The following is a 59,874-nucleotide window of genomic DNA, read 5'->3' as shown; positions in this document are numbered from 1 at the left end:
AGAGGCAGTGAGCTATGTACACTAGTTGCTGGGGAACATGGGTGGGAGGGTGCTGTTGCACTCATGCCCTGCTTGTGGGTTCCCGGCTGACACTGTGTGAACAGAATGCTGAACTAGATGGACCTTTGGTCTGATCCAGCATGGCTCTTCTTATGTTCTTATGCTCCAAAACTGAATTTGTCCCTTGAACTGAAAGAGGTTCCCCCCACCCCTGCACTCTAGGAAGTATATTTCTTACACATGATCTTGGATATGAACATGATTAGTATGGCCAGCCAAGGCGGACCTTTCGGTAATAATGTCCTTCCTATATTGATAACAAGACAACGTAAGGACATATTGGGAAATTTGCTTCTTCGTGACCAAAAACGGTTAAGGAGAAAAAAAAAATACTGTAAAGGATCCTTTATTACAAAATCTTGTAGTAACACGTAATAGCACACAAATTATAAAACCCCCAAGAAGCCTAGTTCTCTAAAATATTTTACAAGAGAAGCCACACCTAATTTATTTTAAAATGAACACCTAAGCAGGAGTAAGCAGAACTATTTTAGAATGCAAGCTGCCTTGGGGCAGGGATCAATCCTCATATCATGCACAACCGTGCATCATCATCATCATCTCAATAATATATTCAGACAAGAATTAAAAATTAGGATGCATAAACTGAAATTGTCCACAAGATGGAAGTATTGAGCTAAAAAAAGGAAGTATGGTGAACTGGTGAAATGTAATTAGGGATGTCTGAGAATTCTTTTTGCCAGTGAAAACTTAACGGATTTTTCTGGTTTGGCCCTGGTGGATTTCATTCCATTTTCCCTTGCTGGCATTGACTTGATTTGTAGAGAATTGATCCAATACACTGATTATTTTTTAAAATGGCGTCAATTTGTGCAAATTGGATTTTTTGGGTGGGGAATCCTGAAATTTGTGCCAATAGAGTTGCATTTAAAAAAAAAAAAAAAAAACCACCCATCTTTTGCAAGCACACAAGACTGGAGATTCAGCTGTTGCACAGATTTCAGGAGAAATTTGCGCAATAGCAGTAAATACCCCAAGAAGGAGCCATGAAAAGTGGGGGAGCCAATTACTCCCCTTTCTGAACTTGCTGGAAACTCAGAGAAGTGTTGAAAATGAGGAAGCCATTGACAAATGTCAGTTCAACACTTAATAGCGAGAGGATTATATTGCCAAGTGGGAGATACTGTCGCACCCCTGTTTGGTGCACTTACTTCATTCAAATTTGGTTTTCTTTTTTGGCGCTTCTGAATTGCACAAATGCATCTCTTCTTTGTATTACTATTATTGCCTTCCCGCCCTGCCCCAGTCCTTTGTAACTGTGCACCAATTAGTCTATATGCAGTCTTGCCTTTTCAGTTTCCTTGTATGTTAGCTACTCCTTCTGTACCTGTTGACAGCTGAAACATACAAGGAAACTGACAAGACAAGACTACATATATTGGACAGATGAATCTGTATTCTTACGAAAGACAGGGTGGGGAGATAAAAAATACGAACCCATTTGCACACATTTCAAGACCCCCCCAATCCAATTTATGCAAATTACCATTTGCACAACTGGCAGGACCCGAAAAAATGCATGAAACATTTCTGAAATCAGGAGAAAAAAAAATCTGCTGCAGTCTACTGCTATTTATCAAAATGGAAACACTGTGGAATCCCATCAGGCTCAATTGGAATGGAATTCCCAGCATTGCACATCCCTAAGGGTGCTATCCTATGGGATAGGCAGCTGCCTCCAAACTCGGAGGTGATCAACTATCCAGTGCAGGGCAGGAGAAGTATGGAGGGGATCGTCCCCTCCACGCTTCAGCTGCCTTGCATTTGCGGTTAGACAGCCAACTTCGGCTGTCTAGCCATGGGAAGGCAGAGTGGGGGAGGTAGCTGCTGGATGACACATAGGACGTGTTGGACCAGCATTTCCGCTTTCCCTGCCCTGGAATGCCCTCTGGAATGCCCCTTTTTCACCACTCCGCATTCCTCTTCTGAGCACGGAGTGCGGGGCCATTCTGAGCTGTCAGCCAGGCAGCACAGGAGGGGGGGAAGGTCGGTTCTCAGGGAACCGACCTTGGAACACAGGCTCTGAGATCGGTTCCCAGAAACTGACGTATCCTATGGCTGTCTCGCCACTGACTAGTGGCCATAGGATTGCTCCCTAAATGTAATAGGCTGAACCATGGATGGCATCATTTTCCTTGCCCTAATTTCCTTGGGTTATCTTAACCTTATCAAAATAAAGATGTATAGGTGGAGAGAAGAATGACTAGAAAAAAAGCATGCATGTATTGGTATGACTTTTTAATATAACATTGTGGGAAGGGGAATTGGGTTGCCTCCTGACTCCCTGCTGGCTGATCTCATGTGCCTCTTGCAGCTGCATAATAAGCAGAAATGCAGCAAGGGAAGCTTTCCCATTCACTGCACTGGCATGCCAAAAAGGCTTCATCTGCTAGACTTCTGTTTGTCATGCTGGTTCTCTATACATAGGAGCAAGACGAGAAAAAAACAGGTTGGGGAATCTAGAAAGAAACTGATACACAAACTGTTGCTGTGACTAAATGTACAGTTATCCATGGAATCTCTGAGACAGCACAAACCTTAATATATTCAGGCAGAGCAGAACAGGGCGGGAGAAGAAGAATCCGTGGTGGATGAACGGCCACTTCCTGTGACCTGCCAGGGTCATGCTGGCAGGGTGGAAAGTGTGGGGAGGGGCTGTGTATTCCCTCCTCTTTGCCTTTATGCCTGCTTTACCCCTCTTTTTAAACTTTTCCTTCCAATTGCTTTCAGTGGGAAGGAAGTAAACTATGCTAGCTCCAGGGCTGGCACAGTTCCCGCCCCCCCGTTCCGGGGGTGTATCAGGGGAACAGGAGGGCCTTGCAGTTCCAATGACATTGGGGCAACAGCAGCAATCCTTCCCACCACTACATGGAGGGGGCCTCTGAGTGTGGATGGCCACCCCCTCCTGTTCTGTGGGCAGAGAGGGAGTTCCACTATAGCCTATGGCCCCTGGGGCACCCTTCCAAGGTGATGCAATTTTCAGGTGATGTGATTTCAGGTGTGGTTGAAATAGTGTTAGAAGCTTTAATCAATAGTTATAATTAATGGATTATACTGTAATCATTCCCAGCCTTGATCTGAGATTAAAATTTGTTCCTCATTGGTGGGAATCTTCTTTTTCATGTGTTCAGTGTGCGCCATGAAACTCAGGACCTTTATTAATTAGGGTTGTATGGAAATTGTTGAATCCGTTCCATCTGTGTTTCACAGATTGCCAGGCATCTTTTGTTCTGTTGCCTGCTCATTGACAGAATTTGATTTTTTAACCAGAATTTCATTTTACTTTCGCTAATTCACATTAGTGCTAATTCACATTAGCACATTAGTGCAAATGTGAAGTTGTGGTAAAGCATGTGTGTGCAAATGCAAATTAGTGCTAATGCATATTCACTAATGCACTTGTGCTAATGTGCAAATGGGCATGTTAGTGCTAAGGCACACTAGTGCTTAAGTTAATTAGCTCAAATGCCCCTCCCCCCCAAAGTGAAAAACCAGTCTGCAAGTCTGTGGGCTTGGACAAAGCCAGTCTGGTACGGAATCCTCAGGTCAGATTCTTGGAAATCCAAATTCATTTGAATCCATTTCTCCGACCTCCCTATTATTAATTTCATCCATATTTACATGGGAAACTTTCCACTCCCCTATTTCAGCTCTGTAGTGCATCATCATGAATCTGTAAACAGTTCTCCTGGAAGAGGGATGCTTTCCTCAATAGGGATATCACTTGTCCCCCTGTTAGGGTTCCTGTAACAGCTTTAACAGCTACGTGATGGGCAGAAAGTCATTACACTGAGAGTCAAACTAGACAATACATTAAATAAATAGCATGCAGCTGATCCTCTCTTTTTTACTTACTAGTAAGTACATGGGCCTGATCTGGATGAGGGCCACTGTGCATGGGTAGGGGAGGTTTAAACCTCCTCTAAGCCACTTTTTTTCCAAAATTCAACACACACACCCCCCCCAGCATATGTGTGCATGCTAAAACAGAGAGGAAAGTCTCCATTTGCACAGAGGGAAATTTTGGTAAACAAGACACGGGCGGTGGAATTTAAGCCTCCCCCATCTGTATGAAGTAGCTCAGTCTGGATCAGGCCCTGCATGCTTAGTTGTGAATAAAAGAGAGAGGGTCAGCTGCACTCCAGGTATTTAAGGTATCCCGTAGTTTGACTCTGACATTGTTACCAAAACTCTATCTCCCTGCTGAAAAAAGCACATCCCTATTTTTCATCTAAGATAGCTGCAGAATGCTCAAAATGGGAACGCAGCCTCTGTGTCTTTCAGGCATTTAGGATGCATTCCTATTTCCTATGCACTTCTGTGGGAGTAAACCCCATGAAATTCACCAGGACTTACTTGCAAATAAACATGCTTAAGGTTAAACTGGGATAGAACTGGGTCTGACTGAAGCACCATGCCTATGTAAACTGACAGCACTGGATGCACATAGGATCAGTTTATCCCCTCAGTTGCGACAGTGGTTGGGTTCCCAAGAACTGTGAACAGAAAGAGAAATGCGTTAGCGCTACTCTGTGGAGTCTTGCTCAGGAGCTAGCAGAAGACTTCTCGCAGTGTGGTTCCATAGCATATCAGGGATTATGTTACGGTTGTTATAAGAAACAGTTAAAAAAGAAAATGCAGGCTGTAGTGTATACTCTGGTGGGCCATCAAAAGGCTTTGAAAATGTATTTGTGCAAAATCTTATATATGCTGATGTCCGAACAGAGGAACACCTCTAGATCTGGGGTCATTTTTCTTTTTGCACTGCTCTTTACTTCTGTTGGAAAGAAAGATGTGATAATGGACAACTAAGCATGGTTCCCAGCTCTAGCAGTTGTGCAATATCTGCTGAGTGGTCACCACTCCATCCCAGGCCTTGAATTACTTTGGACTTCCCCTTCTTGTGCTGGCCAGGAGCTCTTTACCAATGCAAGGCTTGCTTAACCGTGTCTAGCAAGTCTCCCGAGCGCTGTGCATTGCTGCTGGCAGCAGTCATGTGGCTGCGAAGGCGTGTGCCTGTCTCTCCTGTCCCACCATCACTACCCCTCCTACACAGGCATGGTGAAGTGGGGGCTCCACCAAGTTGAGCACAGCTCTTCCATGAGCAAAACAGCCCTTCCGCTAGTACAGAGGTGGGGAACTTCAGGCTTGTGGGCCCAAGCTGGCCCTCCTGGGGTCCTCATCTGGCTCTCTGGAGTTCCTCATATGGCCTTGCCCCTTTCCCTCGACCACCAATTGTTCGGTGATTTCCTGGCTTTTGTGCAGTTTGCCATCCAGTCTAAAAGGTTGAAATGCCTCTCCTAAGGCTTAGCTACTGGCAGGAAGAGCTTTCAGCTAAAAATAAGCTGGTGTTTTTGGCCATGCTGCCTTTGACTGGCTCTACCTACCACTGGAATGCTTCTCCAGAGAGCTTCTCCAAAATGGGATTCAGCCCTCGGGCTGGCAGAGGTCCCAATGGGAATTATTTGGTACTGATGCCTCACGTTAGAAAGGCAGTTGGCAGAGAAAAAACAAAAGGCGGAACAGAATGAGCGTTTACCAGTCCCACCTGACACAAGGCTAAAAATGGAGACCGCACCCTTCTTTAGTGAAGAAAAGGTAAAATAGCTTTACGCACAATAGCATCTTGCATATGGTATGCAGGTACAGCACCCTGTTTGAAAGAGGTGTTTGTTCAGTCCACTTGCGTTCTACAGCACTGGCAGGAGCAAGACAGCCAACACACGTGCTCCCAGCAATGGAGGAGATCAGAGAGAGAAGGGTGGGGGGAGGAAAGGAAGGAGCACAGGGAACCACACTGTAGGCTGTAGGGGTCCTAAGCCTAGTTGTGGTCTAAATTCCCATGAACTAACTAACGGCAACACTGCCCCTGCCAGTAGCTTGCGGATGAGGTTGCAATACCCCCAAGAGGTTCAACGCCTGCTCCAGTGGATGCACGCTCTGTGTCCTTGCCCTTTGGATCTACTCTGCTTGCCCTTGACTCCACCAAAAGAAGTGAGTTCCGGGAACCTGTTTTGAGGACAGCTCACTAGGAAGTGCCTTTCATAATCCCCACTGCAATAAATGGGACCTTCACAAGCGCATGCTACCATCTCTCATGTGTTTCAATGGGGTTTCCACTGAAGAACATCCAGGTCGACTGGTCAGCAATTTACTTTTGCTCTTTCATCATGATAATCCATTCGCAGTATAGTATGAGAAACTTGTAGCTTGAAATCAAATTTCGGGACTTCACAAAAAGGGCGGCGGCCGGGGGAGTGGCATTAAGGCAATTGTCTTGTGATAACTGACACCGTCAGGGCAAGTCAAAGCAGTATATGTGTAAGATGATGTAAACTGGAAGTTAGAATAACACTCGGGTGTTCTAGCAAACTTTCCCGGCATTGTAGTGATACATTTTGTGCCTTCGTTGCTGGTAAACCTCTAGGGAAGTCCACTACTAGAAATGAACAGGGATGCCAAGGCACCTTGGTTAGTCTCCCATCACTAATAAGGAAAGTGGACTATGCAAATATTTCTCCCCAGTGTCACTTGCAAGGAAAAGAAGCAAAAAGTCTCCAATGGCATTTCATACACATTTTATGTCATTGCTATGTCATTTGGCTTCTGGAAAGGCAAGGTGCAGACTTGCCTCTTGAGGGAAACTTTCACTAAACCCATTCATTTTTCACCTTTCCTGTCCACAGTCGATGAGCTCATACTGTCCAAGCATCTGTGATTTGAATCTGTGAAATCCTTACTTCTAGATCAGGCTTTCTTAACCTGGTGGCATCCAGAAGGCCATACTGGCTCGGGGTGATGAGCTGTAGCCCAACAGATCTGGAGGGACTTAGTTGGGAACGGCTGTTCTAGATAATGTTCTAGATAACTCCAAGCTGTTCTAGATGAGTCTTTATAAAGCCTGACCACCCATGAGGGGTTGTATAGCTCCAAGCCTTGGACCAGTGAATTGATAACAGAATGGCATTTCAGAATACAGAGATGTAACCATCCCTGATTTGGTGGATGAAGAGGTAAAGGATAGCATCGAGAGCTACCATATTGTTCTGATAGGGCAGGGCTGCAGAACCCAAGGGCCAAATTCCATTTCAGAGAAGCTCTCAGGGGCCACATTCCAGTGGTAGGCAGGGGTGAAGGCAAAAGGTTGCAGAGCCCCAAATTCCAGAAATACCCAAGATACCAGCATATTTTACATTAAAGCTCTTACTGCCAGGAATTAAGCCTTAGGAGAGGCGTTTCAACTATTTAGAACGTAGAAAAATTGCACAAAAAGCTGGGAAACCACTACACGATTAGAGGCTGGGGAAAACAGGGTGGGGTCTTATGGGTACTCCTTGGAGGGTTGGATTGAGATCCCAGGGGGCTGGATTTGACCCCTAGGCCTGAGGTTCTGCACCCTTGCATTAGGGCTACGCATCATGTCAAATGTGTAATTTCGTATTGCACTGTATGTTTTTGCTTTAAAATAACAGCAAGGGTGTTTGTGATGGAAATAAAGATGGCGTTACAGCCCTTGGGAAGGGGGTTAACTTTTTTGCCCAAACTGTGATCCTGATGAAAATCACCCCAATTTGCTTTGAGAAAGTGGCACCAATGGCAGCTTCCTTCCTGAGACACACTCCTATATATGCAACATGCATACATTTAATATATTGCGTATTTTGGCCTTAGTTTCACATCCTGAAGGCTCATCAACATCTATCACGGTTAGTGTGTATAAAGGCATTTTCATATGGGAACTTCCCCAACTATCGACTTAATGTTTGTATACATTAAACACAACAGATGCAAGGTTAGCAAAAGAGGTGTTTTTAAGGGGCCTCCTGCCCATTGCTGTCGAATTGCTCCTCTGGGTATGTGATCTACTGCAAGGTGTATTATGGACAAGAAGAGAATCAACACAAGTTGGAGTCAGCTATATGTGGGAGATTGTGCAGGACAATGAATGAATACATATCTGTGGTCACTGTAACTACTTCTTTATCTAGGTACTTCTATTTTATATTTTATTGTAATGTATTACATTACAAACAGACCATGAACCAGACCAGAAATTGGTACCAGGTAAGGAGGCAAAAATTCATTGGATGAGATCAAGATTCAGACCCATGGAACTGAGCTGGCTGAAGTGGGCTTCTCCTCCCCCCTCCCCACAGCAGTCCCTCTAGCCCCCTGTAAATGCTACACAGAGGGTCAGGGGACCTTGCTGAATGGGGTCAGATCTGTGGGTGGGGCAGGGGAAGGGAGGGGGAAGCCCTGAAAATCAGATGGAGCCACCTATCATGGGCAGAGCCCTTCTGTTCACGGAAGGCAGATCCTAGTTCCAACCCAATCTGTTTTCCTGGAAGGTGTATATGTGTGCATAACTGGTTCTGAGTGATAGTTTAGACACTTATGATGTCATCAAGATGGCCAAAGCAACCTGGCCATCCCTAATATTCCAGAGAAAAGGAGATATGGGATGGTTATGGGGTGGGGGTGAGGACCTCCATAACCCCCTAAGGGTTTGAAGGAGGAAAAGCATTGGGTCACAACTGAAGCACCATGATAAAAATAATAAAATATAGTTCATAAACATATCTACTTATCTCTTTAAACAAACAAGGTTCATTGTGTATACATATGTTCTTTTAAGCACATTGTTCCAGAGTTAAGATGAATGCCCACAGCCTTAGTGTCATACCTTAGGTGCAAGAAAAAAGCAGAGCGGTCAACATTTTTACAATCCTATTGAGTCTCTTTTCAGAGATTGTCTCAGGAATGTCACTGGAATGTGGTCTTGGATCTCGTAATGCACCAAACCCACCTCTGGATATTCCCACACATTCTTCCATTCCCCCAGGGTAGATCTATCTATGGAATGCAGGAGGTAGTTCCCCTGATTAAATTGGGCTTTTCCCTTTGTCTAAACCAGATCAGGCACATGGATTTCCAGAGGGGACGTGAAAAAGCTCTAAATATTTGTTAGATTATTTAAAGTTCCTTTATTCCGAACATCAAGCATTTGCAAAACTACAGTATTCTCCTAAGGAAGTGAAGAAGTAGACTGATAAGGCCATATGGAGACCCAGGACCATCAGTGGGGTGGTGGATCCGCTCCGGGTTTCAGTCAGAAGCAGTCAGAACTCTAAAGGAGCTCTCCAAGGAGCTATCCCCACTGACATCAGAGTCACCAGCCTCCACCGCCCAGGAGTACTGCAGGACACATCCACCAGAGGAAGTAATATGCCGTCGCTGGTCTTCTGCCTTTGCTGCAGCTGTTGCCTTGCCAGGGTTAAAGCTGGTGAGCATGCAGGCGGCAGGAACAGCGCCTCCTCCTTGCTGCTGTTGCTACTCACTTCCACTCTGAGCCAGAGAGCAGGTGAACCAACCGGTGGCAACAGGGAACAAGAGGAGCGCAGATCCAACTCTACCACTAGGGAGAGCGAGGAAGCCACTCAGGCAGCAGATGCTGGGGGCGGCGGTGGGGCAGTGATAGCAGTCTTCCTCCTGGGCATTCTTGTTAGAGGACAGAATTATGCATGCCACATGGCCTGCCCTGCACCCCCTAAGCTAGCTTTCAGCCCTCACAGAATCATAGAATAGCAGGGCTGGAGGGGGCCTACAAGGCTGTCGAGTCCAGCCCCCTGCTTAATGCAGGAATCCAAGTCAGAGCATCCCTGACAGATGGCTCGTCTTGGACGCCTCCAGTGTGGGAGAGCCCACCAGCTACCTCATGTGCAGTGGGGAGGCCATCCTCTTGTCAGTGTTGATGTAAAATTCAACTGCCTCCTTCCGTACATAAAACTGGGGGCAGGGGGAGAAGAGGAAGGATCTTGTTCTTTATCTCAGGCAGTAAAATGTCTTGGCCTAGCCCTGGGCAGCAGCACCAGCGAGCAGGGGTGCTTCAAAACCTTTTGCTGTCTGAGGCAAAGGACAAGATGGCACCACTTCCCATTCTATGTACAAGAGTCTGTCAGATGATTCTGTCTTCATTACTGATGACGGGACAGCATCCTCCACTGCTCCTGAAGGCAGCAGGCTAACCTAGGAAGCACAGAGCAGGCTGCATGGCATGCATGTCTGTCCTCCAACACCTTGCTGCCACTTCCTAGCATCTGTTGCCTGAGGCGACTGCTTCACTCTGCCTAATGGTAGGGCTGGCCCTGCCAGTGGGCTCTCTGCTGGGGAATGGGCCTTGGTGGGTGCCCGACCATTCTTGATCCAAAGGACTTAACCTTTGGGTGTCCCCCCCTTCATTTTTGTTTGTTTTGAACCAGCAATTTGCATGTTGTTGCAGATATGTCTTTTTGAGTGACTAAAAGCAAAAAGGCAAACTGAACTAAATTTCATGTGTGGCTTCAACATTGACAAGACCAGCTCAGTGGGTGGCTAAAAGCTAGTAAGGCCAGGATGAGTGACTGTAAAAAAATGTGGCTGGCAAAGCACTGGAAGGTTTGTGTGAGGTTTCCTGGAGATTTCCAAAGAGGTTCTGTCTCAAAGGAACTTAAACCCAACAAATTTCCACCTTTCACAGAACAGAAGAAACAAAGGCCTGGTTCAGATACTCCTCAGGCCGAAGTGGGGTTCTCTTGGTGGAGGAGCAGGTGGGTGCATCACATTATATATGGTGCTAGTGCTCCTCACCAACGGCTGTGCTCGTGAGGGCCAAATTGGGCTACCTTCTCCGCTTTGCTGAGGGAGGCCTGTGTGATTCAGGCCTGGGTGCATATGAGCTTCCTCAGCTCCTCTGGAACAGGTATGGGGGTTCAGGAAACTGAACTGGGCCTATGAAACCTGATTATCTCTTACACTTGTAAGTGCAACCTTCCTCAAAGAGGTCAGGGAAATACCAGTGCATTTAAAACGCTTGATTTGTGGTTCTCATCGAAGACGTCTCATTTGCATGAGGGACTTCAGCGTGATAAGGGACACCTCTTGTGACAGAGTGAAATGAGTAACAGCTTTGCAAGGCTGAGCAGATAAGAATGAGCGTCGATGTAAAGAACAGCTTTGAAGTGCTGACATTCTCTCTTCATTCATAAGCGGTATTCAGGGTTCAGTAATCATCATCACCCTAATCATCATAAATTCCCTTTTCTACTAAAAGTACCCAGAGTAGCACCTTGTGGATCTGGAAACTTCACATATATGATGTACCATATCTGCGCCCTGCATTGCATTCCTTTAACATTTGGTCACCTTCACTCACTATATGGCATGGCTGGCATAGCTACGTTCAGCAGTCTGCTGGAAAAACAGAAGAGCTCACGCCTTCTGCTTTTACATACAGGATAAAGCCCCAAAGAAAGAAAGCTGCCTCTCGGCATGTTTCTATATGGGCCTGATAAAACAAGGAATGCCACTTTGGAATAGGATTAAGACCCCAACCAGCCAGCTAAACAGTTTATGCTAGCTCTTGGCTTTTAAGGCCTCCAAATGGCTACCATGGCAGCTCTGGGCTGCCTTCAAAGCAAAATGAATGCTCAGTGCAACTTTCCCCAAACTGGTGCCCTCCAAATGTGTTGCACTACAACTTACAGCATCCCCAACATCTGGAGGGCAACAAGTGGGGGGGGGAAGGCTCAGGCTTGCTTAGTCAGGGCCTTGGAAAGGTGGTAACCTTTGTCTTATTATCCTTCACTTTGAAACTGAAAGTAGAAAAGGTACTTTCCTGCTAATTGAGACAACTTTTGGCCTGAAGCTAGGAAGTTAACCCAGTATGTGTTTTAGAGCCATGGCCAGCTTCAGGTTTGAGGGCCCCTTGGCAAACATGACCTGGTGGGCCCCCTCCTCTGGTGGCAGCAGTGCTCCGAGCAGCTCTGAGCTTCTGGGTCTAGCCACCATTTTAAGTTCCTTACCCAATACCCTCAATGTAGTGACTCTGATCATTGTGGGAAATGAAAATGGCAGCTAGACTAGCTGCCTGGCACTGATCAGAGCCTCAGAAAAAAAATGTGGGGTCCAGAGTGGGCATTCCTGGGGCCAGCTGGGGCCCTGGCAGCTGGCCAGCGATGCTAGGCACTGAGATGTCAAACCCTATGCAGAGTCCTGCGATACTTGTGTGAAAATGCCATCACAGAGGCAACAGCATGGATATCGTTCTCAATGGCCTAAAATATACTTTTCAGTGGAAAGCAGTTATGTTCAGTGATGTGTTATATAGTGACGTAGAGGGAAACACAAAGTTGCTGTTGGTAAACTGGTCACAGGGCTGCCAGCCCAACGTTTCACAATGTTCTGTAACTGAAGGTGCTGTTCTTAGGACAAGGCAAAGAGTCTTGTATCCTCCAAGACAGCTTTCTCCAATCTAGGTGCCTCCCAGATATTTTGGATTACAATTCCCATCAGCCATAGCCAGCATAGCCAATGGTGAGGGATGATGGAAGCTGTAGTCCAAAACATCTGGAGGGCCATACGTTTTATTATTTATTACATTTATATTCCTCCTTTTTCCCTCTTCCAAGAAACCCAAGGCGGCTTACATGACCCCCTATCCTCTCCATTTTATCTCCACAACAACCCTGTGAGGTAAGTCAGGCTGAGAGTCATCAACTGGCCCAAAGTCACACAGTGAGCGTCATGGCCAAATAAGAACTAGAACTTAGATCTCCCGAGTCCCAGTCCAACACTCTAACTACTACACCACACTGGTGTTGCCCACACATCTGAAATAGAACCTCACCTCAAAACACTCGTAAAAGGTGAGTGTTCCCATTTTGATCTATTGCACACCATTCACCTCTCTTCTCTATAACCGGCAAAGCCACTAAGCCCCAAATTCCTACTAATAGGGGCTCATTACAACTCATGTCCCTAGTTACATGTTCAGGCCCTCACACCTTTTCTCTGCCAATAAACTTAAGAAGGCCCCTCCCTGCCCCCACAAATGAAATAGGCCGCAGTACTGAGAACACAGCCATTTGGATCCTCTTGGTATTGTAAAAGTGTCCACTCCTGGGCAGAAAGTTATTGATAACTGTTTTGTGAAAGAGGAATACAGCCTTGATATTCGAAATGTGGAGTACCTGAAAGTATCCCAATACTGAGAGCAGCAGAACAATAAATCCCTACATGGAGAAGTTTCCATAGCAGGGGCCCCATTGGCAACAGTTCCCTCCTATCATCACAATGGTTTTTCTGAGTCTGCCAGTTCTGGAAAGTGTATCAGAGTGTATCAACTGTACCCCTGAGCTACAGGGTAGTGAGCTCGACCAAAGTGGACTGTCAATAAGGACGTTGCACAGCAACTCCCCCCACCCCACCCCGCCCCTTTGCCTCTGGGTTTGCAATTGGGTGGGGAGGAGCTGGTATGCCTCAGGGTTCCAGATCTGAGGGTGAGAAGGCCATTTGCTGATCTCTACTTCAGAGCCCCAACAAAGGAATATAGGGAGTAATAAAGTCTTAATTGCAACCAATGGACATGATCCAAGAACAATAGAGAAAGACAGCTCCATGCTGTGAGATGCTTGCATAAAACGTGATCAACAGGAGCAGCTCTGACAGGCCACAGTAATAGCATTTTAAAAAAGGTGCTCAGAATAAATCCTTTACTTGCTTCCCTCTTGCGCTGGCAAGAAGAGGCCAATAGCACTTTTGGACCCGACGTCCTTGATAGCTGCCCCCTCCTGCTCCCCAACCTTCCTAGTGCAAATATACAGACACCTGTACCTACTTATGGGTCACTCTTGATGGATCAGAATGGATGTTTCCTAACAATCACAGGAATTAAATAAAATGAATTCTTAAATAATTTATTTTTGCTGTTGGATTTCCACCCCCTTTATGTACTTACACAGAGGGTTGGGGGGGGGATGAAATAAAGAGTAAATTATTATACCAAAAATGTGCAAATTTAAAATTACACTTTTGAAATAATATAAATATTTTTAAATGTCTTCACATTTGACCAAGTTCACAAAATTATATAAAGAAAGTTCAACAGCAAAGGGACTGGAGGTTAACATTATTTCCAATTAAGGAAAAGAGAGAGCTAAATGAAGGGTTATATACACATGCAAAGCGGAAGAAGGATTGATTTGTATGCCTGTTCTTTTCTGCAAGTCATACTCAAAGCAGAAATAAGAGACTCATGGGCGGGTGGGGAAAGGAACAAAGATCTAGACTGCAGAGCTCCTGATACCGTTTTGCTTAGGACATAACACAGAAGGACAGGCAGGGATGGGCAGTTAATGGCTTGAGATAATGATGGTGAGGACAACCTTGATTAAAAGTGGATCCTAAACACTATGGAAGTAAAGGTGGTTTGTGCAGGAGCGGCACTTTGAAAACTGCACTGAAGATAATTCCCTCCCAATATCCGATCTGATTCACCCACGTATTATTCACAGCAGCAGTCAGATATAGTGAAGGGAAAAAGAGATGGGGCTGAACCCTGTTCCCCCTTTTGCCTTCCCACTCCCTGTTCCCTGCTCTTGCCCTCAGAGAGAGGCTTATGGCCCAAAACTGCAGCATGAACTGCAAGTGCAGCAGCTTCAACAGGCCTGGCATTATTTCCCACTGGTGTCTACAACGATTGGGACAGTTGAGCTCCCACCTGGATCCAACTTGCAACAGCAGACAGGATGAAAAACCAGCTTGGACCCCCCTGCCCCATGCTTTTTTTGGCCAACAAACAAAAACAAAACACAGGACATATGCTGATTTACCAGCCCTGTAGACAGACTAGGGGGTTATCTAATGTTAGCCCTACTTAGTAGACTCACTGAAATGAATGGGACTTAAGTTGGACTACCACTGGGTACAACCCTAGGCCTTTTCTACTCTCTATTCTCACCATTCTGTGCTAACCAGTATGTATGGACCTCTATATTTAGAGAACGTTCTCTCATATTCTCAGAAAATTTTCCCATCTTTAGATACTTGGAAAAAAGAGAAGTGTACCCAAGTTCAATTCACATTTCTAAATTATGATGGGTTAATATTTCTGTCCTCATTCACACATACAGAACATTAAATGGAAAAACTCCAGTCAAAATTAGGCGGCCAAGTTGTTAACAGGTTATAGCTGTTCTGTTGTGAAGCTCTGGTCTGGAACAAGTAAAAACAAAATAAAACCAGGTACTTAAAAAAAGCCAAGCAAGCAAAAGTTTAAAACATGTCTCCCACAACTTGCTAGTAAGATTGTTTTGTTCTTGGCTTTCCCCAGAGATCAGCATTTTCAGATGCAACTAGTCTGAAGTCATCCGATGGTTGTCACACAAAAGCTCTTCATCTCAAAATCTTCAGGTTTCCCTGCCCCTGGAACACTCAGTATTCAGACAAGTTGCAAGACAGGCACCAGGAAAAAGGACATGCAAGAAGCACAGTCTATATTCGTCTTTTATGACTGCGTATTTGGCACAGAACAAAGTCCAAAGAGTTCTGGGGAAAGGAATTGGTAGTCAAGTATTCAGTATAAACTTCCTGAACTGAAAGCGAACTGCTTTTCTGTTCTGGAATACAGAATTCTAGAGTCCACACTGATCCATGTGCCACAATGTGTATTTTTTTACACATACACACGCATGCACACACACTTTCTTTACATATTTACAAAAATTCAGCTTATCATTTTCCCTGCAAAGTCACATGTCTTTTTCACCAACTGAGAATAAGACTGGGTCATAGCAGGACAATTGAGTGTTGTGGATGTAGCACCATTTTCTTTTTTGCAAGGCAAAAGTGGGCGTCCGTTCTTCCTCGCTAGCCATAGATCTGTTTGAACTGATAGCACTCATTGCAGTAGCCGTTGCACTTGTTGTTACCGTAGTGATCGCAGGCAGGGGCTCGGCAGCGCTGTTTGGGGAGCTCGTCAGCTGACGCATCTCTCCGAGATCCTCCAGACTGTGACCGCTGGCTGACACGCGTGCATTCCTGACACATTTCCCCACTCCTAGACGCTAAGTTGTTCCTACAAGAAGCCGTGGTACACTTGCGCTTCTGAGAGCTTGTGGTTGTCTGGCATACATCCCTGTGTGCTCCTGTTCGCTGAAAATATTAAAAAAATATTGTCAGTTCTAACTGTGGCAAGAGCCCTTGTCATTGTTTGGCTCTGTCTGTGCTTTTGCTACTTCATTCATGGCACAGGATTGACAGCGAATTCCTAAGGAAAAGCAAAGAAGAACTCCTCTAACTGCAGTTGCTGATCCTTCCTAAGTTAAAAAACAATAAAAAACCAGGCACACCACTTCTGACCACACTGTGGGAGGACCACATAACTTGTTGCCCTAGACACGATGAAAACCTTACAGAGCTTTCACAGAATAGGTTGTTCCCTTCCTATTACAAAAGGAAATACGCATTTACAAATATGTTTGATTTTCTTGAAAATTCTGATGGCTGCAAAATGAAGAACTAATGAATAATTGCCCTGTCACTTGTACTAGGTTTCTAAAAAAAGAATTTTTCATTAGGCTATTCTAAAACTTGGGTTTTCCAGTTTGGGCACAGGTCAGACCCCCTGCCCCACACCTGCGCTGCATACAGCTTCTATATGTTTTTTAACCCATTACAGCAGGGCACCCACCCATAACGAGCAATTTCACTGACTAGTGGAATGTAATATCAACAGGATCAACTGTTCTGGAAATGCTTACAGAAATAATCCCCTATATATTTTGGATGTAGCATTGTTTGGCCTAGATGACAAAAGCAGAATCTGGGGTGGGGGGGTGGGTTTGTCCTTCATATTATATCACCCTCCAGAATCCTAGACAATAAACTAATTTTTTTATGGATTCATAAAGGCTTTCTAGGAGGACAGGCAGGCACGAAGTTAAATTGGGAAGAAGGGGTTCTATATGTATACTGACTTCTGATTGTCTCACGAGCTGGTCCTCAGTCCTTCTGGCTTCACAGAGGCGCCTGCTCTGTGCTTCAATGAAACATTTCTGGCAGTATCCCTCAAGCATCGTGTTCCCTATTGTGCCACACTCTTGACCCAGGCAGGACATGGTGTTCTGGTACATGGCAGCAGAGGTTCTGGAGTGCCCCAAAGCCGGAGAACTCCGCTGGGACCTTCTGTGATGAAGCAGTGAAGTATCTGTGACAACAGAATGGGAAGAAGGTGGTCACTTTAGGAATCAAAGCAAACTTTGAAGGAAGAACGGTAAAAGGGTCCCGTCATCTGTGCTACAACTTCCACTTCCCTCAGCTATCACGGAATGCAGTATTGCAGGGACTGTAGCCTCCAAAAGCAATCCGTGTTGTTTGTAAGGGTTACTGTGCCTTTCCAAAGCTATGTAACAAGCAGGTGACAATGCTTTCTAGCACTGAGATGCAGCACCTTCTGAACTGCTGCATGACAAACAGCTGCTAAATGCAGAAAACAGAGGACAACCCTAACAAGTAACGGTGCCAAAATCATTTCCAAAACACCCAAAGGGCCATCGCTCAGTGGTAGAATGGCCCATGCTTTGCATGCAGAATGTCCCAGGTTCAATCCGCAGCATCTCCAGGAAGGGCAGGGAACAACTCCTGTCTGAAACCTTGGGGAGCCATTGCTGCCAGCCAGCATATACCAGCCTTCCCCAACCCGGTGTCCCCCAAATGCTTTGGACTTCAACTCCTATCAGCCCCAGCCAGCATGGCCAATAGTGAGGAATTCTGAGAGTTGTAGTCCAAAACACCTGGAGGTCACCAGGTGGGGGAAGGCTGACACAGACCACACTGAGCTGGATGGGTGGGCCAATGATCTGGAGGTAGCTTCTCATGTTCAAATCACAATCTAAATGCAAATCAGACCATTCTTCCAAAGTGTTTTAAATGGTTCTTTTGTTCAGTGCCAAGGCTGAGCACTTAAGTTAGCCTTACCCAACCGGATGTCCTCCAAATGTGTTGGGCTGCAACACCCATCATTCCCAGTCAGCATGGCCAGGCATGAGGGAGTTGCAGCCCAGCACATCTGGAGGCCCCCCAGTTGGGGATGAGCTGTCCCGGAGAGCTACCCATGATACATCTAACTTGTTTATGGTGGCTCAATCTCCTGTGAGCTTAAAGTGCACCTTTTGCTGTAGCATGGCTTCAGAAAGCAATCTGAGAAGCTCACGTGTCCCAGTAAAAAAATGTGCATTCCCAGTACTACAAGCAAGCATGTGCTGTTTGGTACGCTTCTGTGTGCCTCAGCAACATCCCAAAAAGGCACTGGAAATTTTTGATGCTACGGCAAATGGCTAATGCAGCTTGAAGCCTTTCTGTTGTGGCTTTTGGTGCCACCTTGAGATAGAGCATCACAATAAACACTTCAGAACTGTACTTTTTCACTCTATTTGCATCCGCTTTTCTGATGGAGCAGAAGTACCCTTCTGCCTTTAGTGGCCCCATGTCCTGTGGCAACAGCAAGAGGGAAATGCATTCACTGACTCACCTTTGTTTTCCTGGTACTCAAAATAACACAGCGTGCAAAAGCCTTCATTTTGAAGAGTCCCAAAAAAACTGCAGCCAGGCTTCCTGCATTTACTGCTTCCCTTCCGCTCTTCTACTCTTTGGGACTGAATGCGTGGCGGCAGCTCCACCACATTGTTGCCAGTCGTGGCGCGGTACGGATGTTGCAGGAGGCTCTGCGATAGATGGGTGGGATCGGACGTGGATCTCTGATGGCCTGAAGGTGCTGCGCCCGAGCTGGCGCTTGACAAACCGTCTCTAGTCATTTTGAAGCAAGTGCTGCACATCCCGTTGAAGGTCCTATTGGTGTCCTGAAGGCAGAAAGTGCAAGTCACACCATCCGAATCCCGCGGGCCAGCTGGCAGACGGCAAGGGTTCACCTCCAGGGAGTTGTAGCAGCGTTCACAGAGCCCGTTATAATGCACGTTTAGGGTGAAAGGGCAGCCGGGTGTCCTGCATTTCATGGCAGTGGTTTCGCTGTATAGAAAGAGGCTTGGAGCTGTGGGAGGAGCGGAGCGTGGCCCCACAAGCATGTCTTCGGAAGTTCGCATGACAGGTTTGCATCGCTCACCCTTTGGCGAACTGGATTTATTTGATCGGGGTTTCTCAGTCTGCCTCCTGCCCTTACTTCCCCGCTGCCTCTCCTCGGAGCACTCGTGGCAGTAGGGCTGGGTGTTCACAGACATGTAGAAAGGGCAGTTGGGCGTCTCACACTTGGCCTCCACGAGCGACAGCTGGGACAAATGCAGCTCCAGGCGGTCCCTCGCGCCTGATTCCCTCCCCGTGGGTTCGGTGTTTTCTTGCCACTTCTTGTACTCATGCTGCACCAGCTGAAAGTAATCTTCCACTAGGTTGACCTCTTTGGGCAAGTTGCCTTCATCCAACCTTCGAGGCAAAGGAACAAGGAATTGATATCACTGGATGGAGAAGAGGCAGCAAACTTATAAAAGCCAGGAGGAAACTGGGAAGTAGCTCTAGCTGCTCTGTTACGTCATCAAGGTTTATTAAAAGTTGGACTTATAATGCAAGATGTTGGGTCATAATGCTACAGGACATATGGCAGGGGAAAGGAACCTCACTCAGGCCCACGAGCCAAATCCAGCCACCCTAGGATCCCAACATTGCTCTCCGGGGTTCCCCAGATGGCTATATCCCCTTCTCCTGGCCCGCCCAACCACCAATCGTTTGCTTTAATGGCTTTTGTGCAGTTATTCTAAAAGGTTCAAAAGGCCTCTACTAAAGCTTAGTTACTGGCATGGAGAGCTTTAAGCTACAATATGCTGAGTTTTTTTGGTAATTTTGGCCACACCCATTTTGCGTCTGGCCCCACTCACCACTGGAATGTGGCCCCTGAAACTGAATTTGGCCCTCGGGCTGAAAGAGGCTCCCCACCTCCGACATAAGGAAATAGAATAGAAATGGGTATGATGAAGGAAGGGTGGCACCACCACTAGGCGTAACATCAGTCTTTAAGGCAAGGATGGAGAACCTCCGCCCATGGGAGTTCCCCGTCTGTCCCATAGAACGTCCTTGGGTTCCTCCAGGAACCAGGGCTTAGCCTCCAAGCCAAGGAATTCCCCCATGGAGGAATTCCCATTGTTATCTCCGTTCTGAAATAGGAGATAACAGCGGGGATGTGGGCAGTGGGGGACTGAAGTGGATAATATTGAGCTTCCTCTATTGGGTGGTATAGAAAAATAAATAAATATAATAGAATATAGAACTACAATTGGGGAGCCCTGGATCAAATCACTGCTCGCCCATTAAACTTACCAGTGGCCTTCAGCAAGTTGCTAGGGAGATTCACTCCCTGCCCCCGCCCGACACTGAACGAGCATGGAGAAGGGATCACATGGGCTAGCTCCTTCCTCTGCCACGTGCAGCCATGGCCCTTGCTGCCAATGCCTGTGGTGGGCACATTTGCCTGTCTGCGTTATACATACTGATGTATGTATGCAGTGCTGCTCCACATTGGGGGGGGGGGCTGCCCCATGTGGGTCCCCCCTCCCAAGGATTGCTACACAAGGAGCAACCTTTTTCCACATTGGCCAAACATGCAGATGGTGGGCAACTGTTTCAGTCACAGGTGTTGGTCTGGGGCGTGGCTGTGGCATGCATTAGTAGCAGGGGGCGGCGCTAGCCCACGCACTGTCTTTCCCACATTATTTCAACACGGAGAGGGTCATGTGAACCTTCCCACTGTCTCTCAGTCTGATGTACCTCACAGGGTTATTAGCTCACAGCGTAAACCAAAATAACCTCTTCCTTCCTGGCCTGACCAACTTGGAAAATAATGCATTTCCTGAAAATTCATTCACTGGTTTTCAAACTGAGGCTCTGAAGCAAGGTATTTGTTAGATCTCTACCTCCCAGAATCAGTCTGAATGTTTTTGGTGCTTATTTGGTACTGGACATCTCTGAATTCTCCAAGACTAAATGCTGCACTAAAAGCAGAGAACCTTCTCTCTGAAAAGGGCACCTACAAGTGAGAGGCTGAATGCATTACTTAAGAAGAAGGTTTATCATCACATTATAACACTGGATGGGGAGAAGACTCAGACTCACTTTGCAGCGTTAATGAGATGTGTTGTCCCAGGATCCCAGCCTTGCACGGGAATTTCTATCACCATTAGATAGTCTCTTAGCAGCTTCTCTTTCACCCTTTCTTCAGAGTCTGTTAGAAAGTGCACTTTCAAGTCTTCAAACCTGCCTCTTTCGCAGCTGACCAATGGGATGGCCCGGATCTCTGTGGAAAAGGTGGGGGGGGGGGAGAGAGAGAATTGCTGCTGTGAATCAGACATGGACACAACACTGCAGAGAGCAATATTAATGGTCTACAATTGCCAATCTTAATCAGAAGCAGTGTACGCAACTAAATCCAGAGGACTAGTAACGAAACTGGGTTGTACTTATCAAGTGGCAAAGGTTATGAGCTACTCCAAGCAAGATGAATCACTCACCCGAAGTGAGTATTTCATATACAACAACATGAGCTCAAACTAAGATTTTGACTGTTGGTTCAGAAGGGAGAAGGAGCAGGAGAATAAAATACAGAACAGATGGACAATGTGTAGACACCCACCTGGGCCGCTGTCCTTCAGAACAACCAGTGGTGTGAAGTGCATACTGTCATAGGCAAGGACAATGGGGTATCGGTAACACTCTTCTGCTGGCCAGTGGAGAGGCAGATAAATTCCACCAACGTTCAGCGGGGAAAAGCTTGAACCTGACTGCAGGCTTCTAAGCATTTTATCTGTTTTAAGTTAAAGAAAAAGTTTACTTAGGATGACTCTGGTCAGCAACAAACCAAGTGAGACACCTCTGTTTTAAATGTCTAAATCATCACAAGAACATAAACAACTTATTGTGAGAAAATACTACAAGCAAGGCTAGCAACTCTTCTTGTGTTGAACAAACACAGTTCTGTTTTTTAAAGCTGTGGATACAGTTAACCCAGAAGGCTAGGGGGTTAGGGGATTTCACAGAAATGTGGCAACTGAAGGAAAACGACCTGAAGGATTCTTTGTTCCCATGAACAGCGGGCGCGCTTCCAGCCTGTCAGTGTTCACTTCCATTCCTACCACACTGAAACAGCATCTCTCTTCCGAGAGGTAAGGTCTCTTCCACACTATATTGGCCTTTCCACTGGGCATGGTATTGCTAAAGCCCAGACATTAACATTTTTGTCTGTGTGACAAGTCTGTGTGATATTGTCATGAAGATGTGGGAAACAAAACATACTTACAAACTCCCTTCAAGCATTTCCCGTCACATGAAATTAACAATCACGTCGGGGAACACTTAGAATGGAGAAGCCTGCCCGATGTGTGTAAGCTTCTTCCCATGATCTGGAAACCTGATCTTACAGTGATCTAGAACACAGAGACAGCTTACACACGTTCAGCAGGCCTCCCCATTGCAGACATTCCCCTAACACACAGGCACTGGTGCGAGGGGAAAACAGGCCTGCTGGGGCCATCTCTCTCCTCCAGCGATTCTCATGCAGCGGCAACGCTTGAATGGGACTTACATGTCTTCTTAAAACGGGGCCTTCATGTTTATCACTACATTTATAAATTTATAAATATTTATACATTCCTTCCATTATATTTATAAATTCCTACCTGCGACAACTATGATTGGCCGTCTCAGGATGTTCACAAGGACAAATATGTGGATTTCTTCCAATGCGTTATACTGGAGGCCTCCTTGGGCAACTGACGTTTCTGCTGATGCCATTTTGATGAGGTTCTCCCATTCTTCCTCCCAGTTCTAATGGAGAAAAATAAGATATAGGTAAAGAGCATTGGTTACTATCATGCAAAGTTGGAGCTCTTGCATGCTAAAACTCCCTCATAATTTTATATTTTATTTATTTATTACATTTCTATACTGTCCAATAGCCGAAGCAGCATATTTTTCTTGATGCTACTATTAGGGAGTAAGTTAATTCAAGTTATGTGCACACCACCTGTACAGAACTTGAAGCACTAACTGTTTAATGGCATGGCTGCAGATGCATTAATATCATATTTATAATCAGAGTCAACCACACTGGCTTTCCCACCACCCCTATCACTGTCCTGCACATAGGGTCTCAAATATTACTAGCCCACCATTTTTTTTACGAGCCTACCTGTTTACTGGTAACTGTTTTACATCTTATGCATGTTTAGATGGAAGGAGGTCCCAGTTTGTTCAATGGTGCTTACTCCCTGGTAAGTGTGTTTAATCTTACAGCACAATCCTACGTACTGGAGTGGGGAAGGAAAGATCCACCATGGGGCCACTACCGTATCCACGGCCCTGCCTGCTCTAAACAGGGTGGGAGGTGGGGGATTTCCCTCCAGTTGTTTCCTTTTTCCCATTAAATCCAATGGGAAGAAAAGGCGAGAGGCCCAATCCAGGGACCTGTTGCGGGAGTAGGGGCTTTGGACCCTGTGGATCCAAGTCCACCTCGACATACCCTGTTTTGGAATCTAGCATGGGGAGAAACATGCTGTTGGTGCTCCATCCGTGGAGCTTTCCGCAGGTGTACCAGGGGCCTCCAGGATAGACATGCTGTCCCACAAGCACTGCTCCTTTCCATCAGTGCAGGGGCACTTCCACCCTATCCTAATCCCCCCCTACTGTGTGTGTAAGGGGGTGAGGATTGCTCCGCTAGTCGTTTTGGCATACTGATGGCCTGAAAGAAAATAAAGACCCAGCTCCCTTCCAATTGACAAATGCTTCCTGCATGGTCTTCCAGAGGTAATTCTCACTCCCCACAAATGACCAGGCAAGTTGCTACATGCAAGCTTGCAATTTCAGAACTGAGCAGCCATGCTGCTGCCTGAACTTCATTCTGTCTTTACTTCTCCAAGCCTGCTGGGGTGAATGAGTCTACAGCCCAAATGGACTGTTGCTTCAGAGCAGGTACATAGGCTAGCACAGCCTCCCCCAACCTGGTGCTCCTCCAGATGTTTTAGATTACAACTCCCAACATACGTGACTACTGGCCATGGTGGCTGGGGCTGATGGGAGTTGGAAGTCCAACACATCTGGAGGACACCAGATTGGGGAAGGCTAGTCTAGCAAGTACAGAAGGGAAGACACCCGGAGGACAACTTCTCCTTTTAACTAGCATGTTCTTGCACAGAGAAGCAGAAAACAGGAAGGAAGCCACACTTGGCATGGATCCTTCAATGGAAAGTCTATGCTATCTGTATGTTCCTAAGAGGCAGTATGGGTGGGTTATTGTTGTTGGGGGTTTTTTTGCTTGTGTGGTAGCAGCTTTCCAAAGAGAGTCTTTCCATAACAGGAACAGCAGAGACATGCCAACACTTTGGAGCTGTGGGTGGTCCATGGAAATAACCCATCTCTGGAGAGGTTACTTAATTTGGAAACTCCACGGTACTGAAACGCTTTTTTAATAAATTGGGCAATCCAGTAATGTCTAACTAGTTAAACGTCTAACTAGTTGACAGCCCAGCAATTTTACTTTCTGAAACTTGCCACCATAATTGCCCTGCCATCCTGTGTAATTATGCGCAGGAAATCACGATCAACCCAACCATACCAGGGTTCGAAACATTCCTCACTTACATAAATCAAGACTGCCTTACCCTAGTGTCATAGCAGAGTCCCGTCGCCACAAATTCCTGCGATTTAAGCGTTTCCCGTTGCCAACGCAGTTTAAAGTTGCGCGTGTCAACTTCCCTGAGAGCATTAAACAGCGTTTTTCGCAGGACTAGGTCAACATCTTGGACACCCCACATGTACTGGGATGCAGCATGCATGAGGCAATTTCCATCTCCTGCAGAGGAATGAAATGGGTTAGGTGTTTAAAAATACATTAAAATAAAATAAATAAATGCCAAATGCCCCATGATGTAGATCACACCTATTTCAATTTAGATACTTCAAAACTAAATCTCCAACACCATATGAACTGGCAATACTCTGGGAGTTCCCAGGAGGAACAAGTAAAACTTCTTGGGAATTTCCCAATAGGAGACAAATGGAATACAAAGTTATCCATTTTTACTCCAGCTTAGCATCCTCTGGATCCTAGTCCCCCTGTTTCATTAAGATGAACACAGACAAATCACTGGACTTTGCTAACCCGGCATCCCCCTAACAAATATGGTAGACATCTTGCACACGTGTAAAAACAGTTCTGAACGTGCAACTCCAAAGGGATGCTGCTAAATGTAGAAATCAAGAACGGATCCATTGCTCTGCCTTCTACAAACAGGAACGCTGTTGGTAATGTAAGAATCCGATGCAGGTTGGCAGAAAAGATCTTATATCTATATATAAATATGCACGTAGGCTAGAAGTGAATGAATAGGAAAACATATCAAATTAACATTAATCTAAAAGGAAAGCCTGAAATGAAGATCAGTGTGATCTTTCCCAAGGAAGGATTGCCTGGGATTGCTTGAAGGGAAAGATAAATGGAGAGACATGCTGCAGTAAAGCAGAAACCTTTCTTCAGACTTTGCACTTCCCTAGGGAAAAATGGCCTTTTGGTGAAATTAGGATCCCCCCCTTTTTTTTGGTAAACACACTTGCCAAGAAGAGGGAAAGGATCCTGCTGGACTTTGCACATTGCTGCTGATCGGCTTGGCAAGAAAGAGGGAGGATTACGGCCTGTAAATTGCCTCCCTTAAAGTGGCTGTGGCTTAAAGATGCTTTAAGCGGCTGTGTGGTGAACAATTTTACCCCTGTTCAGTTCCACCCCCAGCCAAAGATCCCTGAAACGATCCATTTTCACTGGGGGGGGGGGGAGAAGAGGACAGCTTGTTCCTTGAAAAGGGTAGCCCTAATCCATTTTGGCTAAGCCCTTAAATTGCAACAGTGCCGGGACACAAAAGGTTTATGAAGAGGTTAACTGGGCACTTTGGTGCAGGAGAATGGCCACATTAGCCTAAGGCAGGCATGGGCAATATGTGGCCCTCCAGATGTTTTGGCCTACAGCTACCAGCAGCCCCAGCCAGCATAGCCAATGGTGAGGGATCATGGGAGTAGTAGGCCGAGACATCAAGTTGTCCACTCCTGTCCTAAGACAACTCAGAAAGCATGTTCACAGTAGTGCAGTGGGCTTGCTGAGTTATCATTGGCAATCATATTTAAAACAAAAGCATTTAAATGCAAGGGTCAAAACACACACACACCCCTCATGACATTCACTGCAGGGCTGATTTACAGTCTTCGGGTTTAGCAAGCAGAAAAGATGGCATACAAGTAGGACACTTATTACATCCTGTAAAAATTTTCCCTTTGCAAAATCTAGAGCAAAGATAAGAGCTTTTTTTCTCTCTCTCTTGTGTGTGCTTGCTTTCAGTTCTTTATTAAGAGCCACCAGTCCAAAATTCCCTAAGCAACATTTGGAATTCCCCAGTGTTAAGCTATTTGACTAGTAATTGAGTAACAGCTATTGTACTTCTTGTTCTGATGTACAGACATTTGAACTGTGAAGTACACACTGGACTTTCCAAGAGGGCGTGGCTAGGGTAAGCTGGAATGTCTATTCATTAGAGAAGCGAAATTGCTAGTCGGCAGATGTTGGAATCTTTTCAAATGACATGGTTTCCTTCCAATTGTTTTTCATCGACAACTATGTTCCTTCCTAATATCCTCAAGCATATGCATGGTGTGTGCATTACCCTAATTTCCACAACTACCTGTAATCGTCATACAACTTTCTACTGAAATCACAGATGCATTTATTTCCTTGCTCTCAAAACCAACAAAGTCGGTGACTTCTAAAAATGCACATCTTATTGTAAGAATGGCCACATTCAGATCTATTGGCTATGTAAAAATTGCTTTGAAGAAGCAATTTTATTATTTATTTAGGGCACAAAGCATCTCCTCGTGTGTACACAGAACCCTTCCTATGTACAGAAGATCTCTACTGGCCCCACCCCTAGGCCTTCAAGGCCCTCTGTTCCAGATGCACTGCAATTGCCTTCCCCAACTTGGTGGCCTCCAGGTGTGTTGGACTATAACTCCCACCATCCTCAGCCAGCAAGGTCATTAGTTTGGGGAAGGTGGCACCACAACATGTCCATCCTTTGCCAGTTATCTGGGGCCTCCTTCAGACTTCTGGCATGCAGCACAGTAGCAGCCAATGGGTAAGGGGAAAGACTCAGTAGAATACCTATAGCACCTTTCCCCAACCTGTTGCCCTCCAGATGTGTTGTAGTACAACTCCCACCATCCCTAGTCAGCATGGTCTTGCTGGCTGGGGAAGGTGGGATTTGTAGTCCCACAAGTTCTGGACAACACCGGGTTGGGGAAAGCCAGCCTTGGGATATCCTTTCCTGCATGCACAAAGGGCTCCCCACAGGCAAAAGAGGAAGGATCATGCAGGTTATTTGGTACATTCCCTATTCTACTTTTTCACTCTCAAGCAAAGTTTGGTCTAAGTTTTGAAATGAGTTCAGAACTATTAAAGCTAACAACTTTTAATCCTTGATGGCTCCAGTGAAGACATCTGTCAATGCAGGAAAGTAGAGGAAGACAGGTATACAACAGTGGCTTCCTTACACTGAAATAAGGGAGCCCATGAAAATAAGTTTATATTTATTTGCGACCAATCTGTCAGTTCTAATCCTTGGCCTAGAAGTGAAGCCTTCTTAACTCCTTCAGCTGCATTTTCCTCAACACCCATTGTTGACACATGACCTATTCATTCACTAAGGTTTCCACAGTCCAGAAAGAGAAACTGATCCAGTATTTGGGATCTAATGGTGTATTGCATATATATGCTTGCTCTCTCTTTCTCTTGCAGTCTGTGCATGTTCACTCAATTTTGTTTTAGTCCTGGCAACATTTAGACCATATGGATTATATACAACTGGCACGATTATGATACTGCAGAATTTGGGAGATATGCAAACATGATGAATTAATAATATGAAGAAGCCTATATCCATTGGTGGCTACAGACATTACCAAAGGGCCAAAATGAGGATGTGCAAGTAATATGCACATCCTCTTTCCACACTTCTGATGTGCCTGAAGCAGCAACTTGTGCACTTTTGGTGTGCATCTGGCTCATGTATCTTCCCACAGAGATGTGCTAACTGCTGTTTCAAGCATTATGTTGGATTTATTACATTATAAATATGGCCCAAGTTTTGAAATGAGCTAGGAGACACTGAAGCTCAGAACAAGGAGGGCTCCAGTGAAGAGATCTGTCAATGCGCTGATCTAAAATTATTATGAGGTGGCCCTATTGGGATAGGTATACAGAAGATACCACCTAATATTCTCAACTTGAGACAGATTCTTCTCTCCCATTCAAAGCATTCATTTAATATCCGATCCTGCAAGGCACACACAGCAACCCAATGTGCTGCGGATTCATGCCTTGAGGGAAACATTCATATGGCTTGTCTACATGCAACTACTGAACTGGTTTATTTTTCTCTTTATGTTGTAATTCATTCCCTGTCTTTTAAGCCTTCGAGATTATTGGGATCAGGAGAATGCAAACATTCACATCTATATCACAAGGTCAACTGTCTGTGTGGAATGGCTCACCATGCATATATGGGGATCCACCCATGTGAAAGCCAATCACACAATAATGACCACCATGTAGAAGGATTTAAAGTGGCCTTCACATGGTCCTGATAATGTGGAAAGGCCACGGGCTCTTAAGCTGGTTTGAAAATATCAGTTCACTGAAAGAAGGCCAACATTATTTTTTTAAAACCCTCTAAAACCTATTCATTTCCATGTACAATGCCCTGAGCTCCTTGGAAGAAGAGTAGAAGAAATATGTGACAAATGAATACATTCAACTGTTGCATGGGAAAAAGGTACTAAGAGCCAATTAGTTCCAGCTCCTGGTTAAACCAGAGCAGCTTGAGATGGTACAAGGTAGTGCCATGAACAATAGAGGAAATGAACAGTCTACTATTGTGGACACTATGCCGGAAGCACAGAAAGTGGATAATTAAGCACCCTGTATATCCTTGTTGGTTGCTTCATTGTAATATACATAGCCCGGATCAGTGTTCACAATGCATTATGCCTGTATTTTGTGCTACTGTTCAGAATACCACTGTAGATGGGGGTCAGTACGCAAGTGCTCCAAATCAGCCTAAAACACCCTGGTAACGCTAACTGGGTAACACTAGTGGGTACTTGAGGATATACAGGGGACTTGATTATCCTCTTTCTGTGCTTCCTGCACAGTGTCCAAAATAGTAAACACTGGATTTTGAGTATATAGACCCACAAAATGCACATAACGTATGTCTAGATGCCCATTTGTATTAGGCCTATATTTTACTTAGAAAAAGGAAAGAAAAACAGTTCCTCCCTATTTTTAAAAACCAATTTTAACTAAGCAGTATTAATGCAAGGTCCATGAATTGAATAAATAAAACAAATCTGTCCTGCCAAAGCAATGATAAAATAAGCCTGACTCACCATTAGTCTTCAATGGCATAAGTTTTTTAACTTCTCGACACCAGTTCAGCTTCCGTTGACGTTCTAGTGAGGTTTGGGTAGCCTGGTCAAGAAGAGCTTTTTGAAGAATCTCCTGAAACTGAGGGCAAAACTGACACATCCTGAACATCTCTATGGTGTATCTATGCATAGTCTTAAAATGATGGATCATTCCGTTGGCGCACTTGACAAGGTCTTCAGGCATTCTCTCTCTTATCTTCACAGCTTTCAGCATATTGCTCAAGTATAAAGCTTGAGGAATGATTTGTGAGCCAGCCATTTTGCAAAAAGAAACCTAAGAGGAGAAACAGCGCTAGTAAAACAAGGGTTCGTTGTTGTTGTTTAAACACCTCCCCTTCAATATGTCACAAAGCCCCAAACTCTTTATTCATGGTTTACTTTACAGCAGGAAGTTTGTCCTAAGTGCCCCCTCCAACACAAGTCCAGCAGAAGCAACGGGCACCTTCTTTGGCATGGATGTCTTCAAATTAACAGTCACATTTACTAGTGTTTGTCATACATTCTAAGCAATTAGACACCTGCTGGTTGGAAAATAAATCTGCATCTAAAGAGTATCCTTCAGATTATGTCAAATCTAGAGGGAGTACATTGGGCTGTGCCCAAGAGTGCAGAACTGGAGACCCAGGATTACTCAGCTGTAAATCTATTCAGATTACAAAGAATTTCCTCTTAGCTTAGAATCCCCCATGCATTTTTCCATTCCATATTCCCCTTATGATCAGACTGACTGGTGACCCTGGGGATTTTTTTTTTTTTTGCAGGTGGGGGTGGGTGGGCTTTGCAAGCAGCACATGGCATAGCTCGCTTTCTTGAACTGTCCGTGCTTAACTACAACGGGTAGCATAGAAATTGTGACTTGGACAACATGGATAATACGTTATCGTATTATCAAGGAGCAGGAAGATGCTCCTTGATAATCAAGAATGTTCCAGTCCTACAATCCTGTAAAGTAGGCACTTTGTTAATGGAGAAAGGGCAGAGAGGGATGGTATTTCACTGGTGTACTGAGGTGTCACAATTGCTCTATACCACAACACTCAAGACTGAACAACGAATGTGCCTAAAAAGATGTATCTGCATTGTTATTTTCTCTAAGCTTTTCTTTATCTAGTTTCCTGAACTGAGTTATTTCCCCCGTATGTAAAACTGGAACGCAGCAACATATTTCAGCTGCCAAATACTTAACAGATTTTTTTCTTATAAAATGTGTTGTTTAGAAAAGATACTCTTAAAAAAATCATGTCATCAAACCAAGATCTTAAGAATTATTGCATAGAAGGCAGATGAAAATGGACACTGCTTGTCCTAAAATGGGACAATATTGAAACTTAAGAACTACTAATCCCAACACACTAAACAGGAAATAATTTCCGCTGAAAATGGATGTGACCTGCTTCCAAATAAATATGTTCTTAGAAATGGGTTGTAAATATATCAGTAAGACATTTTTCAAGTACAGGAATTGAAAACATGATCCACCCAAAGTTAGGTACTTAATTTCCATTGATTTGAATGCCAAAGTTAAGAATGTGCTTAAAACTTTTCTGTTTAAAGGAAGAGACAAACAAGTTGTTAACTTTGGTTAGATTGTGCCCTTTGAGTGTGTGTGTGTTTTTAAAACTTATCTTGTATGCTCTCCATTAGTAGTACGAATGTTAAAAAACGCACTAATAAAAAATATAGGAAAGCATCAATAATAAACAGCATACAATATCCATGTTATTCCTCTTTCCACAAGATCCCTTCTTCCAGGAATAGGCATCCTCTCTCACAATCCTATGCACATTTAAACTTACTGAACTACAGGAGTGTAGATATTACATGTATGTGTATTTGAAACTGCAAAGTTCCCACTTCAAGGTAGAGGTCTGCTCCTCTAAGTACTTAATACCAAAAGAGAATTTTGAGTCAGTGGGAAAGTTCGTATGAATGAGGAATGATTACATCAATAACAGATGCATGCTTCAGTCTACAACTGGTTGTTTCCAGTATTAAGTAATATTAAACTATCCAATTTGTTAAGCTCAATTAGAAAGCTAATTAACATTCCTATTCTGCCAACAGCACCCCTTCTCCTCCTTAGTGCAACTCTAGAAGTTATCCAACAATCAGCCTGATCCTGTTTATTCAGGAGTAAGTCCCACTGATCTCAATCAGACTCACTCCAGAAAAGTACACTTAGGAGGCACTCAGCCAATGAATCTACCCTCTTGTATTTCACCATCTTGCTGACAGAAGCCTCATTAGTAGGAATATTTTAAAGCCACTGCTTTTATTATTTTAAATGCTAGACCATATTTTGCAAAGAATCTGCAAGTATCAAATGTTTCCCATTTTCATGCTTCTTCTACCAACCTAGAGATGAACAGGGGCATATTGGCTAGGGTTACCAACTGGTCAAGTAGGCACTGTAGCTTTGCTTTAACAGGAGATTGATACGGGGACATTAGCAGGTGATAATATTTATCCCCATGCTGTGAAAAGCTTCATCTCCCAAATCATATCAAGCTGCTATTAAGAGCCCAAGAACAGTGGTTTTAATTGTGGTTTTAATGTTCTATATTAAAACCACATATATTGTGGTTTTAATGTTCTATTTATTTTAAATTGTTTTATTGTGTGTTGTTTGGTTTTAATTTTTGTGAACCGCCCAGAGAGCTTAGGCTATTGGGCGGTATAGAAATAAATAAATAAATAGGGCAGCCCAGTTGTTTTTCTGGTCAGCTGGCAACCTTAATTCTGACTCTCTTTTTTTTTTGTGGGGTGGAGGTGGCCACAGATGAATGTTCAAGGTGATGTACATGTAAAAAATATTAATTTGGGAGTATAACTAATATTTACACATATTTCCTGCCAGTGTTTTGTTTTTTAAAAAAACTCTAAAGGAAAGACTGGAATTGCACTTGTATTCTAATCCTATGCATGTCTACGCAGAAGTACGTTCAATGGGTTTGACACCTAAGGAAGGTGTTTTACTCCCAGGACATGGTCTGAAGGTACATGATGAAGCTAAGCAAGCCTGAGTTTGGTCAGACTGCCTGGGAGGTTTAGGTTCTATGGAAGAAAGAGGCTCCTGGTGCCTTTATTAAGGACATCCGCTAGCAGAATTCTATCTTGATCTGCTCACCCGTACCAGGCAGTTCTATCCATCATCTTGGAGGAATCCTCAGGCCATCCAGTGCTTGTACTGAACTGTCCCAAATGCCTACGGCTGACGTTCTACTGATACCTAAGGCCTTGACCCCACTGTTTAGCAATTACTTCCTCAAATTGATCACCACACATTGTGCAGGATGAAGTTCTGCTTTTCAACTGTTAACTATTCACATTATGTTACAAAACAGCTTCAGACCTTATAGCCTGATCCAATGCAAGCTTACTTGTAAATAAGTGTGCCCAGGGTTGCAGCCTAAGGGAATGTGGCAAAGTAGCTTCCAAGCATTTTTCTCAGGGGAACTATAGATGCAACTTTCAGGACCGCTTCCAATATGCCACTTCCATTCTCATGTTGTGAAAACATGTGGAGGGAAGCTGCATATCTCTGTAACATTCGACTGGCCAGATGTAACTGCTAGATGTTGTTGTTGTTCAGTCGTTAAGTCATGTCCGAGTCTTTGTGACCCCATGGACCATAGCACGCCAGGCCTTCCTGTCCTCCACTCTCTCCTGGAGTGTGCTCAAGTTCATATGCATTGTATTGGTGATGCTATCTAGCCATCTCATCCTCTGCTGTCCCCTTCTCCTTTTGCCTTCAATCTTTCCCAGCATCAGGGTCTTTTCCAGTGAGTTTAACTGCTAGATACATGCCTCGAAAAGTTGCTGCGACCCTCTTGGGAAGGGCAGTAGCTCAGAGGTGGAGCACATGCATTGCATGCAAAAGATCCCAGGTTCAATGTCTGGCATCTCCAGGTAAGGTTGGGAAAGGCCCCTGTCTGAAACCTCAGAGAGCTGCTGCCAGTCAGAATAGATCGGGGGGGGGGGGAGTAACTTGCAGCCTCCCTGACCCTTTTTGTGACCCTTGCTGCCATAGTCAATCCTAAAGGAAATCAACCCTGACTGCTCATTGGAAGGACAGTTACTGAAGCTGAAGCTCAAATATTTTGGCCACCTAATGCGAAAAGAAAACTCTCTGGAAAAGACCCTGATGCTTGGAAAGACTGAAGGCAAAAGGAGAAGGGGATGGCAGAGGATGAGATGGCTAGATAGCATCACCGATGCAATGAATATGGACTTGAGCACGCTCCAAGAGAGAGCGCAGGACAGGAAGGCCTGGCGTGCTATGGTCCATGGGGTCACAAAGAGTCGGACACGACTGAACAACAACAACAACAGCTGCCATAGTTACCGCTGAATTTGCAGCAGTGGCAAAAAAGATTATGGTTTTGCTGCCAAAATTTGGCAGCAAAAAGGGTATATTTTACTTTATAGCAGAGCACATGGGAACACACGCCTTGTTTTCAAGCAAAACAACACTCCCAGAAGCCCCCTAGGAGTGCAACTGATACATGCTCCCCATGCGCCTGGTTTTAAAGTAAAATTGTCCCTTTTTTGCTACCGCACTGGCAGTAAAATTGGTGACAGTACGGTGCTGGCAATTATGGAGAGGTGTGTGGCCCCTGGTTGGTTTGGGGTGGGGGGGAGCTGGTCCCTGAACCCACAGAAGTTGCCTACCCCCTGGTATAGACAAAACTGAACTCCATGGACCCAAAGGTAGCTGCCTCTGTTCCACAATCCATGCTTCTCATACCTATGTCTGACCATTACAAAGATATGCTATGCATTTCCCTACAAGCATATCAAAATATACCTAGGCCACAATCCTATGCTTGCTACCCTTGCTGCTTGGAAGCTCCCTTGGAACTCCCCTCCTATGCCCTCTTGGGCTGAAGCTGGCAGGATGGGAGGAGTGGCAGAGGTGATCCTTGCCTCCATCCTCTGATCTCCTATATTTGCAGCAAGGGCACTTTGGAAGGGGAAGGAAGGAGGCTGGAGAAGGCACAGGATAAATCATATCCCGGCTTCTCCGATCTCCTTCCCTCCCCACAGAACACCCCCCTTTCCCCCTCTCTGAGGTTGATTTTCCAACCTCGGAGAGGCAGACAGCACCGTTCTCTCTGTATTGGCTGCAAGGGCTTGGGGGCAGATCTCCAACTTCCCCTTCTGAGGTCAAAGTGCTGTCTCTGACCTTGGAGATGGTTTTCTGACCTATCCTATGGTCCCCGAGACACCCACCCAGGGATGTTCACCCAGGGACCATAGGATTGCTTTGCTAGGGAAATATAACAGCCTCCACATCCAACCCTTGAGGTGCAAGTGAAATCGCTTTACTTCTTTGCATTGTATTGTCCTCAACACACACAGCTGGGGACCCATTCACAAGACTACTAAAGCCCACCATTAGGAGGAGTTAGGCAGCTACCTCAGGCAGCTGATTTTGGGTGTCATGAAATGGCAGCAATTTGTTAATTACGCTGGGAAAGACTGAAGGCAAAAGGAGAAGGGGACGGCAGAGAATGAGATGGCTAGATACCATCACCGATACAATGAATATGAACTTGAGCACACTCCGGGAGAGAGCGGAGGACAGGAAGGCCTGGCGTGCTATGGTCCATGGGGTCATGAAGAGTCGGACACGACTTAACAACTGAACAACAACAACAAATATTTTACTGATTTTTTATTGCTAGGGAGGGGAAGAGAGACTTGTGGGATTTTCTGCCTTAGGAAGAAATCCCATAACTTGGGGCAGGGGGGAGGAATTTGCTGCTCTGCTCAGGCAGGAAAATGTCTTGGGCCACCACCAGGTGAGAATCTAGAGCAAGGGTGCAAGTCACACTCAAGGATCTGGTCTGTAACCTGGATTGCAATGTCAACTCTCTTCAACAAAGCTTTGGAGATTCATTAATATAACCCATGTTAGAAGCTGTTAAAGAATAATCAACTGGAGTTAAGGGGATTGGCTATTGCTTAAAATACACAAAAATCTGTTAGTGCAATCATGTTTACTCAGAAGTAAGTCCCACAGAATTTAATGGGGCTTTCTCTATTGCTAGTATGTTTAGGATCACAGCTTGCGGATACCAGATAACATCTGGATTAGTATGAATGAACTGTGTCTATGTTTTTCCTCAAATGTCCATTTTTTTGTAGAGTAATAAACCATCATTAGCAATAAAATAGCTGTTGACCTTACTTAAAATGCATGTGTAGTGTATGGTACCATGCTATGTCCAAATATCTTATGCAAACCTTTGTTTTAAAAAGTGGGGAATGATACGTATTTCATAACTATTTCTATGAGCTGTCATGTAGTTGTGTAACTTCATGCAACAAACAAGTTTTACTTGTATGTGTTTAGTGCTCATTGTTAAGGCTTTGTTGTACCAGGGTTCAGCCCCAGAATGTATTTTCTGTACTAGATCCAAACACTAGAATACGTAAAGAATAAAAAATTGTGTTTCCAAGCATATGTACATTATCCCCGTGGAGAAGGAAAGGCAATCACAAGGGTGCCTTGCACCCTTGCTTCTCTCTTATAAGTAAACATTGCTTCCTGCCCTTTTGTGCCCCAAGCAACCAAGTAGGTAAGGCTAAAAAAAAAAAACCACACGCAGCCAAACGTCACTCTTTCTGTTGCAGAAAATAAACTGCTTTTCCATTATGCCTGATTAGGAGTTCTGCATGACTCAAAACCTTGCATACACTAATATAAATAAAGGGGGAAATACACCCAAACTATTTTTCCTCTTTTATGCTATTGCAATTAAGAAAACTTTAATCCATTCCTCCGCTTGTCCAAGCCCCTTTCTGTCTTCAGTGTGGCCCAGAGTGTACCACCAAGTCCATTCAAGAGTGGCTGGGTCGCTGGCCAGATGGGCGGCTAAAAGATCTAATAGATAAATAAATATTATATGCCTCAGTTCCCCTTCTGTCAAACCAGCAGGTGAGGCTGCAATCCTATGCACATTTACATGGAAGTAAGCCCCAGTGAACTCAAGGGGCTTCCTTTTGAGAATATATGCACAGGCCTCCCCTGTTAAGGACCTGACAGAGCTGTTCTAAAGGATGAATGTATCACAGAGCATTCTGCAGCCTCAAAATGTTATTTCTGGAAAACATTATTTCTGGAAAGCTGTGATTGCGTTTTTCTAAAGGGAACAATAGCCACAGAAACAACAATCCACCGTGGAACCAAACGACCGAAGGATAAACAGAAGGAGCCTTCTCGCTGTTTGCGGACCAAATTAACTAAGAACGTGGGTTTTGTGTGTGTGTGTGTGTGTTTTAATGCCTAAATTTCACCATCAATCGACAGACCCCCAGCGGGGTGGGGATGCACCGCAGATTAGGATGCATTTCGCTCCGGAGCAGCATCCGCATCACAGGCACAAGGCCCGAGGCACCAACCCCTCACCCCAAACAACCCCAAGCGGCAAAGAGCAGCCCCACAGCAAGAATGACTTACTCGTCGCCCGCCGCTTGCAGAAGAGACCCTGGAACCGGCTGCTAATAATCCTTCCTCAGGCCGAACGAGCCAGGCTTCGGACGGCGGCGCGGCTCGGCGGACCCATGAATTCCACCCCCCGCTCCAGACGAGAGCCGGCTGGGCTGCAACCCGCGGCCGGAGGAGGAGGCGGGCTGAGCCCGTGCGCAGCTCTCGGCGCCTCTGGCGGAGCTCTGCTTTCGCGGCCGCTGCCCGCCGGCCCGGTCCCTTCCTCCCTCCCTCCTGCCCCGTCTTCCCTCCCTTCCTCCCGCTCGCGAGGAGAGCCGGAATGAGCCGCCGCCAGACCGTGTGTGTGGATGTGCTTTCCCCCCCGTCCCTTGTTTTACTACTTGTACGTGGAACATTGAAAAAAAAAAAGTCCCGGCGCTGGGGATTTCCACCTCCGCTTAGACACACACCAGGGCGAGGGACTTTCCGACATGTGACACCAGCTGCTCGGCTGCCGGAACAGCAGCGGCTTGGGCGCGCCGCGTGCGGGGCCCTCCGGGTGGCGCTGTGCGAGCGGATGAGCCAGCCGCACGTGATCTTCCCCTCGCTGCCTCGTCCTCATCGCGCTCAAGTGACCTTAAGCAGCGTTTTTGTCTTGGCCTTTTCAGCCTGGGTTTCTCCCACATGAATCACCTTGGGCTCCTCTCTCTCTCTCTCTCTCTCTCTCCTCCTCAAGACGGGTTCTTCCTCTCCCTCCCCCAGTAGTGCAACTAGGTAAATGGTCTTATTCCTTCTCACCCACCCAGCCGTTGAGATGGCCATGTGCATTTTGTCAGTTATGAAGCATGCAATTAACATTTCTGTTCTTCCTCTTTCATCGCCGTTCCATGCTTTACAACTGCTACCGCACGAAGTGGTGATGGGCACCAATTTGCATGACTTTAAAATACACACATTCATGGAGGAGAAGGCTGTCAATGGCTACTTGCCTGGATGGCTATATGCTACTTACACTATCAGAGGCAGTTATGCCCATGTACACTTTTAGCTGGGGAACAGTGTGTGTGTGTGTGTGTGTGTGTGGGGTGCTGTTGCAGTCCTACTTGTCAGTTTCCTGCGTGCAACTGGTTGGCTACTGTGTGGACCGAATGCTGGACTAGATGGACCCTTGGTCTCCTCCAGCACAGCTCCTCTTACATGATTCCTGATATGTTAGAGCAAAATGACAACAAATCTATTTGCTAATCCTGATTAAAAAAAAAGAAACATTCTGAGCATGGGCAGTTTTGCATTTTAAACTTACTTTAATCATCGCATGATCATAACTAGAGGAGTAAACATGGTGTTTGCCAGCCCAGGTGTTGACCAGCTTGCTGCTGCCCCAACACCTGTTGCTCTTTGGGTGTTCATTTGGGCTGCAGAGCCCTAGACTTCAGCCCCAATGTCCAATCCTAGCTGCTTGTTGTTGTTGTTCAGTCGTTAAGTTGTGTCCGACTCTTTGTGACCCCATGGACCATAGCATGGCAGGCCTTCCTGTCCTGCGCTCTCTCCCAGAGTGTGCTCAAGTCCATATTCATTGCATCGGTGATGCTATCTAGCCATCTCATCCTCTGCCATCCCCTTCTCCTTTTGCCTTCAGTCTTTCCCAGCATCAGGGTCTTTTCCAGAGAGTTTTCTCTTCGCATTAGGCGGCCAAAATATTTGAGCTTCAGCTTCAGTATCTGTCCTTCCAATGAGCAGTCAGGGTTGATTTCCCTTAGGATTGACTGATTTGACCTCCTTGCAGTCCAGGGGACTCATAAGAGTCTTCTCCAGCACCACAGTTCGAAATCATCAATTCTTCGGCGCTCAGCCTTCCTTATAGTCCAGCTCTCACAGCCATACGTTACTACTGGGAAAACCATAGCTTTGATTATACAAAGCTTTGTCGGCAAGGTGATTTAGGGTCCTACCTGCACCACTGCCCTTACCCAAGATTTATGTTTTCTTGACTCGAACAGCATTCGCACAACCAAATACGCTGTTATGAGGTATTCCTATAGGGCAGGGGTGAGGCCTTCCAAAAGTTTTAGCCTACAACTCCCATCAGACCTAGCCAGCATAGCCAGTGGTGAGGGATCATGGGAGTTGTAAGGCAAAACATATGTAGGGCCACAAGTTACCCACCTTTGCTATAGGGATATGGATATAATATATTGTTATGCTCCTGTGCCCTAGTCCTGAGAGGGGTGAACTTGCCGGGGCTTCAGCATTTACCCAGCTTTCAGTTTCCTAGAAAGAGGGCAGTGGAGACTTGTGGTGTTTCTTTTATAAAAGCTTTATTTACACTGTGCTCAGGATGAAGGCCTACAACAACCCAAGCAAAAACCCTGCGTCCTTTCAGCTGCCCAGCAGATCTCCATCTGCAAGACAAAAGCCACTCTCCCTTTGTTTAAGATTCAGCCTTCCCCCAAATTCATTTCATCCTAACCCCTCAGGCCTTGTAGGACAAAGGTTACCAGTTTAAGAGTCAGAGTTGTTGGGGGGAAATCCTCAGTCTTTTTGTATTCAGCAGCACTGCCTTGTAAAGTACCTCTGAAGGTAATTTAGACTGACCCCAAACACATAACACTATGCTTGTAAATTTCAGAGTGGCCAGAAACGAGGATAGAATTGCCCATTATTTATGGGGATGGAGGAGATGAAGCAAGAGATTTCAGTGTAGACCCAAGATTCAAAGACCTGCTGTTATGTGTATTTAAGTAGAGAGAAGCACTGACTGGGTCTGGACCTGCAGGCACCATGTTGCATGTCCAACCCCAACTTGGGGGTTCTTGTGCTGTACAAAGCTGGTGAGCATGGGTTATGCGAGGGTTAAACAACCCTCGCATAACCCTAAAACAGACCATGGGTTATGTGTTTAACCTCATGTAACCCATGCTCACTGGGTTTGCATGACGTGACAACCCCCAAGTGGGCCTTGCATTGTCAAAATGGTGATCTCATGCATCACAGCCTCACCGTGGGCTGTTGGTCATGTAAACAGCCCCAGTGTGTCTTAAAGGCATATGTGGTTACTTCTTAAAACTAGCATGGTTGTGAATGCAGGACAGTCAGCTGTTAATAAATAAATAAAAACATTTGCTAGAGATCTAAGCCCAGTGCAGATGATCAATGCGTCTAAGAAACGTGTATGGATAAGAAACGTGTGTGGGACAGAACAGGATCACATCCCATTTCTGAACTCCATGGAGCATCCTTCAACATGATGGTCTGTACCCAGGAGAGCATATGTGCTTACAGGTTGTACACTCACAGGCTCCACTGAGAAGAAATTATCAAAGTGACCAAGCCAACAGGAGTGGGGCTGCCAGTTGTGATCCTGCTTCCTCCTTCATGCATTGAGTATTATCTCCAGGTTTTGGTTGTCCAAATAGGGCTATAGGTGATCCTGAGGCATAATCACATGTGATCCGAGGCATAATCACATGTGATCCGAAACAATCTGAAATGTGGACTGGCTGACTCATTCTTTCTATAGTGCTGTGTGTCACAAAAGCACAAAGAGAACAGTTAGGGACCTCTGCTGACTTCCAAATTTATCTCTAAACATGATCAAAAGTGGTCATGGAGCAGAGCTATGATGAAAGAAACAGTACAGTCAGAATCCTCCATTCTGCACAACAGTTAAGCAGAAAAGGAATCTTAGATATTATTTCTGACTGCTTGACAATATCTGTTCCTTAGCTCTCCCTGTGACTAGTTAGCAGAAGCAAAATTAAAAATAGGCATACATACAAATAATTTGCTTAATTTGTTTAAGGGCAGGAGGTGGGATTACCATTTTATTCAGCATATGTGATATAGGGCGCATTCACATGGAGCCCTTTTCATTTCATATGTTAGCACCAAAATGAAAGCTCAGAGAAGGAAAAAAATACCATTATGTTTTTTGCGGTAGAATAAGAATGCTGTGCCCAAAGGAAATCTTGGCTCTTTTGGGATGTTACAGTCATCGTGTGAACTCTTGTTCAGGAAGGTCCATTAAATTAACATATCCAGTCTTTGAACACTGCACCACAAGAATGCAACCTATGACACAGCCAGAAAATGTTCAAAATGGGGGGTACCTTTTTCCATTTTTAATCCCAAAGGGTGCAAGAAATGAAGAGAACCAAGCTATCAAATGACTTACAAAAGAGCAGTAATAGGCCAGGCTCCATTGTTAAACCTGAGTCCCAGGGGTGTCAGAGAATTTCTCCACGAATCTCAGGGAGGCCGAATGCCAGCGCATTCAGCCTCCCGAAATTGGTGGAGAAACGGTCTGCCACCCTCCCGCTCCCCCCCCCGGGACGGGACTTACCTTGTTCAAAGGTCCCTGGCAGCAGCGGCTCTGGCGGCGGTTTGGCTGCGGGGCGGTGACGGCGGCTGCGGCGGCTGGTCTTCCGACCGGCTGCCGCCGCCGCCATTTCCAAGTAAAACAAACAAACAAACAAATGTGATAGGCTACGTAAAGATTTACGTAGCCTATCACGGCTAGATTTTTTTAAAAAAACACCGCGATAGGCTACATAAATGTTTACATAGCCTATCACGGCTGACTTTGAAAAAAAAAAGCGCGTACGCAAATGGCGGTGCCCATGGGCGCCGCCATTTGCGTTCCTTATTTTGGCACGTGTAGTCTACGTAAACATTTACGTAGACTACGGCGAAAATAAGGGGAACGCAAATAGCATTGCCCTTATTTTCACCGTAGTCTACGTAAATGTTTACGTAGACTAAACGTGCCAAAATAAGGAACACAAATGGCGGCGCCCATGGGCGCCACCATTTGCGTACGCACTTTTTTTTTTTTCAAAGTCAGCCGTGATAGGCTACGTAAACATTTACGTAGCCTATCACGGCTGACTGCAGGGACGCAAACGGCGGCAGCTATGGCCGCCGCCATTTGCGTCCCGGCAGGAGAGGAGGTTTCGCGGCCAGAGGGATGGGGCGCCTCCCCCCCCGGCCAGAATTTCGGGGGGGGAGGGACGGGGCACCTCCCCCCCCAGCCAGAATTTCGGGGGAAGGGACGGAGCGCCTCCCCCCCACCGCGAAACAAGCTTCGGGATCAGGTAAGGGACTTTCGTCCATCCCTAAATCTGACCAGGTGAGTCTATTACTGAGTGCCCAGGAAATGCTTGAAATGAATGTCATTATAGATATTGCAAATCATGAATATACCGTATGTAAACTTGCACACCTATATTCTGAAGCTGCAGTACATTGAAAGATTATGTACATCAGCATTTATAAGAAGGATATATACGTATGGTTTGTTTTTTTAATAGTAGAACAACTTATATGACTTGTTCGTGTAGATTTATTAAATAATGACAAGAGAGCACAGCACTCCCATTCCTCAAACCCTATCAAAAAGAATCCAGTAGGCAGGGGAGATGATTAGGCTGTTACTCATATTAAAGACATTCATAAGAGTTTCAGTCCTAAGGAAATCAGTGTGGTGTAGTGGATAGAATGTTGGACTTGGATAAGGGAGGCAAGGGTTCAAATCCCGCATGACACTGACTGGATGACCTTGCACCAGTTGCTATCTTTTAGCCTAACCTATGCCACAGGGCTGCAGTGAAGATACAAAGGGATGAGGACAATAATGTATACTGGCCCGAGATCTCTGAAGGAAAGGTGGGATAAGAATGTAATGGATAATAGCAATTGTTTTTATCTTGTACACTGCCTTGAGAGGTTCCACCCTCAAAGGCAGCCTAAAAAGCATTATAAATAAATAAATAAATAAATAAATAAATAATAGTACTAATAAATAATTCATAGTTAACTAGAAGAAACATACATAGAGAACAATCCTACGGCCGCTAAACAGTGTCTCGAGGGCCATAGGATTTTTTAGGTTCTGAAAACCAAGCTTGGAGCCAAAGTTCCAAGCTCGGTTCCCAGAAACTGTGCTTCCCACCCCCCCACCCCCATAGGCAGCATGGTTCTTCCCTGTCTCTGCGCTCCTAATCACAGCATGGAGTGGGCAAAAAGGGGGTGTTCCCAGGGATGGATTGGGGAGGAGACCACGGTAGTGTCATTACAACGCTTCCTATGCATTGTGCGGCCTCCCCTCTCCTGCTCCGAGGTCCTCAGCTAGACAGCGAAAATCAGCTGTCTAGCCACAAATGCAGGGTGGCCAGAATGTGGAGGAGAGAATCCCCTCCATGCTTTTCCTGCCCTGCATTGGACAGCCAGCTAGCTGGGGAATGCTGGGAGTTGTAGGACTTTTTCTGTCTAAACATGCATAGGATTTTTCCCTTAATTAGAATAATCTAATAATAATTCTAGAATTAGAATAACATCTAAACGGGTTTAGATGTTAAAATTTAGAGAACTGTCATTCTATGACATTCTGAATTCCATTAAAATTGATAAATTGTATCTTAAGGATTTTAACCACTTTTTAATTCACACAATACGTGTAGTTAAAATACGTTAAAATGACAGGATTTCCCCCATCCTGCAATGCATATTTATTGCAATTTTCTTCAAATCCTTGAGTAACTCATGTTTTTCACTACAGCTGTATTGATGGGGAGCCCTTTTACAATCACTGACATGAGTCAGAATCAGAATGAAGCTCTCTGTGGTCTACAACACATCTGGGGCCCATCTACATGGAGATGGTTTCTGAGGCGATTTTGTTTAAATCCCGTGTTTCATGACACTGGGTTTGCTCCTCCCGCAGCAAACATAGCCAGTAAAGTGGTGTATGCATTTTTTAAAAGCCCACTTTCACAGGGCCAGCAGCACCTGAAGCTGCATTAGTTGGGGGCAGAGTCTTGCAAGTAGAACTGAACATCAACGACTGTGTAGCTGTGGGGAAGCCAATGAGCAGAGGCTTTCTCCCCCTGCCCCCGTTCATTGAAGTGCAATGGAGGATGAGCTACTTCCAAGTAGACATGTTAAGCCGACACCGCTCCTCCGTGTCCACCTTTTCTCGGCAGGGGTAAGAGTCACTTTTAAAATTCATTCACTGGTCCAGGGCTTTAAAAAAGAGCGTGCAAAGGAATTCTCCCTACCCTCTCTTCACTCATGTCATGCTAAGTAAAGTGCAACTGAAGGCAATGAGTTCCTTCCGAGTAGACATATTTTGCCCACTCCTCCCATGTTCACCCTTCCATGATGGAACTTTCCCTTCCACCAATCAGGCTGCTCCCCGCCAGCCCGCACCAAAGGCAATTGAGGTCATACAGATTCCCAAACCCCACTGTAGCCACCACTACGGGAAAATCCATCACACAATGAATTTGCAATAAGGCAATTTTTAAAGCATGAAAAACCATGCTTGCTATGGAGAGGGGCATAGGGCATGTGCCACGATAATCTTGGGGGCACAGTAGAACCAGAGTAAATGTCCTGTGTAGATGAGGCCCTGGGGAAGGATATCCCATGAGTATCCTGCTGGAGTGTTAGCATTATCTCATGATTGATGTGTTAATTTTCACTACTTAAATGCTGATGTGATGTAATTAACAGATGCAGCGCTATAGTGTGGAGGGGGGAGTGACTGTCTGCAGTGACTCCCGCTTCCTTTTTTCCCTTCCTTTCCTGCTGCCATGCTTGCCTGGTTGCTCCTCTTCTCATTGTCATCAGTCCTGAGTCCCATCTTGTGGCCCCTTAAAAATGAGGCCTTATACTGCCTGCACCACTGGGAAGGCTGACCCTAAAATGATTCAAGAATTCCCAGAAAGCCTTTCTAGAGCCTGTTCTAGATACCCCAGAAGTCAATGGGAAAAGCAAGCACTCCTTCTTCTGCTGTAGTAATAAGTCCTAGTATAGAAATGTCTGTCCATTTTGGTTTCATGGTGCACCCACAGCTGTGTTCCTTGAATTTAGTTCTGCCATCAGTCCGATGCTTGTTCTAGGGTAGGCTTCATATTTGGAGTTGCAGTCCAACCCATCTGGATGGCACCAGGATGGGGAAGGCTGTCCTAAGGACATGCCTGATCAAGAGACAGGGCTTGAACTTTTCTAATGCATAGATAACACTGACACCCTGGGGGTGTTTCCATGACAATAGAAGGAGAAGCAAATGGAGGAGTACTGGATTTTTTTTAGAAGGAATCAGCTTTGCTGCACTTTGGTCCATGCAGGGCTCCACAAGCGAGTGCTCTGTACCAGTAAAAATCCCTTCACAGAACATACTTCCCGGTGGGGCTGGAGTGAACATCATCTGACTGGCAGGGGCTGCTAAACCAATAAGAGAGGCTTCCCCCCTCTCCCCCCCCTTTCTCCTTTTCCCTGAAAGTCCAGATGCACCTGCATTTCAGGAGCAAGCCTCACTGAGCACAATGGGAGTTACTTCCGAATAGACACACATATGCTTGTGCTGGGAAAGATGGGGGATGGGGGAAGGGGGAACACAGGGATGGGAAACCAGCCCCTATTCTAACCCAATGCTGCGCAAGATCTCTATAACAAAGGTGTGAAGTAGTTACTTCCTAAGACAAACCAAAGAACGGAGAATCGGAGCCTCGAGATCACATTTTAGAGCATTTCAGGAATTTGGGCTCATTTTAATTGAGGGAGAACTCTGTAAATTCTGATGTGGGCATTCGGGGGACATGCCTCATTGACCACAATGGGGGTTACTTCTGAGTAAACACTAATTGGTTTGTGCTGGGAAACACACAGATGGGAAACACCCCTTGACCAGGGTCATGGTGAAAGGCACACCCCTGGGCAGGGCTAGCATGCCCGAGGTAAATGTGGGAGTTGGGGCATACAACAACTATACTGCCAAGAATCCGACTTGAGGAAAAGAATCCGACTTCAAGCAGTCTCAGGAAATCTGGTTTTCCTGTAATAAGCTCCGGGGTGGCTGCTAGATGGCCATGACATCATATATCCCTGATGACCTCTAAACACAGCCAGCTCGGAGTAAGTCTCTCATGGAGACACCCCCCCACCCCCATGTGATATCAGCATGCTATGATGTCATTGTCCTTCCATGGCTCCTGTGAGAAAGGCCCATGTCATGTGCAAACTGTCTGATGTAGCAATGCTTCTGGGGTTGGTTAAATCACAGTAAGCAAAAACTTAACAGGGACTCTGACTAGGTTATGCCAGGAAAGAACAGATGGCTATGTGGATGTCCAAATGTACATTCTAGAGGGGGAAAATATAGACAGTAGGTCAGATTCATTTCTTGGAAAAGGAGCTACATTACCTAACTCTTGAAAGCTGACCTTCAGCGGTGAATTCGTATATCAACAGGAGGAGAGAATTGTCTCATGAAAGGGGAATGATAAAGAGCAAAACTGACTGATTGAATGAGTAATGTCTTCCTGAGACTCCTAAGGCTGTATCTGCCATCTTGAGCAACAAGCAGTTAAACTGATGTTCATTGCAGGAGGTACTTCCAAAGGGAGACTTTTACAAGTGGTCCAGGCACAGAAGCAATGCACCTGACACCTGCAATTCACGTAGGTGCTCTGTCAATACTGTGTGGATCGCTGCTAGCCCAAACGTACTAGCTGGCACAGCAACTGTGGTATGAATAGGGATATATGAGAATTTGGTTTCAGTTTGTTAAGCATCAAAAATTGCCCCGTTCACACCTTCGAACATGAATGCAGGTGCATTTTCTGGGCAAAGCTTGCTCACATATTCCCAAGCTTGAAATTATGTTCACAAAATGTTTGTGTTAGAAAAAAATGCACTTCTAAAAATGCACATTTTGAAAAAAAAAAGATGCATTTTTTTCCATGGGGGGAAAGTACGCATTTGGGTGCACGCTTTAAAAAGATGTGCATCTAAATGTTCACTTTTCTTGTTGGAAAAACAACAACAAGCTTACATTTGAGAATGGGAATGAGGCAGACCAAGCTTTGAGGTAGTGGAGGCTGGTGGCTCGGATGTCAGTGGGGCAGTGAATCCGCTCCAGATTTCAGTCAGAACCCGTCAAAACTCCAAAGGAGCTATCCAAGGTGCAAAGCAAGTCGACCGTGGATCCAAGTCCACCTTGGATAGCTCCTTTAAAGTTATGACTGGTTCTGACTGAAACCTGGAGCGGATTCACTGCCCCACTGACATCGGAGCCACCAGCCTCTACTGCTTTGAGGTGGAACTCAGAGACCCTTGACAAGTACGAAAGTAGCGTTTTCAATCCCACAAGGCAGTTGGAGGTACTTTGTCTCCCACTTCCTGTTTGATGCTGCCATTGTTGTGAGAAGCAACCACCTTCAAGCAGATCTGTAGCTCCATATCTCCCAGTCCTGTAAGCAAATGTCTTTGTATTTACATATACATAAAAGGGATCTGTGTATGAAACAGCACCTACAGAGCCCACAAAGTGAACAGATGAAAGTGCAACTGTGAAGGCAAGCTTCGTACAGTTATGTTTTTTGCCTCCACCTCCCCTCCTTCTGCCTACTCATTAGATATTTATTCTGTGACTCCTGAAAGGGCTGGCTGATACATCAACTTGGCTCTTTAATTTTTACAGTGTATGTGGGCATGCAGGAAGGCAGCCAGTCAGAACAGATTTTATCCCAGATGTGTAGGATGGCACAAAAACCCATTTGAAGAGATCAAGAACCATCAAGAAACAAAAATGTTTAAAACTTAGCTGTGAGTAGAAGAGGAGATTGAGGAAATGTGCTCAGCTGCTTATTCTGGGATTGATCCATGGCCATGATGTGCTGGTACTAGGCTACTTCAGGCTAATGCTGGTGTTATGTAGGTGGAATCCTACGCTCCATCAGTAACAAAACCAAGTAAGAAAAACAGCAGTAGAAACAAAAATGGATGTAACAACATCCACAGCCACTCTCACAAAGCCCTGGGCAACTTGATTGCCACCTACCAATCACAATGTTGATCACTGCTGATGTCTCTCTTTCTCTCTCTCTCTCTCTCTCTCACACACACACACACACAGGGTGGTTGACATGATTCCTCCTGAGTGCCCGCCTCAGAGTAGAGCTCATACTGCTCCGTGGTATATCACATTGCTGAAAGCGATGAAGCAAAATAGGAGATGGAGTGAGTGCAGATTGAGAAAAACTCCTAGTGGATGCAATTGAACACTAGTGTGTGCTTATGGTCAGGGGTAGTGAGGGCAGCTGCTCTATTGAATCCTCTATGCCCAGTTGCCAGCAGAACTTTTCATCGTCTGCGGCATATTACATGCTGGCTTTAAGGATGCTGTCAATCCATCTGAGGCTGTAATACATTTGCTGGGCACTTCCAGGATAAAATCTCTTGCATCCTCTGGAACTTAGACTCCAGTATTACAGCAAGTGTATCAAGTAAGGTATCCTGTTTTGAGTTTCAGCTTGAGAACATTGACAAGGTGCTTGGACAGGTTCATGCAAGCACTTCCATATTGGATCCTTGCCCCTCTTGGCTTATAGAAACTGGCAGGGAGGGAACTGCCAGCTGGGCCAGGGAGGTGATTAATGCCTCCTCGTGAAAGGGAATGGTCCCAGGCCATCCAAAACAGATGGTGGTGAGAACACTCCTGAAGAAACCCTCCCTGGACCTGGAAAATCTTAATAATTTTAGGCCAGTGGCAAATGTTCTTTTCCTGGGCAAGGTCCTTGAGTGGGTAGTCGCCAACCAGCTCCAGACACTCTTGAATGAGACTGATTATCTAGATCCATTTCAGTCAGGGTTCAGGCCAGGTTTTGGCATGGAAATAACCTCTACGATGACCTATGTTAGGAAAGAGACAGGGGGAGTGTGACTTTGTTGATTCTCCTTGTCCTCTCAGTGGCTTTCGATGCCATCATTCATGGTATCCTTCTCAGAAGATTGTCAGGGTTGTGAGTGGGAGGCACTGCATTGCAGTGGTTTTGCTCCTCCTTGGATGGTCAGCTCCAGAAGTTGGTGCTTCGGGAACATTGCTCAGCCCTGTGGATTCTCCTATATGAAGTTCTTCAGAGGTCGGTTTTCCTCCCCATGCTATTCAACATCTACATGAAAGCACTGAGTGTGGTCATCTGGAGTTTTGGTGTGCTCTCATCTGTATGCTGATGATATGCAGCTCTGTTTCTCCTTTTCATCTTCATTAGGTGAGGTTGTGGATATGCTAGATCGGTGCCTTGCTGTGACAATGGACTGGATGAGGGCTGAAGCTCAATCCAAAGAAGACTGAGATGCTGTTAGTGGGTGGTTCTACTGACCGGATGGAGGGTGCTCAACCTGGTCTGGATGGGGTGCACCCACACTGAAGGAGCAGGTTCGTAGTGTGGGGGTTCTCCTGGATCTGTCACTTGAGGCTCAAGTGGCCTCAGTGACACAGAGTGCTTTCAAGCATGTTCGGTTGGTGGCCTAGCTACACATTTTTGTATGCCCTTTCCCCTAATGTTCCCCTTTTGTACACATTTTTTGATCAGAGAACTCTGTTACAAAATCTGGAGAAGTACACATTTTGAAGGATAACTGTGTTTCAGTTTGCATATTGGTTTGAAAGTGCAAAATTAGATAAGGTCGCATAAAATGCAAACTGATTGAATTTGTCCCCTGTCCTGAAGCAATCCTATGCATGAAGTAAGACCCACTCTGTTTAGTGTAGCTTTCTCCCACTCCCGTATAAGTGCGCATAGGACTGCAGCCTATATAGCTGCAGTATAAGTATAATATGCCTGACAGTGCAATCCTATACCTGACTACTCAGACATAAGCCCCGCTGAATTCAGTGGGACATACTGCCAGATAAGTATGGATAGGAGTGCAGCCTTAGCAAAAGGACAGTAGATGCAGGATAAGGGTGGCCCAACATTTTGCTGCCTGAGGCAAAGGACAAAATGGTGGCCTCCTCCATTCCTTGTACAGAAGCCAACAGGAATTGAAGTTAAGCCTTACTTTAACACCAGCAATGGAATAGCATACGTCTCCACACCTGAGGGGAACAGGCTAATTTAGGGGTGCAGGACAGGCTTTGTGGCACTCCAAGACAGAGGAAAGGGGTGGGGTGGGGTGGATTAGGAGAAATGCCCAGTTAGATGCTGCTGCTACCCACAGCTTCTTCTGCCTGAGGCAATTGCCTCACTCTGCCTAACAGAAGGGCCAGCCCTGTGCAGAATACCTATTTCTAGTATCTCTAACTAGACCAAAAGGTCATCAGAAGGAGGCAAATAACAATCCCAAAGAAAACAAAGATCCAGTGCTCTCATGAAGATGGCAGCACCCTCTAGGTGCAGAAATGCAAATTGGATTTGAGTGTTTTATTTGTCAACAGTATACTCAGGAATTATCATTCTGCAGTGCTGTAGATTTCATCAGGCTGCAGCAGAGGGAGATAGGGGAGATAGGGCCATTCCATTGGCTCCATCATGCTCCTCCCTTAACTGTTTCCATTTAAACAGGTCCTCATGAGAGCTACTATTTAATTTTAAGAGTTTGCTTCATTTCCCTCTTCAGCCCCTTTTCCTTTTGTGACATGCCTTTTGGATTATAAACCCATGGTCTTGTTTTTATTGATCATATCTAAGCTGCTCTGGGAGCCGTTTTGGCTGAACAACTGGGCAAAAATGCTTTAAGTGAATAAATAAGAACATAAGAAGAGCCACGCTGGATCAGACCAAGGGTACATCTAGTCCAGCATTCTGTTCACACAGTGGCCCACCAGCTGTCGACCAGGAAACCACAAGCAGGGCACGAGCGCAACAGCACCCTCCCACCCATGTTCCCCAGCAGCTGGTGTACATAGGCTAACTGCCTCTGCTACTGGAGGTAGCACATAGCCACCAGGACTAGTGGCCATTGATAGCCTTTTCCTCCAGGAATTTGTCCAACCCCCTTTTAAAGCCATCCAAATTGGTGGCTATAACTACATCCTGTGGTAGCGAGTTCCATAATTTAACTATGTGCTGTGTGAAGAAGTTCTTCCTTTTATCTATCCTGAATCTCCCACCAATCAGCCTCATAGGATGACCCGGGGTTCTAGCATTTTGAGAGAGGGAGAAAAATGCCTATAAAATAAAATTGTCTGAAAAATCTTCATTTGCAAGAGCAAATGTTCATGGTGTACACAAAGGTAGCCTATCAGTTCTTATCACAATTCCGTTGGGAGGATACTAGTACTGGGCAAAGCATCTCATTTATACATAATAACCAAACATGGAATTTTTACAGTAGGAATGTTTTAGTGCTGCTGTTCCTGAACACGAGGACACACCCGTTGCCACTGGGGGATGAATGATAGAATGACACCCTTAGCAAACACAGGAATACCATTTTACTGGATGCTTAGTGGAACTGATATTTACTTACTCAGAATGATTATATGCAGGAAATTTTTTCTTGAAGAGCATTGTCTCACAAAAGCGCTGTCTTCGTTTGACTGCACCCATTTCCTGGCAGAATGAATTTCTCACGCTGCCCTACTGACACCTACATCCTATGCAAAGGCCCATATGGTACGTTGTACCATAGCCCCCTTCCCCCAAATGTGCCTGGCCTACGAGTGGTATGTGTGTGTGATTGTGAAGGAACCTAGTCTGTCAACTGGAAAGACAGGCCACCATCCACAATGAAGTCTGGCAATGGCAGATTTTCTGGTGCCAACTGGTAGAAAATACCTTACGATGTGAGATTCACATGTCTTAGGAGAATGGGGGCGGTGTGTGTGTGTGTAGATTTGATGAGGCCTTTATAAGACCTCACCCAATGTGTCCTGGTTTCAGTTCGGCCAGGCAGACAATGTGACCTACCCACCCTCAGGTTTTCAGGGTTCTGCCAGGCAATTGGTTGGTTGCTCTTCGGGGAGCAGGAAGGATTTTATCCCCTCATATCCTCCAGATTGGCCAAGATGGGCATGTTTTTCACCTTGCCTGGCCCTGAAGTGGCACCTCAGGGATGTGTACATTGTTTTATACAAAGCATAACTGTCACAACTTTGGTGGTCAGGAATTAGAGCAGGGTATTAAGGCCCAGAGCAAATAATTCAGCTGTTTGGGTAATTAGGAAACGGGGGACACATGAAGATCACCCTGTAGATTTTGGGCAAGTGCTGGAAATGGGAACCATGTTGAGCCCCATTTGTAAATTAACATAGGGTTCAGTAGAAGGATCTGGTTTAAGACTACCATCTGAGCAGCCAAATGGAGCATGTATATACAGGCCAGCTCCTTGGACATGAGAGAGCCCCCACTTCTTTTACATTTTCATAACCATGCCTATGCCTGTAAATAAATAAAATGGTGGCCAAGTTATAACCCAAGACTGGTGTCCACCTCCACCTTTGCAATCAGAATAAACCTGCTTAATACAGCCAAATTTGTGGTGAAAAACTCAGGTGAGCCTATGAGGCTAATTTTTGGTCTGAGGACTTTGCCTCTTGTGTATGTATTGTAAATGTTTGATTTGTTTGGCTGTAAATCTCCTTTTTGGTGATAACCTGTAACTAGTTGCCTAATAAACTTAATTTGGCTTATTTGTCCTTTAAGTTTCCTTTCGTTGGACATTTTGGACGATATTAATTAAAATCGAAGTACCTGTGCTTTACTGCCCTTATGTTATATTAACCTAGAGTGCTCCTTCTAATTCTGCATTTCCCTATATGCTTTTTAAAATTATTGCAGACATATGTCTGCAGCCTACCCTTCTGGCTGTTTCCTTTCTTTGTTTTCTTTTCTGCCTGCCTTCTTCCTGGTGTTTTTAATTATCACCTTTGCTGAAATTCGTGGCTAATTAACAATGGACAGCAAAATAATTCAAAGTTAGATGGGAAGGGGTGGGGGTAGCACATTTAAAATGGCAGAGAAAATCTGTGGAGGCAGACGCAATACTGGAATTTGAGTGAGAACCACTGTCAATAACTGCAATTGTGGTAAAATGTTCCATGGAATTTTGACTAGGTCAGAACCTTGTGTTCGTGTCTCACAAGGCAGTGTTGTGTAAGTTTGTTACGTGTCACCTCTAGGGATTGTTCATAATGTGTGCAACCTGCCTTGTCTATGGGACTGGGTTTTAGAAACTAGAGGTGTGGGAAATTTGCCTAGAGAGGATTGTGAAATTTAACTTCATATCCTTGATCTCAATTTCCTCTCTATAACAATAGAACATCTAATTACTGGGGAGGTTTTGTGAGGATAGCCCAGCCTTCCTCAACCTGGTGCCCTCCAGATACGTTGGACCACAACTGGAGTTGTAGTCCAACACACCTGGAGGGCACAAGGTTGGGGAAAGCTGAGATAGCTGAATTAGAGTTTGTAAAATGCTTTGTATGTCTTGTATGTTAGTGATTCAAAAGACAATAAGCATTATCTGATTTTTTTAAATGGTAGATGTAAAAAACCCCTGTATTTCATTCATTCATTCATTCATATACCACCCAATAGCTGAAGCTCCCTGGGCGGTTCACAAAAACTAAAACCACAAAGCGCAGTATAAAACAATATAAAATATGAAAGCTTAAAACCACAAAATAACAGTACAACCAGAATAAAACCTAGTAGCAATGCAGAGATTTAAAATACAGATTTTAAACACCAGGAACTAAGAGATTAGGAAGCTAAAGTGCTAAAATACTGGGAGAATAAAAAGGTCTTCATCTGGTGCTGGAAGGACTACAATGTAGGTGCCAGGCGAATCTCTCTAGGGAGCTCATTCCACAGCTGGCATGTCACAACAGAAAAGGCCCTCTTCCTAGTAGCCACCGGCCTCACTTCCTTTGGTGGGGGCTCCTGGAGAAGGACCCCCTGAGGATGATCTTAGCGTCTGAACAGGCACATATGGGAGGAGGTGATCCTTCAGATAACCTGTCCCCAAGCCGTTTAAGGGCTTAGAATGTTAATACCAGAACTTTGAATTGGGCTTGGAAATGGACGGGCAGCCAGTGCAGCTGGAAAAGTACCGGTGTAATGTGATCTCATTGGCCAGTCCCTGTTAACAATCTTGCTGCCCTGTTTTGGACTAGCTGATGTTGCTGGACTGTTTTCAAAGGCAGCCCCACATATAGTTGGATGCAGTCATAGAGTCTGGCAGCACAGTCCTCTGTGTGTCTCCTCCGAAGTACTCACCGGTAGAGGTGATAGGCTTACTGCCTGGGCTATGATGAGAAAGCTCTCCTTCCCAAACCGGTGAAGTCAGGGTGAATTCCTATTGTTCAAGGATGGCCTACAGTCTGAACACCTGTTTCCTGTATATGTGCAATAACCATTCTTAAAGTATCCTGGTTCTAGGCACAACAGGCTTTATGAATACCACAAGCACTTTGAATTGGAGACAAATTGGAGTCAGCCTGGAGACAAATAGGTAACAAATTGGACTTATGGAAAGCATGTCTTGGCTCCCTGCCTCTACAACAGGGGCCAGAGGCATTGTGGGCAAGGGAACAGAGCGGGAGGGTGGGGTGGCTGGAGGCCATAGATTTATTTCTTTCCAGCCACCGAAGGTAAACAATTATTTCATTTTTGTAAAAAAACAAACAAAAACTCTAAAAGAAAAATAATAATTGGGGAGGCAGGGGGCCTTGGTGGGCACCAAGGGATGTGCTCGTGGGCATCACGTTATCAATCTCAGCTCCTTCCTATAGTATTTTGACATACATTATTTTAGGTAGGACTTTGTATTTGGTGGGGGTGCTTAAATATCTATGAGACACTTTTCAATGACTTAGGGTGCAATCCTATGCAAGTTTAGCTGGGAAATGCTGGGAGTTGTAGGTCTTATTTCTGTCTAAACATGCATAGGATTGCGTCCTTAGTCTTTCTTTCTGATTTCTAATGATATGCCACTATTCGCTATGTTTTCCTCCTTCCCACAGCTTTCTTGCTTTGAGGCTCCCTCTCCCTACCTTTTCTGCTTCCTAGATCCACTTCTCCTTTAGTTTCCCTGGGTGCTTCCCAACAAGGCTTTTATTGCACCATTGCCTTACCTCATTCACAGAATTTTATAGGGGTGTGTGTGTCCTGATGTTGTCATCTTCCTCTTCCTTTCTCATGTTTTTCCACTGCTTTTTTTAAAACCACGGAAAACCTGTTAAGAAAACAGATGTGGTTACGGAGCAATGCTTCCTGACAGTGCTGGGACCCCTCTGTCTGGAAATACCCACAGTCACCTACCTTCTTGCCTCTGCCCGTATTCCCTAGTCCTACCAGTAGCATATAACTGTTTCTGGCCTGTGTGAAATTTTGCTCTTATCTAACCTTCCTTTCAGTTTTCTCTGAGAAGTTGTACTGTTTGTCAACATTCTGTGCCACCTCAACTCCCTAAGTGATTTGAGTGCTTATTAGAGCAGGTTAGCCAATAGTTGGAGGGAAGGAGAACGGGTTGATAGGCAGACAACATATATTTTTAGCCTTTGATAGTATATTGAAAAGGTTATCTTGATTAGTGCTCCATACTGAACTGAATCTCTACACCACTATGATAACTTCTGAATCAACAGAGGGCTAAGCAAGATGTATCTTTTCCTCAACTTTTTTGTTAAATAAATAGCAACAACCTAAAAGCAGTCTTGGAAGGTTTTATGTATAAGGGCTCTGTAACCCTTTAGCCTCTGGCCATGTTTTAGCATTCAAAATGGCCTGTAACTGCTTTTCTCTTGACAGGGGAAAAAATAACTTTGGGGGGCAATTTTGAACAGAAAAACAGGTGGAGAGGAAAAGGCTAGGCATCTCCTATGTCCTATGTTCCTACGCTTAAATGCAACCAGGGATCTAAATTGCACAGGGAGAATATACAAGTACCAAGTGCAACAACCTCCCTGCAGCTGAAATTCAGCCTCTATGCATGAGGGGCTGCTGGTCTGTACCAAAAGGGATGTGACAGAGGGGGCAGGCCAAACAAGTGCATCCCTGCTCCCCCCTCTTTCATGTGATAGGGAACACACACAGGAGCTAGTGGTGGTGTTGTGTGTCCCAGAATAGTGCTTCCCATGGCAGCTTTTGGGTTAAAAAAAATATAAAACACTGGAAACTCAGGGATACACACAGCTGTGTGTCATGTTTTGTTTAGGTTTGACTCAACTCTCACATATCCATTCACACCACACATACATACACACACAATTTAACAGTTGATCAAGGGGGTGTTTCCACCAGTGATTTACTCTGCACCAGGCTCCACAAGCAAGTGTATCACAGTCGCCTCACAGAACATACTTCGGGGTGGGAAGGGAGTTGGAGCGAACGTCATCTGACTGCCAGGGGATGCTCAACCAATAAGGGCTGCTGCCCCCCCCCCCCAGCTCTCTCTCCCCTTCCTCCTTTGATAAAATCCTGGGAGGTTTCCTCCCCTGTATCCATAGAAACTACTCTCTTTCTCCCCCCTCCCAACCCTGACAATCATGAAAGGTACACCATGTCTAGCTGCCCTGCTGCAATCAATCGAAGCTTCGAAGTTTTGACGTTAAGGCTCTCTAAATGCATTATTTTGATTCATGGGAACCTTGGGAGTGCGGAGTTCGGGGACAAGCCTCACTGACCACAATGGGAGTTACTCCAGGGTAGACACACATATGTTTGTGCTGGGAAAGACAGGGAAATGGGTGGGAAACCAGCCCCCTTTCTAACCTGATGCTGCACAGGATTGGGATGATTGAAGGTGGAAGTAGTTACTTCTGAATAGCAATAAACCAAACAAGGGAGAATCGCAGCTTTGAGAAAGCGCTTTACAGCCTTTAAGGAATTAGTGTTTTAAAATGTGCTATTTCATTTGGGGGGATCTCTGTCTGATGTGCACATTCAGGGGACAAGCCTCATCAACCACAATGGGAGTTACTTCTGAGTAGAAGTAACTAATTGGCTTGTGCAGGGATGGGAAACACACAGGAAACACCCCTTGACTGGGGTCATGGTGAAAGGCACTCCCCTGGGCAGGGTTAGCATATCCGAGGTCAACGTGAGGGTTGGGGCACACAACAACTATACCATGGAGAACCTGACTTAAGGAAGATAATTTGACTTTGAGCAGTCTCAGGAAATCCGTTTTTCCCCTGATAAGCTCCGGGGTGGCTGCTGGATGGCCATGGTGTCCTCTATCCCTAGTGACCTCCAAACACAGCCAACTAAGAGTAAATTGCTCATGGAGACACCCCCCTGGTGTAGGGGTAGGGGGACTTTTAAAATCTGGATCAGGGGCCCTGTACTTTACCTACTCTAAAGTAATAATGGAGGGGGTGCCAAAAAAGGTGTCTGCTAGGTACAGATTTAAAGTAATGTCTGTTTTGGTTCTTGGGGTTGAGAGCATTTTTGTTAGCTGAGGTCCTTTTAACTGTACATGCCAGGAATAGAACTTAGTATTTTCTACATACAGTATACTGATGATACACAACTCTATCGCCCCTTTCTATCCAAATCAGGGGGTGGGGAACCATATTTGATCCAGGGGCTGGATTTCCCTCCAGAAAAGCCCTATGGGCCAGATGATGGGCTTCTTCACACAGAGCTTTTATCCTGCTATTGAGATTGGTTACTCATGGATGTTTGCGGGTCCTTTAGATGACATTGTCAACCTCCAGGGTGTCTCCTGCACTAAATGACCTTTATTCCATTTTTTAAAAGATTGGAGATAACGAGCTGTCAAATTACAGTGCTTGAGTTCCACTTGAGTTCCCTCCATGAAAAAGGAAAAGCTGCAAGAAGAGGAGCTGGACCATTGAAACATACAGAAGACTCAGATACGGGGGGAAAGGAGAGGAAAAAGGGAGGGGGGAGGAAGCACCTCTAAAGGGAGTCTGCCATGATCCTGCATTTAAAATGGAAGCAGAAGGGCCTGTTTTAAATGCGGGATTCTAAACTGGTGTAGAGATGCTCAACATCAGGGGGCAGCCCCCCCACCAGTGATGTCATCAGGTCTCCAGTTGAAGTGCCAGCTGGAGTTCTTCCGGTCGGGGCTTTGGCTGGTGAACCAGTTTCCCTTGTCCTTCACCTTCCCCATGTGAAAAGGCACATTTGGCTGTCACGCTCGGCCAGATCACTTGCAAGATCTCCAGTTGTGACAGCTGCGTGCACAGTCAGCTTCACTCGTGCTTCTGCTTCTCCGCATGATGAAGGAGAAGCCAGAGCAAAGCGCCCTTGGGTGGCCTTGCAGAAGCCAGCTGAGCCTTGAGATTCAGCCACTCCTGCAAGCACCAGCTGAGCTTGCAGCTCTGTAGGGAAGCTCTGCACAATTGGGTGAGCACTGCAAAACTGGGAGGGTGAGCAGTGGGAATCCCCGCTGTGAGCTCTGATCACAGATTACAGTGAAGACTCCTCTCCCCCTTCCCCTAAGCCCCCACTAGCCAGGGGACAGGGCCTTGCCTGAAGCTCTGTGGGTCAGATGGGACAACCTGGTGGGCCAAATTGGCCCATGGGCCAGAGGTTCCCCATCCCTAATCTAAATCCCAGGAAGCTGTTCAACTTCTAAATCAGTGTCTGATGTTGGTAATGGACTGGATAAGGACAAACAAATTGTAGCCCAGCTTTCCCCAATCTGGTGTCCTCCAAATGTTTGGAACTCCCATCAGCCCCAGCCAGCATGGCCAAAGGTCAGGAATTCTGGGAGTTGTAGTGCAAAACATCTGGTGGGCACCACATTGCGGAAGGCCTGCTGTATCTCTATCCAGACAAGACAGAGGAGCTCTTGGTCAGTTGGAAGGCAGATCAGGGCCTAGGGATTCAACCTTTGTTGGAGGGTGTAACACTTCTCTTGAAAAGTCAAGTCCACCTCTTGGTTGTACTTCTGAATCAAGCCCTGGACCTGGATACCCAGGTTTCATTGGTGGCCAGGAGTATGTTTGCACAGCTAAGGCTTTGCTGTGTGTTATGTTGTATTTTGTAGTTTTAATTGTTGTGAACCGTCCAGAGAGCTTCTGCTGTTGGGAGGGATAGAAATGTAATAAAATAAATAAAATTGCACCAACTGCGCCTGTTCCTGGAGGTGTTATATCCAGCCATGTGACACATGCCTTAGTTACATCCCGTTTGGTCTACTGTAACATGCTTTTTGTGGGGCTGCCATTGGAAAGTGTCTGGAAACTTCAACTGGTCCAGAATACTATGGCCAGACTACTGACTAGGGCCAGTTATAGGGAACACGAGTCTCCCATGTTACAGCAGCTCCACTGGCTATTGATCTGTTTCCAGGCACAATTCAAAATGCTGATTATAATGTGTAAAGCCCTACGTGATTTGGGACTGCCATACAAGCTTGCCTGGGTTTTAAGATCCTCAAGGGAGACCCTTCTGTCTGACCTGTCACCACTGAAGGCACACTTGGTGGGAATGTGAGAGAGGGCCTTCTTGGTGGCTGCTCCCTGGCTCTGGAAATCCCTGCCAAGGGAGGCCAGGATAGCTCCATCTTTGCTGAAGGCAAAGACAGGCTTTTGGCTTTTGATCTGGTGGGTGCTGCTTATTTCTTTCTTCTTGATGTGTTTTTAATTTATGTTTTTAATGTTTTAATTATAATTTTGTATTTTATCTGTATTTTTATTGTAAGATGTCTTGAGCACTATTTTTAGTGGAAAGATGGAATAGAAATTTAGTAAATAAAGAAATAAATGCAGAGCGTATGGTCTACCTCTGAACCAGGGGTCCTAGTGTGATGTTGATGCGGGGATTTTTGTGGTGGGTGATGAGAGTCTGAGTTAGAAGTTAGCTGTTTCACAGCAGGGCTGTTGTCTGGTGCTATGGTATGGTGTGTGTGTGTGTGTATGGCTAGATAGAAAAATAGATAGATAGATAGATAGATAGATAGATAGATAGATAGATAGATAGATAGGCAAGCACCCAGAATAAAAGTTTGCTAGTGAGAATATTCTGACATAAGAGATGTATGCAAAATAAATAATTTCCATCCTTGTTCTTTCACTTGTTTAAGAGATACAAGGCTTAAAAATGTTGTAGATCTTTCCCATATGGATATGAGCTGAGAAATATGTTGAATTAGGTACCCCCCCCCCCATACACACACTCTGTATTGCTTTCTTGATCTTAAAGTGTGAGGGGTTCTTTCAGCCCAAGGGCTGAATTCCATTTCAGAGAAGCTCTCAGGGGCTGCATCCCAGTGGTGGGGAGGGCTAAAGACAAAATGCGCAGGGCCAAATAACCAAAAATGGC

The 59,874-nt window shown here is 45.3% G+C and overlaps 1 protein-coding gene across 1 annotated transcript; it reads right to left on the bottom strand.

Annotated features, from left to right (window-relative positions):
• Positions 1-13,799: 13,799 nt before the first annotated feature.
• TNFAIP3 (TNF alpha induced protein 3) lies at positions 13,800-37,185 on the bottom strand. The gene is made up of 9 exons (XM_084827660.1): positions 36,881-37,185; positions 29,377-29,689; positions 24,549-24,739; positions 22,569-22,716; positions 21,527-21,697; positions 21,010-21,190; positions 18,428-19,329; positions 16,875-17,104; positions 13,800-16,050 (listed from the first exon to the last, which is right to left on the bottom strand). Exons 2-9 carry the CDS (start codon positions 29,672-29,674, stop codon positions 15,766-15,768), a joined length of 2,406 nt encoding a protein of 801 aa, XP_084683786.1. The 5' UTR covers positions 29,675-29,689; positions 36,881-37,185; the 3' UTR covers positions 13,800-15,765.
• Positions 37,186-59,874: the final 22,689 nt, after the last annotated feature.

This window comes from Heloderma suspectum, chromosome 1 (genome assembly GCF_057233095.1).
Source record: "Heloderma suspectum isolate Gila_16-S chromosome 1, 16-S_ref, whole genome shotgun sequence".
Lineage (NCBI taxonomy): Eukaryota > Metazoa > Chordata > Lepidosauria > Squamata > Helodermatidae > Heloderma > Heloderma suspectum.
Note: the sequence above shows the minus strand (reverse complement) of the source record. Positions and strands in the feature narration are given on the sequence as shown.

Bases quoted from the DNA above. Each gene is read 5' to 3' on its own strand.
- TNFAIP3 (XM_084827660.1), bottom strand. From the start codon at position 29,674: ATGGCTGGCTCACAAATCATTCCTCAAGCTTTATACTTGAGCAATATG. The intron at 22,717-24,548 runs GTAAGGCAGTCT...TTTCTCCATTAG, and splicing joins GACTCTGCTATGACACTAGG to AACTGGGAGGAAGAATGGGA. The intron at 17,105-18,427 runs GTGAGTCAGTGA...CTGTTGTCACAG, and splicing joins TGAGTACCAGGAAAACAAAG to ATACTTCACTGCTTCATCAC.